The sequence below is a fragment of the Neoarius graeffei genome, chromosome 23 (genome assembly GCF_027579695.1).
Source record: "Neoarius graeffei isolate fNeoGra1 chromosome 23, fNeoGra1.pri, whole genome shotgun sequence".
Classification (NCBI taxonomy): domain Eukaryota; kingdom Metazoa; phylum Chordata; class Actinopteri; order Siluriformes; family Ariidae; genus Neoarius; species Neoarius graeffei.
Genome location: NC_083591.1, coordinates 50,664,583 through 50,736,671, shown reverse-complemented (window position 1 = coordinate 50,736,671; position 72,089 = coordinate 50,664,583). Strand labels below are relative to the sequence as shown.

General features: G+C 41.1%; 1 protein-coding gene across 3 annotated transcripts; it reads left to right on the top strand.

Moving 5' to 3' along the window:
• The first annotated feature begins 16,066 nt into the window (after window positions 1-16,066).
• Window positions 16,067-68,651, top strand: LOC132871824 (nucleolar protein 9). 3 transcript variants are annotated; one of them, XM_060906356.1, is made up of 13 exons: window positions 16,112-16,147; window positions 17,264-17,317; window positions 19,819-20,135; window positions 20,315-20,551; window positions 22,243-22,464; window positions 23,094-23,201; window positions 23,389-23,530; window positions 24,480-24,672; window positions 24,794-24,934; window positions 26,532-26,651; window positions 29,418-29,627; window positions 29,724-29,829; window positions 37,303-37,671. In XM_060906356.1, the coding sequence occupies exons 3-13, from the start codon at window positions 19,913-19,915 to the stop codon at window positions 37,455-37,457; spliced, it is 1,857 nt and encodes a 618-aa protein (XP_060762339.1). In that variant the 5' UTR covers window positions 16,112-16,147; window positions 17,264-17,317; window positions 19,819-19,912; the 3' UTR covers window positions 37,458-37,671. The 3 variants fall into 3 exon arrangements, with proteins under 3 accessions (XP_060762340.1, XP_060762338.1, XP_060762339.1); XM_060906357.1 differs by lacking the exons at window positions 17,264-17,317; window positions 37,303-37,671 and adding an exon at window positions 68,189-68,651 and having other exon boundaries at window positions 16,067-16,147; XM_060906355.1 differs by lacking the exon at window positions 17,264-17,317 and having other exon boundaries at window positions 16,067-16,147.
• Window positions 68,652-72,089: the final 3,438 nt, after the last annotated feature.

Genomic DNA, 72,089 nt, shown 5'->3' with positions numbered 1-72,089 from the left:
CTCCTCTAGCCGCTTTATCCTGTTCTACAGGGTTGCAGGCAAGCTGGAGCCTATCCCAGCTGACTACGGGCGAAAGGCGGGGTACACCCTGGACAAGTCGCCAGGTCATCACAGGGCTGACACATAGACACAGACAACCATTCACACTCACATTCACACCTACGGTCAATTTAGAGTCACCAGTTAACCTAACCTGCATGTCTTTGGACTGTGGGGGAAACCGGAGCACCCGGAGGAAACCCACGCGGACACGGGGAGAACATGCAAACTCCACACAGAAGGGCCCTTGCCGGACCCGGGGCTCGAACCCAGGACCTTCTTGCTGTGAGGCGACAGCGCTAACCACTACACCACCGTGCCGCCCTAGTATACTTCTTTTAAACTAAAAATATTAGAGTATGCTTTGTTTACTTTTTATTTACTTATCAGAGATATACTTAAGCTTAAGCTTATACTTAAACTTTTGATCAAGATATACTTGACAAAAGTATAATAAAGTATTAAAATATTTGTGCCTTATGTTAAGTAAATTTTGATTTTTAAAGAAAATGAATACGTTCTTAATCCTGAGTATCTGTTGTTATTTTGTGAATTCTTACCTTTATAACTTCATTGTAACTTAAGGTACAAAACACTTAAGTTGTCTACTGGTAGTGTGCATGAGGTAAGGGTTCGGGCTAGAAAACTAATTGTATACCCAGAAGGGGAATTGCAGTAAACTTCAAAACCAAAAAGTGGACTAGATGTACAGTATATAACCAGTAACTAATAGTATATTTCCAATATGCTATAAAGTATACTTTTATAAACTAAAAAGTGGACTAGAAGTGTGTAACGAGTAAACCAATAGCATATTTCCAGTATACTACAAAGTATACTTTAGTAAAGTAAAAAGTGGACTGGAAGTATGTAACGAGTAAACCAATAGTATATTTCCAGTATACTACAAAGTATACTTTAGTAAAGTAAAAAGTGGACTGGAAGTATAAAACAACTAAACTCATAGTATATTTCCGGTATACTATGAGTACACTTTTGTAAACTAAAGAGTGGATTACAAGTATAGAACTAGTAAGCTATTAGTATAAGTTTACTTGTGGTATACTTGCAGTACAAAATAAAAAATACTAGTTGTATACTCAGAGTTTACTTCTCTTAGACTTAAAGTCTACTTTTTATAAACTAAAAGTGGGCCGATTTAGTCCCAAGCAGTATTAGATTAGTTTACTTACAACTATACTGTAAGTACAATTATATCAGTATACTTGGAACACAAAAGTATACTTAAGGAAATATACTTTAACTTTACTTAAGTATACTTAATAAAATTAACTTGAAGTATACTTCTTTTTGATAAGGGTGTACATACAGTATTAAATCAACTCTTCTAATAACTAATTCACTTTATACCCCATGCTCCAATATGAAAGCGTTGATTCATTTTCTATAATAGCATTTCTGAAAAATAGCTCAATCACAGGTTTATTTTAAGACACTCGTCATTTCAGATATAGAAAGTAAAACATTTAGTGCACAGTTTACAACAAGGTGATTACAATTTACAGTAAACACCAGCAGTAAAGTACTCTAATAATTCTACAGATTCTACGTATTATTCCTTAATTCTCAATTTTTTTTAAAAGTATGTTCCTTGATGTTTCCATTTTATTGTATAAAATACTGTACAGTGTAATCCAGTACATTTGCCCGATGCAGGATACAGCTAGGGAAAAGGTTAAGTTCATGCTCTATAGGACAGTTTGGCAGTTTTAGGATTTGAGCACATGACCTTCTGATCTGTAATTCAAAGCCTTAAGCTACAACAAATCACTTACATTACATTACAGGCATTTATCAGACGCTCTTATCCAGAGCGATGTACAACGCAGCCTGGGGAGCAGTTGGAGGTTAGGTGCCTTGCTCAAGGGCACTTCAGCCATTCCTGCTGGTCCAGGGAATTGAACCAGTGACCTTTTGGTCCCAATAAGTTCCCAAAGTTCCCATAAATCCCCAAACCTGCTTTTCTAATCAGTAGGTCATGGCTTCCCCTTAACTAGCTTTATATATATTATATAAAAGGATTTTTTTTTTGCTTTTTACCATTCTCACCCTTTCCAAAAACATTCACTATCCCAAGCTGCATTGTGTTTTCTGATATGTTACTGTAAACCAATACACTGCTGTAACTCCCTAATCATTTACAATACAGTACTGTAAAATGAAAAAAAAAACCTATGTGTTGAGATGTTTATTTAATACTGTATTTATGGAGGGTAGCACAGTGGTGTAGTGATTAGCACTGTCGCCTCACAGCAAGAAGGTTCTGGGTTTGAGCCCAGTAGCCAACAGGAGCCTTTCTATGTGGAGTTTGAATGTTCTCCCCATGTCTGTGTGGGTTTCCTCCACAGTCCAAAGACATGCAGGTTAGGCTAAGTGGAGGCTCTAAATTGACCGTAGGTGTGAATGGTTGTTTGTCTCTACGGTATGTGTCAGCCCTGTGATGATCTGGCGACTTGTCCAGGGTGAACCCCGCCTCTCGCCCATAGTCAGCTGGGATAGGCTCCAGCTTGCAACATGCAAACTCCACACAGAAAGGCCCTCGTCGGCTGCTGGGCTCAAACCTAGGACCATCCTGATGTGAGGTGACAGTGCTAACCACTACACCACCATGCCGCCATCTTCATGTCATTTATGAATTAAATATTGTAATCACTGATAAATTCCACATCCTGTCCCTCCGAGTATTGGCTTCAGGGCATCGGTCTCTGTCTGTGAGTGACACAGTTTCTGCCTCACTGTCACCTCTGTCCTGTATGTCTGCTAAGTATTATTTTGCTTGTGTAGTATAAGAGGAATTGAATACATTGGGATGTACTGTTATTGAAAATGATTGAAAAATAACAGTAACTTTGCATCGCATCAGACCGTCTCTGTCATGGTTTATTCCTTACCTACCACATACACTGTAAAAAAAGAATAGTCGAGAATACTTGAAATTTCAAGGCAACCGTCTGCATTAAGAATTTTATGTTTTGCCAACGATGTATGCCCATGATAATCCAAACTATGATAACACTGTTATCTTTATTAAGAATTCTTAATTAAGTCAATTTTCAATTCCTCATTCTGCCAACATAGATTTCTCTTTTTGCTGAACAGTGGCATTCACAGTAGTACAAAAAGGCAATTGAGGTTCTCACAATTTTTTTTTTGGGGGGGGGGGCTTTTTTTACCTTTATTTGGATAGGACAGTGTAGAGACAGGAAATGAGCAGGAGAGAGATCAGGAAATGACCTCAGGTCAGAATCGAACCCAGGTCCCCGGACTTATGGTATGGCGCCTTATCCACCTGAGCCACGACAACATGAACTTCAACCGCAGAGAGAACCACATTGCCCAGCCCTTGCATTTGGGAGAGGAAACCCCGTGTCTTGGTCATTAAGAGCATGTGCTGAATAAACACCTGTGGCAATTATGTATTTTCAATTCAGATTATTCACTATTGCATATTTACACATCATTGAGGTGCACCCTATCAGTTTGATGTGGATTTTTCTGTTCGTTAATAATTATTCATATTTTCTTGTCCATTCAATTGTGAATATGGAATTACTTGAACAAAGCATAATTCTATTTTTTAGAATTATCCACATCAAGAAAAATCCACATCAAACTGATAGGGTGCACCTCAATGATGTGTAAATATACAATAGTGAATAATCTGAATTGAAAATACATAATTGCCACAGGTGTTTATTCAGCGCATGCTCTGAATGACCAAGACACGGGGTTTCCTCTCCCAAATGCAAGGGCTGGGCAATGTGGTTCTCTCTGGGGTTGAAGCTCACATTGTCATGGCTCAGGTGGATAAGGCGCCATACCATAAATCCAGGGGCCTGGGTTTGATTCCGACCTGAGGTCATTTCCTGATCTCTCTCTCTCCTGCTCATTTCCTGTCTCTACACTGTCCTATCCAAATAAAGATGAAAAAAGCCCCCCCAAAATTGTGAAAACCTCAATTGCCTTTTTGTACTACTGTGAATGCCACTGTTCAGCAAAAAGAGAAATCTATGTTGGCAGAATGAGGAATTGAAAATTGACTTAATTAAGAATTCTTAATAAAGATAACAGTGTTATCATAGTTTGGATTATCATGGGCACATCGTTGGCAAAACATAAAATTATTAATGCAGACTGTTGCCTTGAAATTTCAAGTATTCTCAACTATTCTTTTTTACAGTGTAAATACCTTTGACTGAAGAATTTCTATAAGAATCTTATTGAGTATGTGTTTTAAACAGCTGCCCTTTGTAAGTTTTAAGTGAAGATGATGTCCATTCTTTTCTTGTGAAAAATGCTGGCGTATTCCTTTATTTCAATGCTGTAAGAATGCAGTGCGAATGTAATGCCTTAAGAGTGACTTAGGTCTTAAGTAACCACTGCGAGACTTATTTCAGTGATATCTCATCATCTCTAGCCGCTTTATCCTGTTCTACAGGGTCGCAGGCAAACTGGAGCCTATCCCAGCTGACTATGGGCGAAAGGCGAGGTACACCCTGGACAAGTCACCAGGTCATCACAGGGCTGACACATAGACACAGACAACCATTCACACTCACATTCACACCTACGGTCAATTTAGAGTCACCGGTTAACCTAACCTGCATGTCTTTGGACTGTGGGGGAAACCGGAGCACCCGGAGGAAACCCACGCGGACACCATGCAAACTCCGCACAGAAAGGCCCTCGCCGGCCATGGGGCTCGAACCCAGACCTTCTTGCTGTGAGGCAACAGCGCGAACCACTACACCACCGTGCCGCCCTATTTCAGTGATATATCTTTCATTTTAAAGATAATATCTATCACAAGTGCTACTGACACATATTAAGTGGAAAGGTTTTCTGTACACAAGTCAGATGAATGAATGAAGGAATGAATTACTCAATTCACTGGTATTTCCACATTTATACTGCAGCCCGGCCCTGCAGTTTCAACAACTTGTCAATTTTATTGCACAAGATCAGGCATTTCTGGATACTTCAGGGTCAAGAGATTACAAGAGTAAGTGTCAGCTCTGCTTGTTTCTCGTCCTATTACTTGTATTACTAATGGAAAAACATCATCACCACGACAGATTAGTGCACGCTGACGTGTCTGTTTTATCTAGAAGGTGCGAGGTTGGATGTCTTTATGTCACATTGGATTGATTGTATATACAGTATTGTGTGAAAGTCTGAGGTACAGAAAGAAAAGGAAAGAAATGCTGTAAAGCAAAGATGCCTTCAAACATAATGAAATGGCTCTACACATTAAAAAGAGAGCAAGAAAGAGTAATAAAGTCAATATTTTATTGCATAGAGGTCTCAACCAACCGAGGCTGTGTACTGTCTAGCCTGGAGTTGTATTTTTGTCTATTTAATTGTACTTTGTCAGCTTATTTGTATGGTTGAATTGTTTTGTTTTTCTTGGCAGTTTGCTGATTGTTGGGCGTCGTCGTTGGCTGTCCATCGCTAGCGATGATGACTGCTTCATTAGGATGCGCAGAAACACAGATGGGCTGTGAGGCCCGCAACAGAGTGACCCGCAGCGGCGGCATGAACGGCCTGGCCGAGCCGCCATGGAAATGTCTGGCCTTGTGAGCTCTCGTATGCTATTCTCTTCTCCTAATGAAGCGCCTTTCACAGTAAGGTAAGACAAATGATGTCATGCCCCCATCATGTTGTCTCTGTGGACCTCCAGACCTGATGCCAAGTGGTGCACAAAAGTGCCACAGACCTGACGGGTATGGAAGTTGCCCCGCAGTGACAACTGACTTGCCGAGTGATGCCATTTGAGTGGCTGTTCCGCATGCCATCTGGTGGTGTGCCATTAACCCTTTTGGGTTCATCTGCCACATTACACCAAAAAGCGCCCTGCTGCCAGCACCTTATTGGTGATGTACTATTTAACCCATAGCTGGAATCCAGGCAGGTGCTACCACTCTGGATTCCACTCCACTTTCCCCAATACTCAAGTCCTCCCGGACCTGAGACTCACCACTGGTTGCAGTTTCAAGTCATACCCAGAACTACAATTGTTGGTACTTCAGCAGAATATTACACTAAGTGTTATTCTGTCACATGTTCAGTTGGCACTAGAACTTTCTTGTCCAGATGTTCAGGACTTCTTGTACCTGACGTTTGCACTTGTTGTATGTCACGCTGGATAAGAGCATCTGCTAAATGCCATGTAATGTCATGTCAAGTAATGTTTGGTGTGGCAACCTGTTGCTTCTTTGTCAAAAAAAAAGTAGTTTCAAGTACAATATGTGCAGTTTAATAAGGAAATTAGCTGGTAAACTATTCCTGAGCATCCTCAAGGTCAAGGTCAAGGCTTTTTTTAATAGTCGTTTCAACCATATACAGTTGGTACAGTATACATTTAAAACAAAACACCTGCCACAGTTTGTCTAGAGACTTTAACTTCTTTTTTTAATGGTCTAAAAAGTGGTCTTTGACGTAATGTATTGCTGATTTTACTGATATACAAACATTTTCTAGCCCTGTGATGACCTGGCGACTTGTCCAGGGTGTACCCTGCCTTTCGCCCGTAGTCAGCTGGGATAGGCCCCAGCTTGCCTGCGACCCTGTAGAACAGGATAAAGCGGCTAGAGATAATGAGATGAGATGAGAGATGAGATGTTATAAAATGCAAAATTTGCAATACAGTCATAAAATAAATATCTATAACAAAATTTGCACTGGGGCGGCACGGTGGTGTAGTGGTTAGCGCTGTCGCCTCACAGCAAGAAGGTCCGGGTTCGAGCCCCGTGGCCGGCAAGGGCCTTTCTGTGCGGAGTTTGCATGTTCTCCCCGTGTCCGCATGGGTTTCCTCCGGGTGCTCCGGTTTCCCCCACAGTCCAAAGACATGCAGGTTAGGTTAACTGGTGACTCTAAATTGACCGTGAGTGTGAATGGTTGTCTGTGTCTATGTGTCAGCCCTGTGATGACCTGGCGACTTGTCCAGGGTGTACCCCGCCTTTCGCCCGTAGTCAGCTGGGATAGGCTCCAGCTTGCCTGCGACCCTGTAGAAGGATAAAGCGGCTAGAGATAATGAGATGAGAAAATTTGCACTAAAAAAAAAAGAGTCTTTTGCAAAGTACTGCAATTACGCAGGCACTTTACAAATTTCCACTCCAATATACTGTATGCCACAGTTCATGGGTACCGTCATGACACTGCTACAACATAATACTTCGAATGTAACTACAGTACAACTGTCACTCAAATATGGTTTTACTGAGTACATTAGACAAGAAAAAAACGAGACAATATACAGGATTTCATAGTTTTCCTGTGATTAAGAGAGCAGAAACAAGACAACCCAAAAAGCCCAAGATGGCAGGAAGCGAGGAGAGGAAATGAATATAAAGGGGATTCTGAGGTTATAAGGAAATGATATGAACATGATATAGTAATATAGCAGATCCTAGTGAGATGTAGAACTCATTACCTACCTACCTACCAACCAGAGTGACCTCAGCCGGACATCATTGACCATACTTCTCCATAATTCACGGTCTGCCATTGCTATTGGCAATTGATACTTCTCAAGATTAGTGTCTTCTACCAGTTGATCAATAAAGGTTCGGGCCAGTTGTCCTCTACTGCGTTTTCTGTGGATTGGCTCCCAAAGAATCACTGTGTGGATTATCTTCTCCTTACATCTACAACAATGGCCAGAAAAACATAGTCTCCTTTCTGCTTTTGTTGTTGAAAGTTTTGGAAGGTCTCCATTTGACCCTGACCTGTCCCCCCATCAGGGGACGCGCTCCTTGTTTGACCGCGCGACGAGCTATGCGGCATTGTGAATCATTTAAGAACTTAGTCATTTTTATCTTTCTGTTGCTCATTAGATCACTGGGTGCAGTTCGTCCTGAAATTTCATGGTTCTCATCTAACTTGAGCTGGAATGCCTGTCCATTGTTGATAAATCAATCCTCTGCACTCATGTAGAGGTCATGATGTACCGTAGCACTCATTACGAGTCCATCCATCCATTATCTGTAGCCGCTTATCCTGTGCAGGGTCGCAGCCAAGCTGGAGCCTATCTCAGCTGACTATGGGCGAGAGGCAGGGTACACCCTGGACAAGTCGCCAGATCATCGCAGGGCTGACACATAGAAAGAAACAACCATTCACACCTACGGTCAATTTGGAGCCACCAATTAGCCTACCCTTCATGGGAGAAACTGGAGCACCCAGAGGAAACCCATGCAAACACGGGGAGAACATGCAAACTCCAAACAGAAAGGCCCTCGTTGGCCACCAGACTCGAACCCAGGACTTTCTTGCTGTGAAGCAACAGTACTAACCACTACACCACCATGCCACCCCCTCGTTACAAGTCTCATCTCATCTCATTATCTCTAGCCGCTTTATCCTTCTACAGGGTCGCAGGCAAGTTGGAGCCTATCTCAGCTGACTATGGGCGAGAGGCAGGGTACACCCTGGACAAGTCGCCAGATCATCGCAGGGCTGACACATAGAAAGAAACAACCATTCACACCTACGGTCAATTTGGAGCCACCAATTAGCCTACCCTTCATGGGAGAAACTGGAGCACCCAGAGGAAACCCATGCAAACACGGGGAGATCATGCAAACTCCAAACAGAAAGGCCCTCGTCGGCCACCAGACTCGAACCCAGGACTTTCCTGCTGTGAGGCAACAGTACTAACCACTACACCACCATGCCACCCCCTCGTTACAAGTCATTATTTTAAAAAAGAAAACAAAAGGCAGATGGGGAGACTATGTGCAACATATCCTATAAATAATGAAATGTCTTGCCTTTTTAAATAATGTAAAGTAAGGCTTTTCTGACCATCATTATATAGTAAGCTTTAGGTATTTAAAAAAAAGCAGAAGGCTAATAGCTTATGGCTAATGATTGTCACACTCTCAGCATAAAACTGGGAACACACTCGCAAATAAGGAAGCTGCATAAGTGTTAGGAGAGGAGATGTGCTTGAAAGTGTGATGATTTGTAACTGGTGTTTCCTGTTGTTCAGTATTTATAACATTTTTTTGGCTGGTGAAGGAAATGGCTGTTCAAAATGTTGGAAGCAGATAGGATCACCCAGTGACCCGGTGACCCGGTGAAAGCCCTTTGGCAGATATGATTCAGATGACTAAATTCACCAGACTAAGCTTCAGTTTTGTTGGTCATTAGTATAGAGGAAATTTGATTCATTTGCTGGTAGAAAGCTAAGCATTTCTGAATTACGATAACTATTGAAATATTGTAGATGACTTATTTTCAAGGGAAATAAAAACAACCACAGCGATAAGATGATTGGAAAACCAATATCCAGTGTTCATTGAGCAATTTAATCATTAGGAAGCTGGAAAATAACGTGTACGGTCTACCAGTTCATGCTGTGTCTTGGCAAGTGATAACTGGTCCAAGTGACCAAGCTGGATTTTCATCAGAGTTGATCTTTACTGATTAGGAAGTGTGTGTTCAGGTAAGAGAAGGTAGCCTCAGATGTTCAGGAGGCAGAGATGTGTTTTAACCAGGGCTTTGAACCGGTTCAAGGAACGAAAACGAAAACCGGGAACTTTTTCTATTTCACATGGAACAGAAACGAAACCAGAAACTTTATTATTTTTTATGTTCCGGAACAGAAACGCTTATTAAAAATAATGGTAACCAGTTAATACCGGTTTTTATTTCGTTCCTCAAAGTTTCCGTAGCCTACAAATAAAAAAGTCATTCTTCTCCTGCGCAAGTTTCTATGACCCGCTGGGGTTCACTTCCTGTGTGACATTCGCTGACTGAATGTAGAGAGCGAGAGGGTGGACTACTATCACGTCTCCACATCTTAAATAAGAGGTAAATATTGCAGTCTATCGTTATTCAAAAACGTCAATTTCGAACACGATATCAATATATTTGTCCACGTTAATGAGAGGCTTGCAAACATTAAATGACGTTAACCTCTGTTAGCCTATCAATGCATAGGGCCTGACTAGCCTTTGGTAACACACTAAACGAACTATCTTTCATTTTTGGCACTTTTTCTGTTTGTGTAGATGGGAAGACATACTGAGAATCCAAATCGCCAACATTTGAAATAATAATTGTTTTGAATTATTTCTTGTCTTATTTAATGAAGGTTGTAATAGAATTAGCCTACATTTGGCTTAAGCTGGATGAGACAGAGACATAATTTTATAGCCATTTGTTAAACAGCTGACAGGGAATGTAATTAACCGTTCCGGGAACGAAATTTTTTTTGTTCTAACCGGTTCGGGAACGTCTATTTAATGGTGGAACCCAAAACCGGAAACGTTAAAATTCCGTTTCTGTTCGGAACGAACCAATAGGAAAAAAATTCTGGTTCAAAGCCCTGGTTTTAACTACCTGCTATATATATAATCCACAAAACAAATGTTCTTGGGGCGGCATGGTGGTGTAGTGGTTAGCGCTGTCGCCTCACAGCAAGAAGATTCTGGGTTTGAGCCCAGTGGCCGGCGAGGGCCTTTCTGTGCGGAGTTTGCATGTTCTCCCCGTGTCCGCGTGGGTTTCCTCCGGGTGCTCCGGTTTCCCCCACAGTCCAAAGACATGCAGGTTAGGTTAACTGGTGACTCTAAATTGACCGTAGGTGTGAATGTGAGTGTGAATGATTGTCTGTGTCTATGTGTCAGCCCTGTGATGACCTGGCGACTTGTCCAGGGTGTACCCCGCCTTTCGCCCGTAGTCAGCTGGGATAGGCTCCAGCTTGGCTGCGACCCTGTAGAACAGGATAAAGCGGCTAGAGATAATGAGACGAGATGAGACAAATATTCTTACATGAGCTACGGGAGCAAGGATCACTGAAGGAGTAGTGAGGAAAGGCCTCACTATATGCACCAAGTTATATGTATACAAAGCCATAGTCCTGCCATCTCTTCTCTGTGGCTCGGAAACATGGCCCACCTTAGCCCATCATATACACCATCTTGAGACGTTTCATCAAAGATCTCTCCATCAGATCCTAAATGTGAAATGGTGGCAGCATGTGACCAACGCTGAAGAGCTGCAACAGGCAAAAACAGCAAGGATGGAGACCATTCTCAGAGGCAACAAGATCTGATGGATTGGCTGGATGACGATAGAATTCCCAAACAATTGCTGTTTGGAGAATTGAGACACGGCATATGTTCTAGAAAAAGACCAAGGAAGAGATGGAAAGACTGCGCTAAGGAAGATCTCAAAATCTTTGGATTTAACAGCCAGTCCTGGTTGAGAACTTCCTTGGACCGCCAGGCCTGGAGATCGCAGCTCTATGAGGGAAAGCAGCTCTGTGAAGCCAGGCTGACATCTATGGCAGAAAAGAAATGCAAGAAGCACCACCAAAGGGCTACACAGGTCCCCCATCGTCGAAACTGACGGGGAACATTGATGATTGATGAGAGACATGAGCTACATTTATTGTTCAATTTATTGCACACATTTTTTACATTCAGAATGAATTCATACAGGTGCGTGTTTGCAGAATTTCTGACACGCGCACAGTTCCGCGCATAACTCTGCTCCAGAAACATGGACGTAAACAGTATTTCAGCCCATGTTAACATACTTCTTGTAGCTGTTTCATTTAAGTAACAATTTGGTCAACAGATCTGTTTATCCCCAGTTCATTAAGCTTTTCCAACACTTGGTTCAACAGGTCGCTGTTGCAGACTTTGCACCCATTCAACAGTTCAACTACAGCAGCGGCTACAATTATCGACAATCCATAATTATCGACACCTTTTCAGATTTACCAATAAAAAAACATTTTACAAAAGTGAGTTTCCGTTACAGCAGTTATTATTGGTTAATTAATCAACCGGAAGACCCGCCTCACCCTTTGATCTTGTTGTCTGATGGTGCAGCTCGTTACCTGAGATGGAATTTTTTGAGCACGATCAGCAATTCAAGGAAAACCTGTACGTCATCATCGCAGGTAAGCATGGTGGAAAGATCATGAACATGCTTTTACTGATCGACTTCACAGATATTTCATGATCTCCTCGTCGAAACCTACTTTGTTTCTTACTCTTTCATTTGACAGTTGCCATTTTGTATCTAAACGCGCATTTGAGAAGTCACGTGAGGTGTCGATAATAGTGATCACTTTCACCGGTGTCCACCATTATCGACACGCTGTGGAATTAAGTGACATTTACAACTGTTATGGCTCGATCTTTGTGTCACATTGTTGAAGTAGACGAAGTACTTTTTAAAAAAAAAAAGTGCTGTGATTTATAATAATTTTTTTCTGATTCATAACAGAACAGAATGTTTATAGAGTATTTGGAATCCAGTTGCAATAAATAGAATTAGACCAGAATTAAATTCCTAGTATATAAAAAATTAAAGGGCGGCACGGTGGTGTAGTGGTTAGCACTGTCGCCTCACAGCAAGAAGGTCTGGGTTCGAGCCCTGTGGCCGGCGAGGGCCTTTCTGTGTGGAGTTTGCATATTCTCCCCGTGTCCGCGTGGGTTTCCTCCGGGTGCTCCGGTTTCCCCCACAGTCCAAAGACATGCAGGTTAGGTTAACTGGTGACTCTAAATTGACCGTAGGTGTGAATGTGAGTGTGAATGGTTGTCTGTATCTATGTGTCAGCCCTGTGATGACCTGGTGACTTGTCCAGGGTGTACCCCGCCTTTCGCCCGTAGTCAGCTGGGATAGGATCCAGCTTGCCTGCGACCCTGTAGAACAGGATAAAGCGGCTAGAGATAATGAGATGAGATAAAAAATTACATGCTTGAAATATTCAGATTTTTCTATTCCATTCAGAAAATATATATCTTTTTTTGCAGTTTGTTGTAAATATCTCATCTCATTATCTGTAGCCGCTTTATCCTGTTCTACAGGGTCGCAGGCAAGTTGGAGCCTATCCCAGCTGACTACAGGCGAAAGGCGGGGTACACCCTGGACAAGTCGCCAGGTCATCACAGGGCTGACACATAGACACAGACAACCATTCACACTCACACCTACGGTCAATTTAGAGTCACCAGTTAACCTAACCTGCATGTCTTTGGACTGTGGGGGAAACCGGAGCACCCGGAGGAAACCCACGCGGACACGGGGAGAACATGCAAACTCCACACAGAAAGGCCCTCGCCGGCCACGGGGCTCGAACCCGGACCTTCTTGCTGTGAGGCGACAGCACTAACCACTACACCACCGTGCCGCCCTGTTGTAAATATCTACCACATGTCACAATATCAGTAGACATTTTATATTTTGGTTGGAGGAATGAGATGTGACCTTTGACCTGGATTTTCATGTGGTTCCAGTGTCAATTCCCTGTTGACATTTATTGGTAAACAACAAAACTAGAAATTAATACAAACAACGATGAATGATTAACAAAATGTGATCGATGAAAATACTTAGAAAGTGGAACAAAAAGATTTTCTGATGCAGGTTAAACATTATCAGTTCATTTCTTTACAAATATTAGAATTACTTCCTCATTAACATAAGCACCGACATCCAGATATTTATAGAAAATATATTTTGTAATAAATATAAGTCTATGTAAAAAAAATTTAAAGAAAAAATATGTTTTCTTAACTTCATACCACATACCGATTTTTAATTTATTTAAAATAATAATCATCTGGGCAGCACGGTGGTGTAGTGGTTAGCGCTGTCGCCTCACAGCAAGAAGGTCCTGGGTTCGAGCCCCGTGGCCGGCGAGGGCCTTTCTGTGCGGAGTTTGCATGTTCTCCCCGTGTCCGCGTGGGTTTCCTCCGGGTGCTCTGGTTTCCCCCACAGTCCAAAGACATGCAGGTTAGGTTAACTGGTGACTCTAAATTGACCGTAGGTGTGAATGTGAGTGTGAATGGTTGTCTGTGTCTATGTGTCAGCCCTGTGATGACCTGGCGACTTGTCCAGGGTGTACCCCGCCTTTCGCCCGTAGTCAGCTGGGATAGCCTCCAGCTTGCCTGCGACCCTGTAGAAGGATAAAGCGGCTAGAGATAATGAGATGAGATGAGAAATAATCATCTGGATGTCGATAATTGTGGAACGGTGTCACATGGTCTGATACACTAAGTAATCAGGAATCAACTCATTTTTTCCCCAGTAGAAGGTTGAGTAATTATTCATGCACAATTTACGTACTGAAAGTCTTTTCGACTTTTGCAATGTCCAAAAGATCGTTAAGGTGTCGATAATTGTATCCGCCGCACTATTTTTAATTCTTTATGTCTATATATTTAAAAAATGTCTCCGCTTTAGACCATATTACCACATGCCGCCATGTTTCTCCTGTCTATAAAAATGTCAGGGCATCATCGCTGCATGAAGGTATAATGAACATGTGCAGAAGGTTACAGGTATAGAAGGTAATCAAATTGAGCGTTTACATGGATGATAATTCCCGATCAAATGGATTATCTGAGGTCGACACCACCTTCTTCAATCTGATTGAATTCTCATTTACATTCTGATTGACATGAAGAAATGTGTTTGTTTGTTATTACATGAAGAAATTTCATTCCAATCAACTTTGAATCCAACTATTAATGGATTATTAGATCCATGTAGGGGTGGCACGGTGGTGTAGTGGTTAGCATGGTTGCCTGCCTCACAGCAAGAAGGTTCTGGGTTCGAGCCCCGTGGCTGGCAAGGGCCTTTCTGTGTGGAGTTTGCATGTTCTCCCCGTGTCCGCGTGGGTTTCCTCCGGGTGCTCCGGTTTCCCCCACAGTCCAAAGACATGCAGGTTAGGTTAACTGGTGACTCTAAATTGACCGTAGGTGTGAATGTGAGTGTGAATGGTTGTCTGTGTCTATGTGTCAGCCCTGTGATGACCTGGCGACTTGTCCAGGGTGTACCCCGCCTTTCGCCCGTAGTCAGCTGGGATAGGCTCCAGCTTGCCTGCGACCCTGTGGAACAGGATAAAGCGGCTAGAGATAATGGATGGATAGGTGGATGGATGGATGGATCCATGTAAAAGTAGTTTCTGACAGGAAGTCTTAAAAAAAAGATGCGAGCTCCCTCTAGTGGTTGTCCTCCAGATGTGCACTGGTTATAACAATAATATTCAGTCTACTCATAGATTTTGAACTGTATTATGAGCACGTTAATGACTACTACATACTCATTATGTTGTTATGTAACATAATAAAAGTAATATTTATCCATTTAAATGTAATATCAGTTAATCAATTGCTTTTTATACAATTGCACGGACTGTGCACGTATGGGAAGCTGATGTTCAAACTTTAAATCCAAAGTTCAGGTTTTTTTTTTTTTTTAAAGAAAATACATTTTCAGTTATATGTATTTACTGTAAGAAAAAATTCCTTAAAAGAAAAAAAAAAAGCATTTGACAATATAGTCCTGTAATGACTTTTTTTTATTTAATACAAAAGGGACAAATGAAGTGAAATAAATAAAGAGAAGAAAAAGATAAAATAAATAACCACATAACAATAATAGTAAAAATAAATACATAAACACACGTTAATTATACAAAAAAAAAACAGTAAACGCAAGGTTACTGAATAAAAAAAAAAGACATTAAACATAGTGCATACATTAATTGTTTTAGCTGCTTTTTTGTTTTGTACAGGGGAGTTTTGCAATGTCCTGCTCCATTTCTGTCTTGAGCACCAAGAAATGTGGCTTCTTGTTTGAGAATTTGCATTTATGAATGTGAAATTTGGCAAGAATGAAGAAGGAAATGCATTATTGTCCTTACTACTGTGATCATAACAAGATAGAACATTTCTATAGCAAAGAATAAAGTCAGAGAAAACATTGTTAACAATAAAGGAGTTAATTCATGTCTTTCCAAAGTTTATGCTTAAATTCACAAGACCATAATAAATGAGAGACAGTTTCAGGGTGCAGTTCACAAAAAGAACAATTCACACTTAAAACGATGTAAAAAAAAAAAAAAAACACTTTGCTTTGTGGGATAAACTCTATGCAGCAACTTGAATATGACCGCTTTAGCTTTATTTCTTAGAAAGAACTTTGGGGCTCGGCCCAGAGTGATGACGTTTAGCTCCGGCGTCTCTGGCTGTGTGTCGTCATCATCCTGCGACAGCGGTTTCTCAGTTTCTCCATTGACCGGCCATGTGAGTTGAACACATCAGGGATGTAGAACATTCAGGTGAGCAGTCTGTGTTTATTTTAATGGCATTTTATACAAAGTATATCATATTTAATGCTACTAGACTTTACAAATACTAAACTTTTGCTTTGGTTTGATTGCTGAAGGAGGTTTAAGGCAACTCGAGCTTCTCTTTTGCGACTGTTTCTGGACTTAGAGTTAAATTTTAATAAGTTCTACGTACATATTTTTAGAAATAATAAAATAAAATAACTCTTATTCAAGTATTTTCACTTTTGAGTAAAGATACACGAGGTGTTTTGTGTTCATGTGTCACTGATTTATGAAATATTGCACTTTGTGTCAAAGTTCAGAGAAGAAACGAGTAGATTTGTATGGAAGGACATTTAAGTCAAAATTAAGTAAACACAACTGTGCCTATGAAAGAAATAAGTAAATATGGCTATAAAATAAATCCTGTAACAAGTGAATGAAACAATAGATTTATTTATATACAGGGTGTTTCAAAAAATTTGATATTATCTGAGATGTAAATATCCCAGAAAATACATAGTCTTGGCCAGTGTTGTAGTTGAGTCACTAAACCTCGAGTCAGAGTCCAGTCTCGAGTCCCCAGTGTTCAAATCCGAGTCAAGTCCATATCTCATCTCATTATCTCTCGCCGCTTTATCCTGTTCTACAGGGTCGCAGGCAAGCTGGAGCCTATCCCAGCTGACTACGGGCGAAAGGCGGGGTACACCCTGGACAAGTTGCCAGGTCATCACAGGGCTGACACATAGACACAGACAACCATTCACACTCACATTCACACCTACGGTCAATTTAGAGTCACCAGTTAACCTAACCTGCATGTCTTTGGACTGTGGAGGAAACCGGAGCACCCGGAGGAAACCCACGTGGACACGGGGAGAACATGCAAACTCCGCACAGAAAGGCCCTCGCCGGGCACGGGGCTCGAACCCGGACCTTCTTGCTGTGAGGTGACAGCGCTAACCACTACACCACCGTGCCGCCCCCAAGTCCAAATCATTAAAAAAAATTTCAAATCGAGTCTGAGAACAAGACTCCAACCGCACTGGGCTGTTTCAGCGGCATTAGCATTATTTTGTTCCTGAACATGACGTATGAACAGGTGAATGTGCTTCTGTTTCTCAGGGAGTGTGAAGTATTCTGTCAGAGATGGTTGGGAGACGGACGTAAGTGCAGAAGGTGTGTTTATTAATCCAAGTGAAGATGGTAAACAATCCAGAACAGCAGGCAAAATCATAAAACTGTGAAACAGGCAATAGGTCAAGCGAGGCACAAACAGGCTGTCGTAGACTCGGCAGAATCAAAGACGAGAAACGGGAAATCAGGAAACCAAACAAGGAAAAAAGTCTCGGTAATGTATCAGCAACGCAACTCAATACTTTGCAAAGTAAGTGTGCTTTCACAGTTTTTATATAGGTGTGCTGATTGCGCCTTAATCCTGTGCAGGTGTGAGTCGTTTACGGCGCATGTGAGAGTCCGCTTGGTGCGCGCGCTGTCCGGAGCGCGCCCGAGAGTTTATCTGATGCGCGCACCAAGGCATGCAGATGTGACACACTTGCATGAAATTAGTACAAAAATTAATGTAGATATAAATATCTTATGCCAAATTATTATGTCATGTTCCAAAAAAATAAAGAAAAAAATCAGAGTCCTCGTCTCCAATTTACAAGTCCGAATGAAGTTAATGCATGAGTCTGAGTCATCAGTGCTCAAGTCCAAGTCGAGTCATGAGTCCTCAAAATTAGGGCACAAGTTGGACTCAAGTACTACAAATCTGGTCTGGGCATATTAAACTGAACAGGCTTAATGTTGAGCAATATAAGATTTATTCCTCAAAATTTGTCTGAGAAATTCAAAGCTATGTGGATTCTATGAACGATTTCACAAATTTTCAATATGCACGCCGCCTGAGACACGGCACACAGACAGCCTTCTGCTGTGAACTTTTTGTGCCGTGTCCAAATCTGCATTGCAGTTGGTGCATTAGAGAATCCTCTTATAAATGCACATGCTGCACAGTCTTGTTGGACTGTGCTCGAGCATACTCTAACACACAAAACGCATTTTCTTTTCCAGTGAATGGCATTTCTATACCTAAAAAGGTAAAAAACATTAAACATATAAAATTTTGACCTGTTTCCACACACGCTGTCAAAAATTTACCTACCCTCACTTAGATTATTAATTCAGAGGTGCTAAAACTTCCAAAATGTCTATCTTGCCAAGGCCGAGGTCTCTTAACTTCCTTTTAGTGATCGTGATTGACTACAGCTAGTAGCTTCTCTGTGCCTTCATAAAAAGGGTTTGTTTGCAGCACTCATTGGATTGACCAACACTAGGTAAAATGGGAAAGTCCAAGGAGCTCAGTGCAGATCTGAGAAAGAGGATCGCAGATGTACACAACTCCGGAATGTCTCCTGGAGCCAATTCTAAACAACTGCAAATTCCAAGATCAGTTCAAACAATTGTATCCAAGTTATTGTGAGGTGCAGTCACTTTGCCAAGCCACTTTGCTTCACGAAAACCCAAACTGTCACCCTCAGCTGAAAGGAAATTGGTTTAGATGGTCAGGAACAACCTGGGAACCACCATGGCACAGCCCTGCCATGAACTGGAAGCTGATGGATCACTGTCTACAGTTCAGATCACCATGGACTAAGAGGCTGCGATCCAAGAAATGACCCCCTGCTCCAAAATTGACACCTTCAAGCTTAACTAAAGTTTGAAGCTGACCACACGGACAAAGAAGAAGCCTTCTGGAGGAAAGCAGATGAGACAAAGATTGAGTTGTTTGGCCACAATGACCACCATATACAGAGGAACACTGTACCAGCTGGTGGTGGTGGTAGGATCATCATGCTCTGGGGCTTTTTTGCTGCCAGTGGAACTGGTTCATTGCACAAAGTGGATGGAATAATGAAGGAGGAGGACTTCCTCAGAATTCTTCAGCATAAACCATCAGAAACTTGAACACGACTTGGGAGTTACAACAGGACAATGAACCCAAACACGCATCAGAGCTGGTTGTGGAGGATAAAGCAGGCTAACATTAAGCTTAAAACAAGTCCTGACTTCAACCCTATTGAAAATATATGGACCGGGCTTATAAGTCAAGTCCATGCCAAGAAATAAACCCCAAATTTAATTGAACTTTACGAATTCCACCATGAAGAGTCATGAAATATATCCATCCAGAATTCTGCCAGAAGCTCTTTCATGGGAAAGAAAAATGTTTGGTCAAGGTGAATCTTGCGAAGAGACATTTTACCCAAATATTAGGTGTGCTGTCTGTATATTTTTGACCATGTGTTGATTTCAGAAAACCCAAAGAAAATCAAAACTTTTGCACCAAATTCTAGTGTTTTTTTTTTTTTATTAAAGATGTATGCTGTACATTCTGCCACAGAAAAAGAACAGTTCAAAGAGATTACTGAAAGCCCAAATATTGCCATGACATTTCATATCCAAGATGACATTCATGTCACTGTATGTAAACTTCTGACCACAACTGTAGATGTTTAAACCAAAATGTCAGCTCGGAATTTCAACCCAAAATAAATCTCTTGCACTGCCGAAGATCACACGTCGATTATAAACACTAATTTGTACTTTAAAGAGAATTAATGTAATAGTGTGATTGAAGTCGCTGTCGGTTAATATTACTTGCATTCGTCTTTCAGATGCTGAGAACTAGAGGAAACGTAGTGTGACCGAATACAGCGCAGAAGCTGAGCACATTTTGTTTGCTTCTTGTGATACACTGATAAAAGGGAGATGGTGGAGAAGATGGGAGCAAAAGGTCAGAAGCATTTTGGTGACCAAGCGCAGAAGAGGACGAAAAAGAAGCCTGATCGGAGTAAAGCCGGAGCAGGAGGAGGAAGAAGCAGCAGGGGTGAGGAAGGAGGAAAAAGGAAGCATCTGGATTCAATGACTGTGAGCTATTTTCGCCGTGTGAGTGAGAGACTGAATGAAGGATTCACAAACGATGAGGAGCGAGGTAAGAGAGAAAATCAAGGCCAAGGTCGGAAATGTTTTTTTTCTTCTTTCCTGTAATATTTGATTCCACATTTTCTTTGCAAACTTACGATCAATTAAAACCGAACATCATTCATGTGTATAATAATACGTTATAATTTTCACCCGCAGATTTTTAAACTCCTGTTTCTTTCCCCCCAGAGCTCTTTGTTGAAAACGTTCTGTCAGAGGTGAAGGGACAAGCTGACCTCGTCTCCACAGATATGACGGGCAGTCTGGCTGTCCAGAGGCTTCTGTCACTGGCCAGCCCTAAACAGGTGGCGGAGGTTCTGGCTGAACTGGGTGGAGAAACGGGGTCAGAGTTTAAAACGGTGTCCTGTGACAAATGTGGGGGACATGTGATAGAAAGTGCTGTCAAGCAAATGGCCAAGTGGACAGGTAACAATAAGGCCAATTTAATCCTCAATCTACAACCCCGATTCCAAAAAAGTTGGGACAAAGTACAAATTGTAAATAAAAACGGAATGCAATGATGTGGACGTTTCAAAATTCCATATTTTATTCAGAATAGAACATAGATGACATATCAAATGTTTAAACTGAGAAAATGTATCATTTAAAGAGAAAAATTAGGGGATTTTAAATTTCATGACAACAACACATCTCAAAAAAGTTGGGACAAGGCCATGTTTCCCACTGTGAGACATCCCCTTTTCTCTTTACAACAGTCTGTAAACGTCTGGGGACTGAGGAGACAAGTTGCTCAAGTTTAGGGATAGGAATGTTAACCCATTCTTGTCTAATGTAGGATTCTAGTTGCTCAACTGTCTTAGGTCTTTTTTGTCGTATCTTCCGTTTTATGATGCGCCAAATGTTTTCTATGGGTGAAAGATCTGGACTGCAGGCTGGCCAGTTCAGTACCCGGACCCTTCTTCTACGCAGCCATGATGCTGTAATTGATGCAGTATGTGGTTTGGCATTGTCATGTTGGAAAATGCAAGGTCTTCCCTGAAAGAGACGTCGTCTGGATGGGAGCATATGTTGCTCTAGAACCTGGATATACCTTTCAGCATTGATGGTGTCTTTCCAGATGTGTAAGCTGCCCATGCCACACGCACTAATGCAACCCCATACCATCAGAGATGCAGGCTTCTGAACTGAGCGCTGATAACAACTTGAGTCGTCCTTCTCCTCTTTAGTCCGAATGACACGGCGTCCCTGATTTCCATAAAGAACTTCAAATTTTGACTCGTCTGACCACAGAACAGTTTTCCACTTTGCCACAGTCCATTTTAAATGAGCCTTGGCCCAGAGAAGACGTCTGCGCTTCTGGATCATGTTTAGATACGGCTTCTTCTTTGAACTATAGAGTTTTAGCTGGCAACGGCGGATGGCACGGTGAATTGTGTTCACAGATAATGTTCTCTGGAAATATTCCTGAGCCCATTTTGTGATTTCCAATACAGAAGCATGCCTGTATGTGATGCAGTGCCGTCTAAGGGCCCGAAGATCACAGGCACCCAGTATGGTTTTCCGGCCTTGACCCTTACGCACAGAGATTCTTCCAGATTCTCTGAATCTTTTGATGATATTATGCACTGTAGATGATGATATGTTCAAACTCTTTGCAATTTTACACTGTCGAACTCCTTTCTGATATTGCTCCACCATTCGTCGGTGCAGAATTAGGGGGATTGGTGATCCTCTTCCCATCTTTACTTCTGAGAGCCGCTGCCACTCCAAGATGCTCTTTTTATACCCAGTCATGTTAATGACCTATTGCCAATTGACCTAATGAGTTGCAATTTGGTCCTCCAGCTATTCCTTTTTTGTACCTTTAACTTTTCCAGTCTCTTATTGCCCCTGTCCCAACTTTTTTGAGATGTGTTGCTGTCATGAAATTTCAAAATGTCTCACTTTCGACATTTGATATGTTGTCTATGTTCTGCTGTGAATACAAGATCAGTTTTTGAGATTTGTAAATTATTGCATTCCGTTTTTATTTACAATTTGTCCTTTGTCCCAACTTTTTTGGAATCGGGGTAGTACGAGCGAGCGATGATACTGCATTGATTAATCGCTATCATGTTTAGCAAGATCAGGCTGAAGGAGTTTGTGTTTCCCTGTAGAAGACGGCGCCTCTGAAGAGAAGAGCAGCTCTGGAAATGAACAAGAAGAACCAGAGCCTGAGAGCTGTGGGACGCTCGAGGATCAGGTGCTCACTCTGTGTCGAGTAGTGAGAGAGAATATTGTAGAGTTCATTAAAAACCCTCATGGATCTCATGTGCTTCGAACGCTTGTACACGTGCTTGCGGGATGTTCGGTTCAAGAGCAGTCTGATGCAAGTCCAGGTGGGAGAACGGAGCCTCTCGCATACAATTATCATTATAGTGTAAATGTTATATCTGTAAAATTGATCATACAGTAGCTAAGCATTAGTTTTAATATTTAATGTTGCACTTTTTTTTTTATTAGAGATACAGTGGGGTCCAAAAATCTGAGACCATTAGAAATATTATTATTAACTAAAACTGGAAATAAGCAAAATTTTAAAACTATTCAAATTTCAAACAAAAGGAAATGTTCAGTACCTTGGTACTGGCTATGTACCAACGCCAAGGTCAGATTTGTATAAAAGGTCAGTCATATGCTATTATTGCATCAGTGATGGTGAATTAGCTGTTATTCAGAAAGAACGCTGATCTTAAAAAATAAATAAATAAAATTAGCAATGCAAAATTGTTAGGGAAGATGTGGCCTAATGGTTAGAGAAGCAGCTTTGGGACCAAAAGGTCACTGGTTCAATTCCCTGGACCAGCAGGAATGGCTGAAGTGCCCTTGAGCCAGCCCCCTGACCCCGGTCTCCCCAGGCTGCTCTGGGTATGTTGTACGTCACTCTGGATAAGAGCGTCTGCTAAATACCCGGAATGTAATGTAATGGAAGATAGAAGAATGTATATGTTTTTTTTTTCTCTTGTAGCTAAGAAGCCAAAGAAAGCAGAACCTGAGCTGACAGACTTTGAAGCACCAACATCATTCTGGTGGGAGCTCAAGTACCTTTCAGAGTCTCTGATGGAAAATGTTAATGGTAAGTGCAATAGAAATTATTTTAAAGAAACATGATGATGAATGAAAGTGACCCTACATTCTGAGTCAAAATGTTACAAAATGAGTTCATAATCCTGATATTTACAACTTTTTTTTTAAAGAAAGTAAACAGAATGAAAATAAGATCTTGCAGTCATGGGTTTTCTGTTCTTTTCTCGCCATCACAGTCTGTGTTACCAATCCCACTGCCAGCACCGTGCTCCAGACTTTATTGAGTATCTGCCACAGGAAGAGACCCATTCTGTGCAAAAAGCTAAATAAGGGCATCATGGGATACCTGACATCTATGAGTTCAGCTCCTGGAGTCAGGTAAGGATGGATGGATGAGACATATAGAATAGATGGATGGATGGGACAAATGGGATGGATGGATGGATGGATGGGACATATGGAATAGGTGGATGGATGGGACGGATGGGATGGATGGATGGGACATATGGAATAGGTGGATGGATGGATGGCCTGATCAGTTGATCATATTGGATGGATGGATGGACGGAACATATGGAATAGGTAGATGAATGGATGGATTGATCAGTTGATCATATGGAATAGGTGGATGGATGGATGGATGGATGGATGGAACATATGGAATAGGTGGATGGATGGTTGGCTCGATCAGTTGATCATATGGGATGGATGGATGGATGGACGGACGGACGGAACATATGGGATAGGTGGATGGAATAGGTAGATGAATGGATGGATTGATCATATTGGATGGATGGACAGAACATATGAGAGGTAAATGGGTGCATGTGACATGGAATAGGTGGATGGATGGAACATGGGATGGTTGTGACATTTGGATGGATGGACGGAACATATGGGATGGGTGGATAAATGGATGGATTGATCATATGGGATGGATGGACAGAACATATGAGAGGTAGATGGATGCATGTGACATGGAATAGGTGGATGGATGGGACATATGGAATAGGTGGATGAATGGATGGCTTGATCATTTGATCATATGGTGGATGGGTGGGACATATTGGATGGATGGATGGATGGATGGATGGATGGATGGAGCAATATGGGACATGACATGTTAAGAACATAAGGGATTGATGGGATAGGTGGATGGACATTACTTACAGATGGATGGTATTTAGGAGGAGAGATGAGACTACTGATGGATGGACGGACAGGTGGATATGACATGAATAAATGGATGGATGGGAGGTATGGAATCTTAACATTGTCCTGTAATGTTCTGCTTCGGTTTTTCCACGGTCTTTCTCTCTCTTTACAGCCCCCTTTTGGTCTTTCTGAAGGACCAGTTATGCAGTCGGCTCATCCAGACCATGTTTCAGGTCTCCCATAAAGCTCTGATTCGAGATACCTACAAGAACCACCTGAAGGACCAGCTCGTGCCTCTGGCACTTCATCCGTTTGCAAACTACCCCATCCAGTCCTTGATCGCAGCATCAGTCCATTGTAAAGTGGTGTGTAATTTCAGATTTCTACACAAAGCACATCAGTGTGATAAAACAGCATTATCTTTATGATCGATTCTCTTTTGATGTCCTTCAGTGCTCTCCGAACCTCTGTCTGTTTCTCTCTCAGTTTCTGAAGATATTTGACGAGTTGATGCCTGGGTTGGAGGCGATCCTGGCGGCGGGGCACATGGGGATCATAGTGCAGGTGGTGGAGAGCTGCGTACACAGAGAGGAGAAGCAGGCTGACATACTGCGCCACCTCCTAGAGGTGAAACTTGGTTACTGCGTCTCTGCAGAAGCCTTCACTGAATACACACTTTAAGGCTATTCAGAAGTTTGCATTTTATTACTGGCGTATCGTCGTCGTCGTCGTCTTCTTTCGTCTGCTCCCGTTAAGGGTCGCCACAGCGGATCATCATGATCTGCATAGGTTTTTACATCGGATGCCCTTCCTGACGCAGCCCTCCCCAATTTATCCGGGCTTGGGACGCTCACCAAGTACGCACAGGCTTGTGCAACCCCAGTGGCCCAGTATCTTATGTATTTTTTTGCTATTTATTTTACTTCCAGCGTAAACTTTAAAATACATGGTTTTATGACTACAATTTTTTCAGTGAAATTTATTTTAGTGCATATAATTAAAAAGAAAATTTTTTTAATATAAAAGTGAAAAATCTGATTTTATATTCAACATGTATATGTGCATTTTATAGCATCATAAAATATAACAGCCTATCATGGTTTAATACACAGTGAAGGGGGTGGGGCATCAGGTGGCTTGAGGGTGTTCCCAATTTACATATTCAGTAAACGTGTCGTCGTTGTCATCCCCCCCCCCCCGTTGTAAAATGACCTTTTTCCACGAAAGCGCAATTTCAGGCGAATCATTTAGTATAGCTTTAAAATTCATCTCATCTCATTATCTCTAGCCGCTTCATCCTGTCCTACAGGGTCGCAGGCAAGCTGGAGCCTATCCCAGCTGACTACGGGCGAAAGGCGGGGTACACCCTGGACAAGTCACCAGGTCATCACAGGGCTGACACATAGACACAGACAACCATTCACACTCACATTCACACCTACGGTCAATTTAGAGTCACCAGTTAACCTAACCTGCATGTCTTTGGACTGTGGGGGAAACCGGAGCACCCGGAGGAAACCCACGTGGACACGGGGAGAACATGCAAACTCCACACAGAAAGGCCCCCGCCGGCCACGGGGCTCGAACCCGGACCTTCTTGCTGTGAGGCGACAGCGCTAACCATTACACCACCGTGCCGCCAGCTTTAAAATTATATTTTTTAATTGTTTTAAAAATTTAAACCTTATAGATATGTAAATAATATCGTTGGTTTTATTTGTCTCAAGTAGAATTTTAAATTAGCTTATTTTTTAAAATTAAAATAGTGTGTGTACACAGTGGTGCTTGAAAGTTTGTGAACCCTTTCGAATTTTCTATATTTCTGCATAAATATGACCTAAAACACCATCAGATTTTCACACAAGTCTTAAAAAGTCTTCAACGCGATAACGTTGAAGAAATTTGCAGAAAACCATCAGGTCGTTTTCTCATAAACAAACCAGCGCTGATGAAGGATTCAGAGGGAGGCGTCCCGCACGCGACGTCATGAAAATCAACGTTTGCCGGGAAATTCAAATGCCAAGTTTTTTCAGAGGCGGGCCAATTCGCCTCAAATGGCTTGATTTCAACTGAATTTTTCTGGTATTGCGCAAGGTAAAAAAAATTGCAGAGAATGCGGAATGTGACAGATATTTGACCAAAGTTTAATATAAAATAGGAGAATTACATTGATCTTACTCCTGAATTTACCTGTGATATGCACTTTATCTGTATTTCCTGGCAGGCTTTTCACTGCAGTGAGCCCTCCACACGGCTCCTCTCCTCTCTCCGTCTCTTCCTGTCCATCCTGACGTATGAGGTGTACTTCAACACAGAGGCAGCAGAGGGCAACGCTGTTCCTCAGGTACCGCACACTTCACACACCTCAAACGGCTTTCATTAAGAACCTGACACAAATGTCAAGCGCCGGATCAAAAAAAGTCTGTGACTGTAGGTGCAGTCGGGTCCAAAAGTGTGAGTTCACGTCCAGGAAACCGTTCTGAAAGCAAGCATGGTTTTGATTTATAAGACTTCAGTCAGCACGATGCATACAGAAATAAATCATCGAATGAGAAGAACATATTTAGATTCAAGACTGAATTTCCTGAATAGTAAGTACAACCTGAATTGCACTGAAGATCACAGATATCCAGCGTCAGTTTTCAGCCTTGTTTCTCGCATACAGAGATTTCTCCAGATTCTCTGAATCTTTTAATGATATTATGGACCATAGATGATGTGATCCCCAAATTCTTTGCAGTTGTACATTGAGGAACGTTATTCTTAAATTGTTGCACTGTTTGTTCACCCAAGCAGTCTTTCACAGAGTGCTGAACCCCTCCCCGTCTTTACTTCTGAGAGACTCCGCCTGTCTGGGATGCTCTTTTATACCCAATCATGTTACTGCCCTGTTGTCAATTAACCAAATTAGTTGTTTGTTTGTTTTTTCCGCATTACACAACTTTTTCAGTCTTTTGTTGCCCCTGCCCCAACTTTTCTGAAACGTGTTGCTGACATCAAATTCAAAATGAGCATATATTTAAAAAAAAAAAAAATTCAGTTTCAACATTTAATATGTTGTCTTTATACTATTTTCAGTGAAATATGATTTCATCAGGGTTTCCATGATTTGCAAATCTTCACATTCTGGTTTTATTTACAGTTTACACAGCGTCCCAACTTTTTTGGAATTGGGATTGGACGAATTACCCGAGTAAAGTTTTATATTTCATGTAAGATTTTCTGATCATTTTTTACTCTACTTGGAAAATCTACTGTACTTGTTGAACAAAAGTACACTACCGTTCAAAAGTTTGGGGTCACCCAGAGAATTTTGTGTTTTCCATGAAAAGTCACACTTTTATTTACCACCATAAGTTGTAAAATGAATAGAAAATATAGTCGAGACATTTTTCTGGCCATTTTGAGCATTTAATCGACCCCACAAATGTGATGCTCCAGAAACTCAATCTGCTCAAAGGAAGGTCAGTTTTATAGCTTCTCTAAAGAGCTCAACTGTTTTCAGCTGTGCTAACATGATTGTACAAGGGTTTTCTAATCATCCATTAGCCTTCTGAGGCAATGAGCAAACACATTGTACCATTAGAACACTGGAGTGATAGTTGCTGGAAATGGGCCTCTATACACCTATGGAGATATTGCACCAAAACCCAGACATTTGCAGCTAGAATAGTCATTTACCACATTAGCAATGTATACAGTGTATTTCTGATTAGTTTAAAGTGATCTTCATTGAAAAGAACAGTGCTGGGGGCGTTGTGGCTCAGGTGGATAAGGCGCCATACCATAAATCCGGGGACCCGGGTTCGATTCCAGCCCGAGGTCATTTCCCGATCCCTCCCCGGCTCTCTCTCCCGCTCATTTCCTGTCTCTACACTGTCCTATCCAATAAAAGTGAAAAAAGCCCCCAAAAAAGATCTTTAAGAAAAGAACAGTGCTTTTCTTTCAAAAATAAAGACATTTCAAAGTGACCCCAAACTTTTGAACGGTAGTTTATATTTAAGTTATTCCACAAAATCGAGTCGTACATGAGCAGTCGGCTATAAGCCGTGTACAACGAGATGGAATAACGGTTTTATTCTATCCACATTCACTGGATTTTGAGAGACGGAGCATTTTTATTTTTTGCAAATTCAGTAAATAAAAACTTTCATACAAAACGTCCGACAAAATCATATCCGCTTCGAATGTAAACAAACCGACGAAATGACAGCAGCAATTTGTGGAAAATGTGATGATAATAATAATTCTTTGAAAAATTAAAAAAGATACATTCTTGCTATCAAATATTTTTATTCTTTTTTTTGTTTTTTGGGGGGTTTTGTTTTTGAGTAGAGTTTTTATTTCGTCCTCTGGTTCAGCAGCACGCTCCGCCATTTTGTTTTTCTCTACTCATGGTATATGAGCTGATATCCTAGTAGTAGAGTAGCCAATCAGAGCGTGCGATTGCTCATATCCAGTGAATGTGGATAGAATAATAGTGCATATTTGTGTTGAACATTTTTAACCAGTGAAAAACAACAGCTTGGACATGATGTCTGTCTGAGGATCGAGATCGCGCCAGAAATGTTTTCTCTGCGGAGAAGTTTATTTTATTTTCATGGAAGGAGTCTCCAATGTCAATGATAAAGCTAGAATTAGGTTTTCAACATGGAGGGATTTGTACTTCCTGTATTTTTTTTCCTCCTCTGTATAACATGATGAGCTGCCTTTTTTTTTTAAACTTCATGAGAGAGAAAAAAGAGGCTGTTTGAGGGAACAACTGTGACTATAAATGGATAAAAAATCCATCATTTAATGAATGAATTGAAATGATGATGTAAATGCGTCAAGGAATAAAACGGCTCGTCAGCAATGCGGGAAGTTGATTATATTCCTCTGTCGGCACTCCTCGTTGTGTTGTCGGCCATGTTATTTTTAGAAGAACATTCTTTCTGGTGTCCAGACTCCCATCATCTCCGTTCACAGATTTGAGTCGATTGTAATTGTTGCCTGTGTTTTGCTGAAGCACCATGTTGCTGGAACAGCATGTTTGCAGACACGCACCTGTTTTTCAGCCACTGGCCTTGAGATTAGGATGGTGTGATAGGACAGTGTTTCTCCTCCGCAGCGCCCCCTTTCGATCTGCTACCACGGCTCGCGCCTGGTCCAAGCACTGGCGCGCTTTAAAGACCGCTCCATCCTGATGAACAGCCTGCACAGCCTGAGCTCAGCCGAGCTGCTGAGCCTGGGCACGGAGCAGACGGGCAGCCATGCCCTCCAGGCCCTCATCACGCTCTCCAGTGACAAAGGCAAGGGAAAGATCCTGAGGAAGTTTGAGGTGAGACAGCGCAGAAAAGAGCAGGGACTCGCCACATGAGCACCACAGGGTTGTCACTGATTTAAAACTCTTGTCATTTGTGTCTCACTTACGCAGGGAATCTATACCCAGCTGGCCTGCAACAAATACGGCAGCCGTCTGTTGGAGGCCGTGTGGGGCAGCGCCACCATCAGTCAGAGGCAGAGCATTGCAGAGCAGCTGGGTGAGCTAAGCAAAGATCGCGATGAGATTTTAGCTAATTGCACATGTTCCGGTCACCACTTGACTTTCTACAGTTATGTATAATGTTATAATTGGTAAATATCAGATCTGCCATGGATAGGCAGCTAAAATCACCTGAAATTTGTTTTGAAGAGCCTGATTTTTTCCAGATTGAGTTTTATAAAACAAGACAGGATCATGCACATGAAAATGCTCCTGCACGTAAACCTCATCTTTTTTTTTTTTTTTCTGCAAAATTCATACTTTGAGTCACAATAACATTTTTTCAGAAAGTGTACAAAGTTTCAGAACGTTATCATGGGCCACTGGGAAACAAAGAAAAACCGCACACGAAGATACACTAGAAGAATGTATATTATGCCCGAGACCCAGATTATTAAAATGAAAATTTAAAGCTAGGCGGCCTTTCGATTTCATAAAATCGGTGAGATTTAGTTCCCTTTGAGATGTGGTCATTGGGATTTTGTTTATTTCTGTAACATCTTACAAAATATCAGGCTATTCTGTGGCTGGGAAGTTCTTTAATTTGAGGGGATTTAAGCAAATAATGTGCATGAAATCGCTCGCTCACTTCACACAGTCAAGCAGACAGAGGAAGTCCGTGTGTGTGTGCGCATGCGCAGGTTTACCTATAAAGCCTCGGTCACAACCGGCCGTACGTGCTCCTACGGCCGGTCTACGTGCAAAAAACGCAAGAAACGCACGGAGGGCGCGCGTGTGACGTGCTGATTTTCGAGCCGTAGACTGGCCGCTGACCGGCCGCAGAGGTTCTTTGTCATGTCAAACAAACTCTACGGGCGCTTACGTTTTTTTTCAGGGTGCAAGACAAACTTACGGCCAATGTGCGTCTTTCTCCACGAACAAAAAAAACGCAGCGATTTGGGGAAACGCCAAAAATTGCACGGCCAAAAAATAGTACGTCCGGTTGTGACCTAGGCTTAAGTGAGCGTGCACTGAGAGTTACATCACTGTCGCTAAACGAACAGCTGATCACACCGAGGTGCTCGCTGAGCGCCGATATTTATTAGTTTGGTCCTGCGTTTTCTTTCCTTCGTATATAACATAACTTATTTTTTTCGCGGTCTGGTTTGCATCAAATCCTGCACTCTGATTGGCTGGTGAGCGGGTCCGGATCCTGCGATACAGACCCCGGTTACGGACCTCTGGCGACTCGCTCGTTCACAACAACAAACAACATAGTAGCATTTTTTGTCAACATTTATATTCGCATTTCTCACGAGATTAGCATTAATTTTGCATCATGGATAACGATAACGACAGTGTTCACAGCGAAAGCGAGTTTTACTACCCTGAGGAAGAAGAAATAAAAGAAAACATTTCAGGAGAAAGCTAAAAACCTGTAACTGTTGCTAACGCCGAGCAAAAACATGGCTGAATCCTGAATGACTCAATTTTGTATAAATAGGGGACTACATAGGCGGCAAAATGTAGTTTTTTCCTGCCATGGAAGTGCACTTGTATACCGAGGAGGAAGCCATTTGCATTACAGCCGTGAATGAGGATTCAAAATGGCGGCTCGGCTCGGTTTTCCCTTTCGGGCGCTCTCGTTTTCTGTTAGAATTTGGGAAAGAAAAAAATAAATCTATTATTTACCAGCTTAAGGTCGGCCCGTATGGTGAAATACCGTCACCTCGGCCTTGAATACTGACCTCGGCCCAGAGGGCCTCGCTCAGTACTTTCAAGTTACCTCGGTCACGGTATTTCACGATACGGACCTCCCAGCTGGTAAATAATATATATGTCTTTTTCATCTCGCTTTCTTTCCGTTACTGTAGTCGGTCTTTCATGTTTTATTCGCACACTCGCATCCTCCATTTTTCTCTCCTGTTTCAAATTTGTATCCCACAATGCCTTGCGTGAACGGGGAAATCCCCCACCACGTCATGCATGACGTAGTATCTTGTATTGTGTCATGGTGACACAGGAAAAAATAGCGGAGAATTTACAGCCACGTCGCCTTAAATTTATTAATTGTTCTATTTAAAAACTAATAAAATTGGAAGTCTGTGATTCGGATTCAGTGGCTTTCGGTCCACTAAACAGAAATAATAATTGGGTGTCGGGGGGGAAAATCCCTTCTTTTTATGACCTACACTTGAAAAATCTGAAAGGCAGTCCAGCTTATATTAAAATGTAGTAACAATTATTTCAATCCTAGCGATTTGGGAAAGCTTGAAGTTTCGTGACGGAGCCTGAAGAGAGTAACATGCTGGCAGTTGCACTGCATTTTCTGTTTCTTTCACCAGATTATATGAATATGCAAATCTCTCCACTCACCCATCCTCTTCCTGCTGGTAAACCGGTGTGTACATGGCCTGTATACGCGTATGGGAACGTGATTGGCTGTGCTCTTTCACATGTTCAACACTAACTCCGTTTTTCCAATGAAAAGACGGAGATAAAGGAATGTGGATAAACCTCTCCATGAGACTCACTTCACTTCACTTCATTTCATTTCACACTTTTGACCAGGTGCATAATCCTAAACGCAGCATGGAGTGTTAACAAGATTTTAGAGGTTGTACAGACAGCCAGAAATGTGTTGGTTTTCATTAGAGAGCGCACTGTTCAGCTACAGACAAGAAACCTTTTTTTTATTTTAAATTTTTTTGGTCTTAATTCAAGCGAGAGAGAAAAAGACAGTATGGTAAGGGAAGAACTGTTTATAGCTGCTATAATCAGGGATCCCAGACGTCCGCTATTTAGCGGAATTCCGCTATTTTTCTAGCCAAAGTGGTAGTTTTTTTTTTTAAATCTCTTGTATATCCGTTAAAATATGTTTGTTTAAGTAAAATGACCAGCAGAATACGTTCTGATTTGGTTTGCTTGTTTAGCGATGTTTTTGTCAGCTTCGTTTGTTCTCGTTGACATTCGGGAACACTCGGAAGTTAAATTGATGTAAATACCGCGAGACTGTACGCGATAGAACGAGAAAACGATATGGCTGCGCCCATTTGCTAGAAAATGTGTTTTAACTCCGTTCGTGCTTTTGTTTCTAATGCGTTGAACTTAATTCAATATGTCGTGGAAAAAAGATATCGTCCATAAAATATTATTTTATTATTCTTCATATTCTTCAAAGCTACATTTTCATCTAATTTTTATAAATAACAATTTTTTTTTTGCCACTTGTGTCATTGATTACAAAATATGGCATCAAATAGAGACACATTATTGTTAAATTCTGTTGCTTTTCTATGTTAAATCTATGTAAAAAATGTGTTCTATAGCATCTTTAAATGTTAAAATCTCAACAGCTTCAGGGGGCTTGCAGTGCCCTTGACCCCTGCTGATAGTTTCTTACATTCCTCTATTTTTTTCAGTTACTGCTGGGATCCCTGTATAATGCAAGTGATCACAAGAATTATCATGTGACCTGTACAGACCCCACGCACGCTCTTAATAAAACCATTGGGAAAAATTACGTGACTGGGCAGATACAGATTTTTGAATCCGGTCCGAAAAACGCTGTATGTGGCCCTGGACCCGTTTCCCTCGCTTCTGCTGTTTTCATTATATTAATAATGAAATATATTAATATCCTTCGGAGTGGGGGTATACTGGTTTACCTCCATCCATCCAAAACGCCCTTTCTCTCAGCAACCACAGATCATAGCTGCTTGGAGTTCTATACCATTTATACCATTTTCAGGTCTGTCCCACATCGACTTCCTGTTTACCGACTAAATGTATTTATGAAGCATTATAGCGTGGATTTACAAAATGTTCGTAACACTTCTCTCAGCAACTACAAATCACAACTACTTGATATTTGGTACTGAGCTTCAGCTTTGGGTTCTATACCGTGCATATCGTTTTCAGGTCTGTCCCACATCGTCTTCCTGTTTACCGACCAAATGTATTTACGAAACATATAGTGTGGATTTACAAAAAGTTCGTAACACTTTTCTCAGCAACTACAAATCACAACTACTTGATATTTGGTACTGAGCTTCAGCTTTGGGTTCTATACCGTGTATATCGTTTTCAGGTCTGTCCCACATCGACTTCCTGTTTACCGACTAAATGTATTTATGAAGCATTATAGCGTGGATTTACAAAATGTTCGTAACACTTCTCTCAGCAAATACAAATCACAACTACTTGATATTTGGTACTGAGCTTCAGCTTTGGGTTCTATACCGTGTATATCGTTTTCAGGTCTGTCGCACATCGACTTCCTGTTTACCGACTAAATGTATTTACGAAACATACCGTATAGCGTGGATTTACAAAATGTTCGTAACACTTTTTTCTCAGCAACTACAAATCACAACTGCCTGATATTTGGTACTGAGCTTCAGCTTTGGGTTCTATACCGTGTATATCGTTTTCAGGTCTGTCCCACATCGACTTCCTGTTTACCGACTAAATGTATTTATGAAGCATTATAGCGTGGATTTACAAAATGTTCGTAACACTTCTCTCAGCAAATACAAATCACAACTACTTGATATTTGGTACTGAGCTTCAGCTTTGGGTTCTATACCGTGTATATCGTTTTCAGGTCTGTCGCACATCGACTTCCTGTTTACCGACTAAATGTATTTACGAAACATACCGTATAGCGTGGATTTACAAAATGTTCGTAACACTTTTTTCTCAGCAACTACAAATCACAATTGCCTGATATTTGGTACTGAGCTTCAGCTTTGGGTTCTATACCGTGTATATCGTTTTCAGGTCTGTCGCACATCGACTTCCTGTTTACCGACTAAATGTATTTACGAAACATACCGTATAGCATGGATTTACAAAATGTTCGTAACACTTTTTTCTCAGCAACTACAAATCACAACTGCCTGATATTTGGTACTGAGCTTCAGCTTTGGGTTCTATACCGTGTATATCGTTTTCAGGTCTGTCCCACATCGACTTCCTGTTTACCGACTAAATGTATTTATGAAGCATTATAGCGTGGATTTACAAAATGTTCGTAACACTTCTCTCAGCAAATACAAATCACAACTACTTGATATTTGGTACCAAGCTTCAGCTTTGGGTTCTATACCGTGTATATCGTTTTCAGGTCTGTCGCATGTCGACTTCCTGTTTACCGACCAAATGTATTTATGAAACATATAGCGTGGATTTTGATGCTATTTCAAGAAGCAAAATGCTATTTCAAAATAACAGTTTACCAGGATGCTAGTTGAAATCCCTGGGGAGAGACACTGCTCTTTATTTACTTGTTTCAAGGTTCATTATTTGTTGAAGTCAACATTCATAAGAAGCGTCCTATTCCTTCGATTGCTTGCGTTCTGATATAAGCGAGAGCGGCAGGAAAACGTAAGTGAGCAGTAGCTCACAGTGGATCTTGGTTTTTTTTTTTTTGCTCTGAATTGTTGCTTTGAAAAATGAGCAACACAACTGAGCACAGTGAAAGTGAATTTTATTATCCAGATTTATCACACACAGACCGAAATGAACAAGCTGAAATTGTCGCAGAAAATTTAAAAAAGGGTACTTTCGAGCGAAGAAATTTACTTGTTTATACAAGGACAATAACAAGAAAACACCGTAAAAGAAACTAAGTACGACATGAACGTTTTCAAAAGATTTCTTACTGAAGTTAAGGAGGAAAGAGACAGAACTGTAAGGACCTCGACAGCTTGCTATGTAGTTTCTATATACACGCGAAGAAAAAAGGAAATTTAGACTACGAACCTGACACCTTTTTGCAAAGTTTTCAACGCCGCCTTGACAATAACGACAGTAAGATTTTCGCACACCGTTGTTCCACTGTGTACGTTGGTTAAAAAAAGGTCATATGATAAAATGCTTTTTGACTGAGCTAGGTCGGGCCGAGCGGGAAAATATTTGTCTCTTGGTCATTTGTACGGCATGACCTCGAACCAAATGTTTTCCCATCCGGCCCGACTTAACACAGGCAATAAGTACATGGTATCTTGACTTATGGATGTTCCACAACATTATACGGTATGTAACTAGTAAATGGTTAAAAAGCATAACGTCATTCTTTAATCATCTCATCATTATCTCATTATCTCTAGCCGCTTTATCCTTCTACAGGGTCGCAGGCAAGCTGGAGCCTATCCCAGCTGACTATGGGCGAAAGGCGAGGTACACCCTGGACAAGTCGCCAGGTCATCACAGGGCTGACACATAGACACAGACAACCATTCACACTCACATTCACACCTACGGTCAATTTAGAGTCACCAGTTAACCTAACCTGCATGTCTTTGGACTGTGGGGGAAACCGGAGCACCCGGAGGAAACCCATGCGGACACGGGGAGAACATGCAAACTCCGCACAGAAGGGCCCTCGCCGGCCCCGGGGCTCGAACCCAGGACCTTCTTGCTGTGAGGCGACAGCGCTAACCACTACACCACCGTGCCGCCCCTCTTTAATCATCTGTCGTGTTTTATTCCTTACTTATAGACTGAATTGTGTGTACACGTATAGATAGATAACAAGAATTTTTTTTTCCAGACATTGTAACTCTAAACGGATAAAAACGATGAGCGTTGGGTTTGAATAGAATTTGAAATTTTGAATTTGAATTCAGAATTCTAATTGTTGGCAAATTGCTGTGTAATAAGATGACTTGCCGTTTTAAGATATATCCACGTTCACTGGATATGAGCAATCGTGCACTCTGATTGGCTACTGTCCTACTAGGATATCAGCTCATATACCGTGAGTAGAGAAAAACAAAATGGCGGCACGTGTTGCTGAACCGACCAAGGATGAAATAAAAACTCTACTCGAAAACAAAACCCTGAAAAATACAACAAAAAAAGGCGCCGCAAAATACGGAATGAAGATATTTCATGGTAAGAGCGTATCTGTTTTTAATTTTCCAAGAATTATTATTATTATCATCGCATTTTTCATAAATTGCTCCTGTCATTTCGGCGGTTTGTTTACATTCTAAGCGGAAATGATTTTGTCGGACGTTTTGTAAATAAAAATGCTCCGTTTCTCAAAATCCAGTGGATGTGGATAGAATAAAACAGTTATTCCAGTCAATCTCGTCGTACACGGATTATAGCCAATCCGCTCATGTACACCTCGATTTCGTGGAATAACTGTTAATTACGCTTTGCGTCAGGCCACGTCCATCATTGTTTGTTTTCCTAGAACAGCATGCCCCGAAGTGTTATTCCATACTTGTCTGTCTACTTTGGCTCCGTCTGGCTCAGAGCAGGTTCCTGTTACATTTAGTAAATGAAATGAGCGTTTCCAAACTTTTTCCCTTTGCTCACATTTTCCACGTTGTTACTTTAATTCTTCTCAGTCTCAACCTTTTAAAAAGATGTCTGGCGCGATGAGGATTAATATTACAATATTACAACGCAATCCAAGCTTTCAGTAGATAAAAGAAAAAGGAGCATCATGTCCATGTGTAATGCGTTATAGTTAAGCAAATAAACTGTAATAATCCACGTGCATGTTTCCTCTCAGTCCCCAGTGAGACTCGGCTGCGCTCGGATCAGTTTGCGCGACACGTCTGGGCAAAATTCGGCCTCATGCACTTTCAGAAGAGACGCGGTGCCTGGATGGAGCTTCAGACCAGAGAATCGAAGAAGAGAAAGATGTTCAGTGACATTCTGGAGTAACTGCTTTGAACTGAACTGGTATTTTTTTTTTTTTTCTCTTCAGGGCTTAAACAAGTGTTAAATCACCTCCTGTGGACTGAAATCCTACACCATTACACACACAGCTCCGACAGAGTTACAGTTAATCCTCTGGTATTTGATTTGGTCAGAAGTTAACGCTTGGGCATTTTCTGTGTCGGTGACATCTACAAATAAAATTGCACACTTTTCTGTTCTCTGTAGTTGCACTTTCGTCTCAAATGCCATGATGCATGAAGAATTCGCATGATAACGTGATGTTTGTGTAGTATTTAGGTTTAGCAGCCAAGTGTCAGGACAATACTAGTGCCGTATTTAACGGTGATGGAAAAATCTGGAATTTTTTTTTTGAATTAAGAATAGATTTTTTTTTTTTTTTAATGCACCATTTACTGATGTATAACTTGACTTGACTGGAAAAATGTATTGATGGCTATTTAACAGTTATTCCATGAAATCGAGTCGTACATGAGCTGATAGCGGTGAAGCGCATAGCACCGAGTTGTCTATAAGTCACGTACGACGAGATTGACTGACTGGAATAACTGTTTGCTTTTATTCTATCCACATTCACTGGATTTTGAGAAACGTAACATTTTTATGTTTAATTTTGCAGATTCGAGAAATAAAAACTTTATACAAAATGTCCAACAAAATAATTTCCGCTTCGAATGTAAACAAGCCGGCGGAATGACGAACAATTTGCGAAAAATGCAATAATAATAATAATTCTTAAAAAATTAAATAAAGATGTGTTCTTACCATCAAATATTTTCATTCCGTATTTTTTTGTGGTTTTGTTTTCGAGTCAAGTTTTGATTTCGTCCTCGGTTGGTTCAGCAACACGCTCCGCCATTTTGTTTTTCTCTACTCACAGTATATGAGCCGATATCCTAGCAGTAGAGTAGCCAATCAGAGCACACGATTGCTCATATCCAGTGAATGTGGATAGAATAATTAATGATATTTCTATTCTGTTATTGCATAATTAATTCAGGAGACTTTCAACAGAAAGAAATCTTTTACATGTAAATAATGTAAACACTTTGTGAAATTTAGTACTTTGTGAATTTCCAAAGCATCAGACATTTGATATACTGATATTTAACAATTATTTCACGAAATCAAGTTGTACATGAGCTGATAGCCATCTACTGTATAATCCGTGTACGACGAGATTGACTGACTGGAATAACTGTTTTATTCTATCCACATTCACTGGATTTTGAGAAACGGCGCATTTTTACTTTTTTTTTTTTTTGCAAATTTGATAAATTAAAGTGCCATTCCACCATTGGATGTATTCTTTGGCATAAAATACAATATATTTTATGACAACATGACTAGACAGAGAAATCTTTTAGCTTCAAAATGATATATCAAACATATAATTTTTTGACAAGTATATTAATTTTGCGACCAAAGTCACCTACCCTTTTAATTTCCGCGCGGTAGTGAAACGTGATGTCATCGGCAGGTTCCCCTTCTTGTGTACCACGTGTTGGTCTATTTTTAGACCAGGAAACCCCCAAAGTGAGAGAGTCATTTCTCCTCGTATATGGGGGCCAAAAAAATTGCGAAAAATTGAGTTAATCTTTCAGTTAGCTAGATTTATTGGTATTAGCTAGATTTATTGGTATTATTTTTATCGCGTTCTATCCGCCATTGCTGATAATATGTGCCACGTCACACGTCACGTGGTACACAAGAAGGGGAACCTGCCGATGACATCACGCGCGGAAATTAAAAGGGTAGGTGACTTTGGTCGCAAAATTAATATACTTGTCGTTGTCAAAAAATTATGTTTGATATATCATTTTGAAGCTAAAAGATTTCTCTGTCTAGTCATGTGGTCATAAAATATATTGTATTTTATGCCAAAGAATACATCCAATGGTGGAATGGCACTTGAAGAATTTGATATAAAATCATTTCCGCTTCTCAAAAACCTATCGATTGCTGCACAAATTGACTTTAGTGTTGTTGTTTTTTCTGTAGAAAGTGCCATCTTGCTGTCGTGCCGAGGCACAGAATAGCTTTAGACAAACTTCTTTGAGCTTTTGAACCAATCTGAAAAAATTTCAACAAATTTTAATGCTTAAAGATGATGAATGTAAACAAACAGGCGAAATTACAGGAGCAATTTGTGAAAAATCTGATAATAATAATTTTTTTTTTTGGGGGGGGGAGCTGTTTTTGAGTCGAGTTTTTATTTCGTCCTCGGTTGGTTCAGCAACACGCTCCGCCATTTTGTTTTTCTCTACTCATGGTATATGAGCTGATATCCTAGTAGTAGAGTAGCCAATCAGAGCGCACGACTGCTCATATCCAGTGAATGTGGATAGAATAATAATGATAATAAACTGATTATATATATATATATATATAGTGTGTGTGTATGGTATTTTCTTCCTTTGACCTGTAACAAGCGTTTCTAGTGCCGATGGTGGAGGCGCTGTGAGCGATAGATAGCTCCCAGCCAGAAAACGAGTGAAAGAAGGAGATCAAGAGCGAGCAGAGTGCAGCTGTGACTTCTCCTGCGCTCTCACTTTCTCTCTATCTGAGTGGGAGAGAAGGGAGAAGACTGTGATCCTGATCACAGGGGCGATGTGACATTCAGCTGCAAGAATCCTCTGACCGAGTCAACACCAGCCTGATAGAGCGCTTCACACCAGGGCCTGGGAACGTCAAACAACTCTCACTAACGGCCGTTAACATCAGCCGCTGCGCAAATGACTTAAATTAAAAGGCCAGTGTGGTTTTGTCTAGAGCTCCTTCACATCACTCATCTGCAGAGGTGGAGGAGATTCGGTGTGGTCCATTAAAGAGCGAGAAGAGTTTTATAGAGTGGTGTGAAACACTGGTGCACAGATTAGAGACGAGATTTCTTCTGGCTGGTTTTTTGTTATTGTCGAGAGCAAGTTCTCATGTCGAATTTCTCACTTTGATTCGTATTCTGGCGTTTTTAGATTAAGCAAAACAAAAAGTGGAATTATTTTTGATAAATATTACGTTCTTTATCATTCATTACTGCATTAATAATGCAGAACGCAGGAATACAGACGAGAACAATTGACTTGATGTCTACCCAAAGCTTGATAATGAGACATTAGTTTGCCTCAAAGTTTTGGCACCCCATATTAACGTTTAAAAAAAAAATTGATGAAAAGTGTGACACTTTATTTCCCTGGGACAAAATTAGCTCGATCTGGATCACTTTAAAGTGCCATTCCACCATTGGATGTATTCTTTGGCATAAAATACAATATATTTTATGACAACATGACTAGACAGAGAAATCTTTTAGCTTCAAAATGATATATCAAACATAATTTTTTGACAACGACAAGTTTATTAATTTTGCGACCAAAGTCGCCTACCCTTTTAATTTCCGTCCGTGATGTCATCGGCAGGTTCCCCTTCTTGTGTACCACGTCACGTGTGACGTGGCACAGATTATCAGCAATGGCGGATAGAACGCGATTTCCACTTGTCGATTGCTGTGCCGATATTCACCATCGACCGTCTCCTTTGGGCATCACTTGCTATTTTCCTTCGCTTCTTCGCTTCTCCGAAGCTGACAATCACGTTCTATCCGCCATTGCTGATAATCTGTGCCACGTCACACGTGACGTGGTACACAAGAAGGGGAACCTGCCGATGACATCACGCACGGAAATTAAAAGGGTAGGCGACTTTGGTCGCAAAATTAATATACTTGTCGTTGTCAAAAAATTGTGTTTGATGTATCATTTTGAAGCTAAAAGATTTCTCTGTCTAGTCATGTTGTCATAAAATATATTGTATTTTATGCCAAAGAATACATCCAATGGTGGAATGGCACTTTAACATAATAAGTATTGATAGTGTTATTACTAGTCACTTTTTTTTTTTTTTCTCCATACAGCTCATTTAGAGTTTAAGCACAGGCTGAGAGTGGATAATGAAGGATGATAAATGAGGGATTTGATGGAGCACTTGTTTAAAGTTTGTCCTTCGCGGTCAGTGGTCGATAAACTGTAATAAAATGTTTTGAACAAATTTGATTTTTTTTTAAACCCTCAAGTCATTTAATGTCTCTTCCTCCTTCCCCCCCCAGTCTCATAATGAGTATGATTGTGTTCATACTGCCACTTTATTCCTTTTTTTAAAACATTTATTTATTTAAAACAATAATTTACAAGGTTAAAAAAGTAAGACAAATAATAAAAAAAAAAAAAATCAATAAATAAATCACACTATCCCACATAGACCTAAAATGACACATACATACACACACATCCATGAAGGACGGACGGACAGATAGACAGGCATGATGAACTCAAGTATTAAGTAATGGAGGTAGCTGGAGATTTTTTGACGCTACGTGTAAGATTAGTGTCAAATCGGATTGACATTCAGAGAGGGGTTGGGCATAAAACCTTTAAGTCATTTAATGTGCAATGGAATGTGTTTTTTATAATCCATCAGGCTTGTTGTAGTACTCGAGTCTGACTCGTGCCCTAATTTTAAGGACTCGTGATTTGACTTAGACTTGAGCACTGATGACTCGGACTCGTACGGTACGTTAACTGCATTCGGACTCGTAAATTGTAGACAAGGACTCTGATTTTTTTTTTGCAACGTGCCATAATTTGGCATAAAATACATTAATTTTTGTACAAATTTCATGCAAGAGTGTCGCACTTGTGTGCCTTGGCACGGGCATCAGATAAACTCTCAGGCGTGTTCTCGACTCGACTCGAAATTTTCTTTAATGATTTGGACTCGGGCGGCACGGTGGTGTAGTGGTTAGCGCTGTCGCCTCACAGCAAGAAGGTCCGGGTTCGAGCCCCGTGGCTGGCGAGGGCCTTTCTGTGCGTAGTTTGCATGTTCTCCCCGTGTCTGCGTGGGTTTCCTCCGGGTGCTCCGGTTTCCCCCACAGTCCAAAGACATGCAGGTTAGGTTAACTGGTGACTCTAAATTGACCGTAGGTGTGAATGTGAGTGTGAATGGTTGTCTGTGTCTATGTGTCAGCCCTGTGATGACCTGGCGACTTGTCCAGGGTGTACCCTGCCTTTCGCCCATAGTCAGCTGGGATAGGCTCCAGCTTGCCTGCGACCCTGTAGAACAGGATAAAGCGGCTAGAGTTAATGAGATGAGATGAGATTTGGACTCGGAGTCGAGGTTTAGTGACTCGACTACAGCACTGTAATCCATAAAACAAGACAGCATAACAAAGATTTTGTATTAATTGGGTGGGGAAAGAAAACCAACCAAACAGATCCATTATTGATGCATTAAGCCACAGTGTTTTCTACTAAAACCATCGCTGGATGTTTCCTGAAGCAAACGATCCAGTAGGCCCATTTTCCCTTTAAATGATCGAGCAAGTGGTCAATATGATGCTCACTCGACCATTTAATATAGTTTTTGGTGTCACAATATTGTTGGAGAAATCAGTGTGTGTGTAAATAAATAACTGATTTCAATCCTGTAATGAAAAAGGTCGTGTTTAGTAATACTACTCATGATGGATGTGCAACAGAACAAACGTTTAGGACCTTTAAGAGTCTGTTTCCGATCGTCATTCCGGACTAGTCCGTTCTTTTCATGGATAAACTCATTACAGCGTTGTAAGTGTCAAACTTCAGGGACGCTTTCTTCTGTGAGCCGGTGACGGTCATCAGGCTTGATTGTCCCGCAGGACCCCGAGCGTTGGGGATTTCCTGGGGGCTCTGAGCCTCTGTAACCTCCCCGCTCATTAGTGATCCGTTGATGGATAGCGCAGCTAATTGTGGACCTGTGGATCAGCTCTGGAGCTGCCCATCTGCTCTAGTCCTGCAGCTGTGGACGCTTATCAGTTAGGAGGTCCTTGAGTGGAGTTATTCCAGCTGGGTAGCTCTCTCTCTCTCTGTCTCTCTCTCTCTCTCTCTCTCTCTCTCACACACACGAACACATTCACAGAGCAGAACTGGTTAGATAGTGCATTGTTCTTGTCCATAACCTTGTTGCTTGTTCTATTAATATTGCCCCAAGATACCAACATATAAATATATAACTCGGCTAATGACGGCTTTCAGTTCCGTGCGTCTGAACTGTTCCTGTTTTTTTTTTTTTTTTGGAAATGTAAATTCTCACAAAGCTGCACTAAAGTGTTAGTGAGGGTTCATAAAACCGTTGTTTCAAAAGCAACTGCAGGTTACAGATTTCATTGCATTTAATGTTCACGGCCCTCAGGCTCTGGAATTCCCTTCCTCAACCCCTCCGTGACTGCTCTTTTCTTCCTTTCTTCAAATCTCATCTCAAAACCTTTCTTTCTGTTTCGTGAACATTTCTCCACCAGTGCATAAACTCACCACTCTTTAGCAACTCTTGTGTTTTCTCTGACCTGTGTAAAGCGACCTTGAGTTTGAGAAAGGCGCTATATACATGTAACTTTATTATTATTATTATTATTATTATTATTAAGTAAATAAGATATCCAAATGATACACGCTTACCGGCCACTTTAACAGGAACATGTTCTTGATTCTAAGATCCCTGTTCTTGGCTGTAGGAGTGGAACCCAGTGTGATTTTCTGTTGCATGCTGAGATGCTTTTCTGCTCACCACGGTTGTAAAGAGTTGCTATGAGTTACTACATCCTTCCTAGCAAAAAAAAAAAAAAGCTCGAACCAATCTGGCCATTTTCCTCTGAGCTCTTATCAACAAGGCGTTTGTTTACTTTCCACCCACAGAACTGTTGCTCGCTCACTCGATGTTTTTTGCGTGTGAAAACCCCCGGAGATCAGGAACAGTTTCTGAAATACTCGTACCAGTCCATCTGGTAAGCACCAAGTGAAAGTCACATTTTTCCCATTCTGATGTTTGAATGAAGTGAACATTAATAACTGAAGCGCTTGATTTGTATCTGGATGTAGGGGTCTTCCTAATAAAGCGTCTGTTCGATTAACATGTTGGACATTTTGCAAATTATACGTCTACAATGGAAAACATTAATAGTAACTCCTTTGAAAGGCGTCGTCCGATTATCGCCGAAGAGTTCTCATGTCGTTTCATCCCATCAGAGTGTATCGTTTTAAGAGTCCTGATTCGCTTGAGTGCTTCGTTTTTAGCACAGGGTGTACGAACAGACGTCATCGCGGCGCGTGGCTTATTGTGCATTGTGTAATGCTTGTTCCTGCTGCTTTCAGGTCGTCCTGCAACTCTTTTCAAGTGACTTCCTAACTCTTGTATTTTCCTCATGGTAAGTTTGAGAGCACGTTGTGAAATCTTGCGTAATTATGGATCCATGAACTTTCCATCTATGTGTTATTGAACCGGTTGGTCTGCGATGGATGTGTAAGGGCTGTAGCTTTGTAGTTTCTCCTTCAACTTCGCCATGATTGCTGCTTGCTGTGTGAAATCTTCCTGACGACTGACCCCTTGGTGCAATTTGTATATGAGAATTTTTTGGTTTTGTAATTTTTTACTTATTTTTTTAACTTCTCCAATTTTGTTCTTCCTGATGTTTCCATCAGGAAGAAAACTCTCTTTATGGTGGAATATGATTTTGTTTATTGTGACAACAACAAAATGTCTCTACTCGAACAAGAACCTTTTCTCGTACCCTTATTTTTACAACGTATCTGCATTTTCACTCCTGACACAGAGGTGGTGTGATTTATGATGTTAGATTAGACTTGAATGCGTGCTGTAAGTTTCCAGCGATATATTTTAACAGTTATTCCACGAAATCGAATCGTACATGAGCTGATATAAGCCGTGTACGACGAGATTGAGTGGAATAACTGTTTTATTCTATCCACATTCACTGGATTTTGAGAAATGGAGCGTTTTTATTTTCTGCAAATTCGATCAATAAAAACTTGACACAAAACGTCCGACAAAATCATTTCCGCTTAGACTGTAAGCAAACCAGCAAAATGACAGTTTACTTTCTTTATCATTCATTACTACCTCTGTATTCCTGCATTATGCATTATTGAGGAGAACAACTGACTTGATGTCTAGCCAAAGCTTGATAACGAGACATAAGTCTGCCTCAAAGTTTTGGCACACACCCCCCCCCCCCCCCCCCCCATATTAACCTTAAAAATGGATTCAAAGTGATATTGAGAAAAGTGTGACTTTTTTTTATTTCCTTGGGACAAAATTGGCTCTATCTGGATCACTTTAACATATAATTATTGATACTAACCGTTACTACTAGTCACTTTTTTTTCTCCATACAGCTCATGTAGAGTTTCAGTACAGCCTGAAAGTGGATAATGATGCTATAAGCCGTATACGATGAGATTGAGTGGAATAACTGTTCTATCCACATTCACTGGATTTTGAGAAACGGCGCATTTTTACTTTTAGCAAATTCGATAAATAAAAACTTTTTTTTCGCGGTCCAGTTTCCATCAAATCCTGCTCTCTGATTGGCTGGTGAGTGGGTCTGTATCTTACAGTACGGACCCCGGTTACAGACCTCTGGCGACTTGCTCGTTCACAACAACAACAAACGTAGCATTTTTTGTCAACATTTATCTTTTTTTTTATAATATTTATTTATAAGATTATCAAAAATCTTATAAATCTTTGCCAGCATTTCTCAGGAGAATAGCATTAATTTTACATCATGGATAGCGATAACGACAGTGTTCACAGCGAAAGCCTGTTTTACTACCCTGAGGAAGAAGAAATAAAAGAAAACATTTCAGGAGAAAGCTAAAAACCTGTAACTTGCTAACGCTGAGCAAAAACATAGCTGAATCCCGAATGACTCAATTTTGTATAAATAGGGGACTACATAGGCGGCAAAATGTAGTTTTATTCCTGCCATGGAAGTGCACTTGTATACCGAGGAGGAAGCCATTTGCATTACAGCCGTGAATGAGGATTCAAAATGGTGGCTCGGCTCGGTTTTCCCTTTCAGGCGCTCTCATTTTCTGTTAGAATTTCTCATCTCATTATCTGTAGCCGCTTTATCCTGTTCTACAGGGTCGCAGGCAAGCTGGAGCCTATCCCAGCTGACTACGGGCGAAAGGCGGGGTACACCCTGGACAAGTCGCCAGGTCATCACAGGGCTGACACATAGACACAGACAACCATTCATACTCACATTCACACCTACGGTCAATTTAGAGTCACCAGTTAACCTAACCTGCATGTCTTTGGACTGTGGGGGAAACCGGAGCACCCGGAGGAAACCCACGCGGACACGGGGAGAACATGCAAACTCCGCACAGAAAGGCTCTCGCCGGCCCCGGGGCTCGAACCCGGACCTTCTTGCTGTGAGGCGACAGCGCTAACCACGACACCACCGTGCTGCCTGTTAGAAATTGGTAAAGAAAAAAATAAATATATTATTTACCAGCTTAAGGTCGGTCCGTATGGTGAAATATCGTGACCGAGGTCTTGAAAGTACTGACCGAGGCCCTCCTCCCAGCTGGTAAATAACATGTATATACAAAACATCTGACAAAATAATTTCTGCTTAGAATGTAAACAAACTGGCAAAATGACCGGAGCAATTTGTGAAAAATGCTATAATAATAATAGTCATTGAAAATATAAAAGATACATTTTTGCCATGAAATACTTTCATTCCATATTTTTTTGTGTGTATTTTTAGGGTTTTGTTTTCGAGTCGAGTTTTTAATTTGGTCCTCGGTTGGTTCAGCAACACGCGCCGCCATTTTGTTTTTCTCTACTCACAGTATATGAGCTGATATCCTAGTAGTAGAGTAGCCAATCAGAGCGCGCGATTGCTCATATCCAGTGAATGTAGACAGAATCTAAAAATATATCCTGGGATATTAACCCTATTTCTTGGGAATAGTTTGAAGATAGTTGAGCGAGTCTTTACAGCGTGTCGCTAAGCACAGCATCCAATCTAGCGCAGAGCAGTAAATTAGTCACAGGTGACTTATAAGATCGGATCGTTAGATTAGATTAGAGATCTGTTCTTTATCAGATCCTCATTTACAGTAAGATGGATTTAAAAAATAATAATAATAATCGCACTGGTGAAGAGCATTGTCACTGTAAATCTTTCTTTCTTTACAATACAGTGCTGGAGTTTTCCCCTTCAAGCGTTATTATTATTATTATCTGTCACGTTTCTCTGTTTGTTTACTGCTTTTTAAGACCAATCCATTTGGAGCCTGCGCCTCCTTCGACACACAGCCGCTCACACACACTCCTTTCAGTGTCAGATTTCAGAGAGACGTACAGTTTTGAGCGGCTGTCTTAACTTTTCTGTTCTAATTAGGCACAGGACTGAGAGATGCTTAAATGGATCCCTCATCACCAATTAACCCGATCTCCTTTTCATGCTGCCGGTCAGTAATTAGCTCGGTTGTAAAGAGAGGTGTGTGTGTGTGTGTGTGTGTGTGTGTGTGTGTGTGTGTGTGTGGAGGGTTGGGGGGAGGTTGGGGTGAGCTGGAATCGGCTATCCCTCTCTGTGTGAGGTGTTTTTTCACTCCAAACAGCAGAGAAGGACTCAATAGGAGATGGGTTGAAGTCAGTTGTCCAAACGCCCACATGCACGGTGAAGGCCGAGACAGGCGCAAGAAAAGCAAACAAATGCATTCTGTATGTGACGATTATGAGGAAGGTGGCTTTGACAGGATGTGTGGAGAGAAGGATAAGATCGGCCTTTTGGAGAAATTTAGTGCTGAAATTGTGTGGTTAAATGTCGTTCTCTCCGCGTTCTAATATGAAACAGATGTTCGAGTGCATGCGGCGTTTAGTTATGAATTTTTCCGCTGGTACAAAAGTAGTGAAGAGGGTTTTTTATTTGTTACAAATTGCAAGCATGATTGATTGGAAAGTCAATATGACAGTATTATATTGACATCAGATAAGTATCATAGTATGTTGGGTTTTTTTTTTTAGATATTGTGATATTGCTCTATTACTATTACAGATTAAATTGTTTCTCCTTTTCAGTGTTAGTTAAAAATATTTTTTTATTTAAAATAAAAGTTTAGGGTTTTGTTTGTTTGCTTTTCAGCATTAAATAAAGTATCACTGAACCGTGAACTTTTTTCCTGGCAGTTTGTATCGTGATGCACATCATCAGGTATCATAGAAATACTTTTGAGAATCCTGATATGATATTTTGATCATATCCCCCGAACTGACTTGTTCGGTTGACGTTTGACACACAGGACTGTCTTCCTTTTTTTTTTGGTCCTTCAAATAAAACAATTCCAATCAGCACATTATTAAAGGAGAACTGAAGGCAAATTTTTTATCATCAAAATTCTATTTATCTCATTTTATTAAATATCGGAATGCATTTTTGATCGCTATTTTGTCGCTGCTGTAGAAAGTTATGAGTGTTTGAAATGCGCTATGGAATATATCGGTCCATATGTCAAAGCAACGGCCGTAAACGAGATTCGTTGAGACCTGTGCGACAGAAGTAAAACGTACAGCGGAAATCAAAGTCACCAATATCTGCCAACGTTGTCAAAAGACGTGCGCGCCCTTTTTCGAATGCTGATGTAATCAAGCCGGAAGTTTTGTTTGTTTTGTTTTGATAGCAATCAGGAAAGTTTGAAGAAAGTAGGCAGTAATCGTCATTTAAACTCGTTTTTGTGCAATATTTCGTTTGGGAAACAGTTTTCAAAATGGCGGCACTGACACCTGGCTGACACGTCACGTTTCGAAGTCTCACACAAGTCTCGTGAAGATCACGTGGATAGGTGAACTAAATTCAACATGGCTAAAAACCGAATAGGCCGATAAGTATAATACTTAATTGCAATTAGTTGCCAATACGAGTCACGATATAAGGTTACTAAAGCCGAAAATTTAATTGAATAACATGTTAATTAAGAAATAAAGCAAGTTTAAAAATGACTTAAAGTGCCATTCCACCATTGGATGTATTTTTTTGGCATAAAATACAATAAATTTTATGACAACATGACTAGACAGAGAAATCTTTTAGCTTCAAAATGATATATGAAACATAATTTTTTGACAACGACAAGTATATTAATTTTGCGACCAAAGTCACCTACCCTTTTAATTTCCGCGCGGTAGTGAAACGTGATGTCATCGGCAGGTTCCCCTTCTTGTGTACCATGTCACGTGTGACGTGGCACAGATTATCGGCAATGGCGGATAGAACGCAATTGTCAGCTTCGGAAAAGAAGCGAAGGAAAATAGCAAGTGATGCCCAAAGGAGACGGTCGATGGTGAATATCGGCACAGCAATCGACAAGAGGAAATCGCGTTCTATCCGCCATTGCTGATAATCTGTGCCACGTCACACGTGACGTGGTACACAAGAAGGGGAACCTGCCGATGACATCACGCGCGGAAATTAAAAGGGTAGGTGACTTTGGTCGCAAAATTAATATACTTGTCGTTGTCAAAAAATTATGTTTGATATATCATTTTGAAGCTAAAAGATTTCTCTGTCTAGTCATGTTGTCATAAAATATATTGTATTTTATGCCAAAGAATACATCCAATGGTGGAATGGCACTTTAAGATCTCCTTTAACACAAAGGCCTACTATATATACGACTATGTTTTAAAGGACGGAAGTACTATAAGTGGTGTTTGGGTTTTTTTTTTTTTAAGCATTAAAACATAGAGCAACTCCTGGTGCTGATGGAATCCGTGAGGTCCATGCTGCCAAATACAACAGTCCATCCATTAGGACGTGACCACGTGGCCCGTATCCGAAGCTTGTTTCTTGTAAGAGCAGCACTAAGAGCTGCTCAAGGTTTCTGGAAGGCCAAAAAGGGCCAAAGTGCCTAAAAAGATGTTACAATAGAAGGATACGATTGTTATACTAATGATGGAGGCACGAATAGAATGAAGACCTGGGCATCCACGTCTCATGGTGGATGAATCTGATAACTGATGGATGAAAGTGTGGATGTGGTTTGTCCTGGGTTCCCCCCCCCACACACACACACTTCTGTGCATGTTCATGTGGTGTCTAAAAAGGATGTTGGATTTGACACCTGGATTAGATGTTCTGTAAATAGTTTGTACATATATTTATTCTGTCCACATTCACTGGATATGAGCAATCGTGTGCTCTGATTGGCTACCTAGGATATCAGCTTATATACCATGAGTAGAGAAAAACAAAATGGCAGAGCACATCAAGTCAGATATATCACTTTATCAAGTATTTAAAAGAAACAGAAATAGCGAAGGGGCGGCACGGAGGTGTAGTGGTTAGCGCTGTCGCCTCACAGCAAGAAGGTCCGGGTTCGAGCCCCGTGGCCGGCGAGGGCCTTTCTGTGCGGAGTTTGCATGTTCTCCCCGTGTCCGCGTGGGTTTCCTCCGGGTGCTCCGGTTTCCCCCACAGTCCAAAGACATGCAGGTTAGGTTAACTGGTGACTCTAAATTGAGCGTAGGTGTGAATGTGAGTGTGAATGGTTGTCTGTGTCTATGTGTCAGCCCTGTGATGACCTGGCGACTTGTCCAGGGTGTACCCCGCCTTTCGCCCGTAGTCAGCTGGGATAGGCTCCAGCTTGCCTGCGACCCTGTAGAAGGATAAAGCAGCTACAGATAATGAGATGAGATGAGAAATATCGAAAAGAATATAAGTTGTTTTTTTTTTTCCTCCAATATCGCCAGTTCCACACTCCAGCCCAGTCGGTGGCAGTAATGCACCTTTAAATTGGTTTGCCAACCACCAAAAAACCCTGAAAGAAGAGGAAGAAAATGGGGAGAGTGTTGCTGAACCAACCGAGGAGGAAATAAAAACTATTCAAAAACAAAACCACCACCAAAAAAAAACAAGCAACAAAATACGGAATGAAAGTATTTGATGGTAAGAACATATCTTTTTTTTAAATTTTTTCAAGAATTATCATCGCATTTTTCACAAATTGTTAGTCATTCGCCGGTTTGTTACATTCTAAGCGGAAATGATTTTGTTGGACGTTTTGTATAAAGTATTTATTTATCGAATTTGCAAAACTTAAAAATAAAAGTGCTCTGTTTCTCAAAATCCAGTGAATGTGGATAGAATAAAACAGTTATTCCACTCAATCTCGTCATACATGGTACACGGCTTATAGCCAACTCGGTGCTACACGTGCCGCGTCGGCTATCGGCTCATGTACGACTGGATTTCGTAGAACAACTGTTTAAATATCATAGTCTTCTCAACAGTTATGAAATTACAACAACTCTACGTTTTCCGATGAAGAAAGCGGACGTCGGTTTCTGATCAACATTGCCATCGTTTCACACAGTTTTGCCCCATATGGTGGTTAGCGGGGGCCTACCTAGAGCTGATTTTCCCTCACTTTGGCCAAATCAAAACATGAAGATTGTCTTTCATCTCAGGAATTGCACACGAGCTGACCTCATCGCCCAGAAGAGGAGAAAAAGGGTGTTCAGCGGGCAGTACAGGGCAGGCGTGGATTTTATCATGAGCCTTCAGGTTCTCCAAGTGGATGGGGGGGAAAAAAATGGAAATTTGATTAGCAACCTTGGTAACACAACGGCGAGGTCACAATAGTCCTCATAGTTAGATATGATAGGCAGAAGTACACACTTGATAAGGTATGTGGTGGGCCATAATTCACCAGTCTTGAGTTATGCCTCATATTTCCTATTTACTGATTGTTAGTCAGGCTCATTGCCTGCATTTGCTTTGGATTTGTCCACTGTGCCTGGCAATGGTTAATAGTTTCAGACTGCAATAGTGTTCAGGAGAGCAGGGTGACTCATTAATAGAATTTAAAAGCATTATGGGAGCTGGGCTTAATGCGATAAAGCCCTGAAATAAGATGAAACGATCCTGTAGGCCGTCAATGTGTTGACATCTGTGATGAATCTTTTGATGTCATAAACGTGATGGTGACCGTAGTTGAAATGTGCTGTTGAGGGGGAAAAAAAACAGTGTATGGATCATTTGGTCCTCTATGTGCTCCAGCTTGAGTCTATTATTGATGTCATCTTGATCCAATTTGATGAATTTTAGGGGTTCGCCCAAAGAGAGGGGCCGTCCGGAGCAAACCCAGGTCACGTTTCTCCAGATTTCACCTCGTTTCTCGCGCTGATGCTCTCCTCTTCTCTCCTTTTGCGCACACACACACAGACCACTAATATCTACTAATATTCATGGCTGATGTATGGTTATTGCCTTTGCTTTTGTGTGAATCTCCAAGATTCCAGCATGCTCGTTTAGCCAAACCTATCTCTTTCAAGTTGACCTTGAGCCAACCATTCTTATGTGAATGACTGCGAAACCTTGCAGAATCTCATTCAAGACTAAACAAGAAACAGGTTGTTCTAGAACGCACTTTACTTAAATAGAGTGCCGAGGTACAGATTAATCCACCGCCGTGCCAAAGGTCACTAGCACTAATATGCCTCGAGAGATCTCGCATGCAGAAGAAGCCCAGAGCATCGGAGCCTCCTCGGGCTGGATTGCGTTGCATAATAAATCGGTTACCAATTTGTTTTCTAAATTAAAACCCATTTTGCCTCCACCCTCTGTCAACCTAAGACCCTGTCTCATTTCTTTTAAATCTAATTTACTTCTCTTTGGCCCATATCCGCAGCTGAAGCGCCTAGCTTTGATCCGCCCATGCCTCTGTGAGGTAATGGCGCAAGCGGTGCCATGTTGCATTCAGCAATGACGAGAATCATAGCCGTGGAAGCGCGAGGTTGTGGCCCGGCTCGGCATCCAGTGGCCTCAGGCAGCTTCAGGACCGACTCACACTCACGCTTTATTGAGTCTGGCAGGTCTGAACTTTGTGCCCTTCACATGAGCTCGCTGAGGTGACGAGGTGAAAGGTAGAACATCGATGGAAAAGGTGTGTTTTTTCCTGAAAGACTGCTTTGTGAGGGGGGAAAAATCACAAGAAGAAAGGATACATTTTCAGTCTCTCATTTAATAAATAAATAAATAAATAATCACATTGAATACTCCAATACCAACATGAGGTACAAATATCATGCTCATTTACTCATACTAGGAAAAAAAAATGCTTCAATACCAACATCTAATACCATGCGATGTTATCACGCTGCTGAACAGACGACACAAGAAGACAGCGATCTGGACATATTTCACGATTAATGATGGCAATCAAAACAAAGCAGACAACAAACTGTGCTCTGCATTCATACGCTAACAAAATGTTGTGCAAATTTGTTCTGCCTGTTTAACTGTCCGTTCTATCTGGATGGGAATAGGCTCGTGCTTTATTTTGTCACTGTGTCACGATTTTAACTCAAAAAGGAACATGTCCAGAGGACATGCAAAATACGAGTCAGTAGCGACCAAACACGCGGAGAGAGGCGCAGAGCAGGATACAAGTGTTTTTACAACCATTTCCACGTTGCAAATACAATAGCTGTCGTCAGCCGCGCCATTACTTCCAATAAGAGGCTCGTTTGGCAGTGAGCCAGCTTCAGGAAAGGAAGTTACAATATGAAAGGACGTGATGTTCGGAACTGAAAGGTTGAAGCTAAAATCAAGGCATGTTTAGGTGCTCTGATGGACTGTTTATAGGGAATACAAACATCAGAGGTGGACAAAGTACCCAACTTCATTACTTAAGTCAAAGTACAGATCCCACTGATTGCAAACGCCGGGAAACGGGAATCCGCCAGGGTCCACGTATTCAATCCAGATCGTGTCTGGTCCGGTGCTGTGTAAACATTGAGATACGCGGATACGCTGTGCTGAGCTCTAGCTGGCGTCGTCATTGGACAACGTCACTGTGACATCCACCTTCCTGATTCGCTGGCGTTGGTCATGTGATGCGACTGCTGAAAAACGGCGCGGACTTCCGCCTTGTATCACCTTTCATTGAAGAGTATAAAAGTATGAAAATACTGCAAATACTGATGCAAATACTGCCCATTGTGTAGTTATGATTGTCTTTAGGCTTGCCATCCTTCCACTTGCAAGTGGTAAGTGACGCGCATGTCCGATATGCACTAGGATCACACACACAGCGGCTCAGTCCCGAATCACTGCTCGTGCGCTTCACTCGCGCGCTCTGTGAGCTGCGCAGGGCCGGAGTGCGCACCCTCCAGAGGGCACTCGCTGTTCAGGGCGGAGTGATTTGGAGCGCAGGATGCCTGCGGAGCCGAGCGTATCCGTGTATTGGCGTTGCTGTGTGCACGTGAATTGTGTATTGGCGTTGCTGTGTGCACGCTAATCGTTTTAAAAACGTTAATCTGATGATCCGCTGATACGGTCTAATGTAAACCCCACCTCAAGCCAAGAAAACCAACCACTGCACTGTCAAACAGGGGTACCAGTTGGAGTCCATTTCTGTCCCCCAAAAAGGTACAAGCTACACTAATGTATGCCCTAGGGCTCAGGTTTTGGACCTCAGTAATTATGTATACCTTAAGGTTAAGTAGTACACATGTTCCCAAGCAGTATAAAAAAGGGTACAAATAAGTACTTAGAGGGAACTACCCCAGTGACGAGCTGTTGTGCCCCTAAAAAGGGGCAATAACTGTACCTTACTTTGAGAGTGCAGACAGCTTAGGCTACATCCACACGACAACGGCAATGAGATTTTATTAAAAAAATATCAGGTACATATGGCAACGCAACACTTGCTGAAAACGATGCAATACACATGGCACACCTCTACGTGCGCTGTAAGACGGTCCCATCGGAGACACCAGAACAATAGAAGAAGTAGGACGCATGTGCATAAACCCCTTCTTCTACCCGGCGTGAAGCACTCACAGGAACAAGCACACAACAACAAGAAGAAGATGGCTGCGACTATGCGAGGAAATCGTGCCTTCTGTGTGTACAAATTAGTTTTATTAGTGTGCATAGTTTTATATAACTTAATTTTCTTATTGTGTGAACATTTTGAAAAGCATTTTTATATAATTTATATAACTTTTTATATTGTGTGTGAACATTTTGAAAAGCAGTCTTATCCAATAAAAAAAAATAAATTCAAGAAATGGTTCCGTTACTTGTTTATTTAAAAGAAAAGCTGTATACAAAAGTGAATGCAATGCAGTGGTTCATACAAAACAGCGACAGTGCTGCTTGTTCTAGTCATGTGGTTGTGACGTCATCGTGAACAAATCCGTTCTACTCATCCAGACGACTTCGCAACGGCGCCGTTGCCAGATTTTTCCACTCTGGAACCCGTTCTCAAAAAAATATTGTTTTGGGGCACCCAAAACGCCGGTGCCGTGTGGACGCCAGGCCGAAACGATAAACAATTTTATCAGATTCACCTGAATCCGTTGCCGTGTGGACAGGGCCTAAATGTTACTCTGATACAAGTGAAAGTTGTCCAGTCAAAATTTTACTTAAGTGAAAATACTGAAGTATTAAAAGTACATTTTCTGCCAACGCATTGTATTATTGCCACAACTCTTACCAAAGACAGAAATGTGAATTCACAAAATGAACGCATGCTGTGCCATCATGATGGTTTAACGTTAAGCTAGCTAGTCAGTGAAGCTCCACCTGACATGCTAGCAAACTCTTTTCAAACTTGAAATCATATTGGGTAGCTAACATTACTACAAAAGAAAGATTTCTACATTCTACAAGATTGTGCTGGAACATATTTCTGAAAGGACTTCAGAGAAGTTAACGTTATTCATGTTAGCGTAACTCCATTTTTACATGCTAACTAACAGTGCCCAAGTTAACTAGCTATGTGTAAACGTTAGCCGTGGACAAGGCAACGGCAACTTGATGGGCAAATCCATAGAAAGTCATTTGACTAATCAGACTGCATAGCTATTGCAACGTTATCGCTAGCTCTAAAAGCACAGACAACTTCATTACAAGCTTTCTCTTGGAATAAAACGTTTACATCCCTCAATATGCTCCCGCAGGTCGGACGGCGAGTTTTTGTAGGCCGTGATGTGGTTCGTTTTAGGCGAACAAAGCAAACATTTCAAACGAAACGAATCTTTAATCCTTTCAGAAAACTGAAACATGGGTTCTAGGTATGGCCATGGATGTGTTCATTCCCCAGAAGAACCGCCTCCTTTCATTCTGCCATCAACTGATCGTGTTCAAGTAACGCTGCTGAGAAATCACTGAACTTGATTTTATACAGTCTATGGACGTGAAATGACCCTAGTGATTACTGATAGGCTGTCTCAGTGTCGCCTGCAAAAAAAAAAAAACAATCACGTTTTAGAAAAAAAAAAAGAAAAAACATCCACTTTCATAGTAACGAGTAACGAGGACCTTGACAGAAATGTAGTGGAGTAAAAAGTACGACATTTGTCTTTCAAATGTAGTGAAGTTAAAGTCAGAAGTTGCCAAAAAAAAAATACTCAAGTAAAGTACAGATACTCCAAAAGTGTACTTAAGTACAGTACTCGAGTAAATGTACTTCATTACTGTCCACCTCTGACAAACATTTTATTAATGTAATTTAATCATTTATGAACATTTGATTCATCGTTGTGTTTGATTTTTCCATGGAACAATGTGCATTGAAAACCATTATAACCATAAATATAAATACAAAAATTAGATTTTAATGTAAATTAAATGTCAAACTCAGAATTTAGCCAGTCAGTCGTCTGCCACATTCACGCCTATAAAGTGAAATTAATAGAAATGGAGGGGAAAAAACCCCATAAAATACAAACCATAACAAGGTACGTATATCTAAGGTTTTTTATTTTCGACTAAAATTCTGATTAAGCAACTACCTTTGGCTGTTAGCTGCATGCTAATGTTAGCATAGCTTAACAAGCTAGAACATGAGCTATATAGTTACACCGGTAATATACTAAGAACCAAGTCTTCAATGTCACTTCATTCTATCCACATTCACTGTATATGAGCAATCGCACGCTCTGATTGGCTACTGTACTACTAAGATATCAGCTCATATACCATGAGTAGAGAAAAACAAAATGGCAGCACGTGTTGCTGAACCAACCGGGGACGAAATAAAAAAACTACTTGAAAACAAAACCCTAAAAAATACAAAAAAAAGCAACAAACTATGGAATAAAAGTATTTGATGGGAAGAATGTATCTTTTTTTTAATTTTTCAAGAATAATTATTCTCGCATTTTTCCCAAATTGCTCCTGTCATTTCGTCGGTTTGTTTACATTCTAAGCGGAAATGATTTTGTCGGATGTTTTGGATAAAGTTTTTATTTATTGAATTTGCTAAAAATAAAAATGCTCGGTTTCTCCAAATCCAGTGAATGTGGATAGAATAAATCCGTTATTTCACTCAATCTTGTGGTACGTGGGTTATAGCCGACTCGGCGCTACATGCCTCATCAGCTATCGGCTCATGTACGACTCGATTTCGCGGAATAACTGTTAAATATGTAAATTAGGTCAAAGTAAGATAGTTTCATCATGGTCAAACTCAGAATTTAGCCAGTCAGTCGTCTGCCACGCCCATTCACGCCCATGAAGTCAAGTGAAGAGACATGGAGGGGGGAAAAAATGGAAGATACAAACCATAATGAGGTATGTACATCTAAGGTTTTTATTTTCGACCAAAATTCCTATTAAGCAACTAACTTTGGCTGTTAGCTGCAAGCTAATGTTAGCATCACTTAAGCTAGCACATGAGCTAAATAGTTACACTTGTAATAACCTAAGAACCAAGCGTTTAATGTCACTATAGAAAACTAGCTATTTGAGTAGAACATTAAAAAAGTGCTTGATCATTCAGAAAACGTCTAATTTTCCCTGAAAATCCTATATGCTTCATGTTTGCCTTTCCATCCATCCATCCATTATCTGTAGCCGCTTATCCTGTCCTACAGGGTCGCAGGCAAGCTGGAGTCCATCCCAGCTGACTACGGGCGAAAGGCGGGGTACACCCTGGACAAGTCGCCAGGTCATCACAGGGCTGACACAGAGACAAACAACCATTCACACTCACACTCACACCTACGGTCAATTTAGAGTCACCAGTTAACCTAACCTGCATGTCTTTGGACTGTGGGGGAAACCGGAGCACCCGGAGGAAACCCACGCAGACACGGGGAGAACATGCAAACTCCACACAGAAAGGCTCTCGCCGGCCACTGGGCTTGAACCCGGACCTTCTTGCTGTGAGGTGACCGTGCTAACCACTACACCACCGTGCTGCCAATCCCAGAACCATAACCTATAGTTCAACCTTTGAATTATATGATTTTAAAAACAAAGAAAGAAAATTCAGAATCTAAATTTTATATATTTAAAAAAAGTACAAAACAAAACAAGTGTTGGTTGAGGTCTTCGTGATGTTTCATGAAATTTGGAAACGTTGGGAACACTTTGGATAAATCATGTTAGTGGGCGCAGATACCAACACTGTAATAAAGCTCTTGTTTACAGCACTGAGCATTCTTGCTAAACACACAGAGAGAGAGAGAGAGCGAGAGAGAGAAATGTGCCTCTGGAGTGGACTTGTGGTTTTTGGCCACTCTTCTGAATGGTTTCATCCCACAACCTCAACTAAAGGTTGTGTAATATTTTCAGAATCTCTGGTTTCTAAGATTGCCACAAGCCCAAACCTCATCGAAATGTAATTCTAACCCATTTCATCGAGCAGCTTGAACCTTACTACAGTTCTACACAAATAGCTTAAAGCTCAGCAAATTAGCCACTAAACCCTCCTGCATTTTTGCTATTATCAGGTCCAGAGTATAAAAAATAAACAAAGGAATAAGGATGGCAAATACAAAGTTGTAGTCTTTGTGCGGCAGCGGAGCTTCTTACGAGTATAACTTCTCCTGATCCTAAACCAGTACTTTAATCCTCACTCTATTGTGCTCCAATTGTAAGTTGAAAGATTGTTAGCTTGCTAACATTTTGAACATGAATACAAAACAAGCAGTCTTGGAGAGAAAAAGATCCACGGCGGCCTGAAGGGATCTTCAGTTTCTCCCGGTTGGGGAACCCGATAAGGTTCTACACTGAACCCTAGGACCATTCCCTGTTGCTCGTGCTAACAAGTAACAGGTAGGCTAACTATTGAGATTTTTGTCAATTCTATGCAAATTAGTTTTGACACAATAAAGTGACGAACCCAAACATCTGGCTTGATTGATTCCTTGAGTCAATCCTATGGCACGTATGGGCCAACATTTCTTCAGTTTCCTTCACAACTTTAGCTTCTACCTGCAATTTGGTGTGTAACAAAATGGAAGTAAAACTTCTAACATGGTTTCATCTTATCCTGTCAAAAAAATGTGTAGAAAGACATTATGGAGAGAAATAAAGCTTGGAAGGAAGGAGTAGAGTTTGTTGGTGCCTTTGGTGATAAACATAGCTGGTCCATTTAGCTTGCTTTGCTAATCTGTCAACACAGCCAGTACGAAGTTTAGCATGTAATTCCAGCAAAAAAAAAAAACCTTTGATTGTTTAATTTATGTTCATTATTTATTGAATATATATTTAATTAATGTTAATTTAATAACATTTAATTTATGCTTAGGCATTTAGTATTTAATTTATTATATAATTTTAGTTTTTTATTTCTTAAATTTAAAAAAATATATATTTAATTAATAAATATTTATTTAATTTTTATAGGATTTGATTTATTTTGTTTAATTTATTTTAGTTTTATATTTATTTATTTAATTAATTTTAGTTTAAATGTATTTAATTTGAGATTTTTTTTATGTATTTATATTTTTAAATAAAATTTATTTAATTAAAAATGTATGTAATTTCTATAAAATTTGATTTATTTTAGTTTATTTATTTAATTAACTTGAGTTTAAATTTATTACATGTATTTTAGAATTTTTTATGTATTCAAAATTTTTTTATTAAATTATTTATTTAATTAAAATTATAGAATTTCTATAAAATTGTATTTAATTTATTTTAGTTTGTTTATTTATTCATTATTTAATGAATGAATTTTAGTTTTAATTTATTTAATTTATCTTTAGGCATTATTTAATTGATGTTTAATTGGTTACCTTTTAGAGGGTTATACACTGTGTGTATGTGTGTGTGTGTGTATATATATATATATATATATATATATATATGGTCCAGCAAGAAGGTCCGGGTTCGAGCCCCGTGGCCGGCGAGGGCCTTTCTGTGCGGAGTTTGCATGTTCTCCCCGTGTCCGTGTGGGTTTCCTCCGGGTGCTCCGGTTTCCCCCACAGTCCAAAGACATGCAGGTTAGGTTAACTGGTGACTCTAAATTGACCGTAGGTGTGAATGTGAGTGTGAATGGTTGTCTGTGTCAGCCCTGTGATGACCTGGCGACTTGTCCAGGGTGTACCCCGCCTTTTGCCCGTAGTCAGCTGGGATAGGCTCCAGCTTGCCTGCGACCCTGTAGAACAGGATAAAGCGGCTAGAGATAATGAGATGAGATGATATATATTATTGGGAATAAAAAAATAAAGCTGAAGTGTGTACACCTAAATCAGTAATAATAGATGTTGCTACATGCCCACAAGAGACATTTAAGACATATAATAAGACATCACAAACTACAGGCAATACGAGTGACTTGTCTCCTGCTAGTGTAAATCATCCAAAGAAGCCTTTGAGCAACCATATTTTTCTTGTCCATACAAACTCCACCATGAATCCTTCCTTCAAACTGCAATCATCTGTACGGTCCACTTTAGCTTGCGTTACATCCGAGTCCAGACCAACGAAACTGACAGCAGTGACAGAGCCGTCATCTCACACCCGCTGCCCTGCTGCCCTCAGAGCATCAAATTCCTTCCTCTGGCTCTTAACACCTGCTCCTGACACCCATCTGAAGGACAGGAGGGGGACAGACATGAGAAAGAGAAGCTGTTTTGGCTCAGGGTGTCCTATAGTGAGCACTCGCCGCTGGGTGGGCGTTCGAGAGGCAGCTGTTAGGCTGGGTTTTCCTACCATGTTAAGAGTCGAGGTCCTAGATTGAGACTGTGCTTCTTTGACTTGATCTGCTTAAACCCTGTTTTGAAAACACCAAGCTGTAGATCACTTGCGCTAAGCAAATGTTGTTGCCTTGCTCAAATGTGATATAAATCATGTCATAAATCATGCTAGACACTCTGGGCGTAATGCAGTGTCACTATCTGTATGTGTGAAATGCTCCAAATAACCGTATCTGAATTCAGGTGGAAACCTGAAGTGTGTGGGGCCTAAGCTAGAAGAGGTATTTTTATTTATGCTTTTTTTTTTTTTTTTGTTAAATATGATCATTATCACCATCGCTACCCCTGTAAACACTGGAGGGGGAATCCAGAGGTAGAAATACCCGCACTGTTACTGTCTGGTTCTGTCAGTTCCTCAACCTCAACTACATTATTCAAGTTCGTAATTGGTCTTATGAAGGTGTGCATGGGACTGTTTTTCTTTTTTAGCTATTTTTTAGGAAACAGACACCCTGTTGACCTTTCTGGCAAAAAAAAAAAGAACAATAGTGTACCACTTCTTCATTATGATGTACAGTTGTGTAGAAAAAATAGCACAGTAACCTGATGAACCACTGTTAGTCATAGTGATATTTCTGCATAGTGAATAATTTATTTGTAAATGTAGGAATGTAATAGAAAAACATTACTTGTTCTGAGTAATTGACTCATTCACTGAAAGGGACATGTTCAAAATAATAGCAGTGTGGAGAATGAATTCATTCATTCATTCATTCTGTGGAAAAAAAACTGTCATAAATTGTCCTTTATTAAGGAAGAAGGGAAGCAAACGTTTCACACATTGTTATAAAATATATTTCCTTCTGAATTCGGGTCGTTCCAAACACTGTTCGGAGGAACAATGTAATTTGATTAAAAAGATCAGTTAAAATGTTCTCAAATGTTTTAAAATGGCGACAAAAGCCCAAAATACACAGAAGAAAATGAGCAATTACTGTTAAAACGGATCAAAGAACAGTCAGGATGGCAAAGATTCAGTCAATCATCACCTCCAGAAAGATCAACGGTGATCTAAAATCACCTGTAAGTGCTGTTACAGTCAGAAGACGTTTGATCGAAGCTAAGCTATCAGCAAGAAGCACCCATAAAGCACCATTGTTGAAAAAACCGCATGTGCAGAGTCGGTTAAAATTTGCCAAGGAACACATTGATTGGCCCAAAGAGAAATGGCATAACATTCTGTGGATTGATGAGAGTAAAATTGTTCTTTTTGGATCTAGTGGAGGCAGCATGGTGGTGTAGTGGTTAACACTGTCGCGTCACAGCAAGAAGGTTCTGGGCTTGAGCCCAGTGGCTGGTGGGGCCCTTTCTGTGTGGAGTTTGCATGTTCTCGCTGTGCCTACATGGGTTTCCTCCGGGTGCTCTGGTTTCCTCCACAGTCCAAAGACATGCAGGTTAGGTTAATTGGTGGCTCTAAATTGACCGTAGGTGTGAATGGTTGTTTCTCTCTATGTGTCAGCCCTGTGATGACCTGGCGACTTGTCCAGGGTGTACCCCGCCTTTCGCCCGTAGTCAGCTGGGATAGGCTCCAGCTTGCCTGCGTCCCTGCACAGGATAAGCGGCTACAGATAATGGATGGATGGATCTAGTGGTCATCAACAGTACATCAGACGACCCCCAGGTACTAAATTCAAGCCACCGTGAAGACAGTGAAGCACAGTGGTGCAAAAATCATGGTATGGGGATGTTTTTAATATTACGGTGTTGGGCCTATTTATCGTATCCCAGGGATCATGGACATCAAAATACTTGAAGAGATTATGTTGCCATATGCTGAAGAGGAAATGCCCTGAAATGGGTGTTTCAACAAGACAACGACCCCAAACACACGAGTAAGCAAGCAACATCTTGGTTCCAGACCAAAAGGATTGAGGTAATGGAGTGACCAGCTCAATCCCCTGACCTCAACCCCATTGAAAACTTGTGGGGTGACATTAAAAATACAGTTTCTGAAGCAAAACCCCAAAATTCACAGGAATGTAGTTTTTCATTCATTCATCCTGGGCTGAACTATGTGTTTATAGGTACCAAAAGTTGGTTGACTCGATGCAACACAGATGCGCAGCAGTTATCAAAAACAATCGTTATGCAACTAAATATTAGTTCAGTTTGAGTTTGAAGAGAAAAATGTCGACACTGCTTAATTTTTTTTAACAGATTAATATTCATTCTATTTGCTTCCTGTAAAAAAAATACAGACTTGATAACATTTGCTAATGCTTTGATTTAGAATTGAATGTGCCATATTTCCACTGCATTTGAAAAATGGAAATAAATATATGTTATTTACCAGCTGGGAGGTCCGTATCGTGAAATACCATGACCGAGGTCTTGAAAGTACTGACCGAGGTCCTCTGGGCCAAGGTCATGGTATTTCACCATACGGACCGACCTTAAGCTGGTAAATAATATATTTATTTTTTTCTTTACCAAATTCTAACAGAAAACGAGAGCGCCCGAAAGGGAAAACCGAGCCGAGCCGCCATTTTGAATCCTCATTCACGGCTGTAATGCAAATGGCTTCCTCCTCGGTATACAAGTGCACTTCCATGGCTGGAAAAAAACTACACTTTGCCACTTATGTAGTCCCCTATTTATACAAAATTGAGGCATTCAGGATTCAGCCATGTTTTTGCTCGGTGTTGGCAACAGTTACAGGTTTTTAGCTTTCTCCTGAAATGTTTTCTTTTATTTCTTCTTCCTCAGGGTAGTAAAACTCGCTTTCGCTGTGAACACTGTCGTTATCGCTATCCGTGATGTAAAATTAATGCTATTCTCCTGAGAAATGCGAAAATAAATGTTGACAAAAATTGCTACTATGTTTGTTGTTGTTGTGAATGAGCGAGTCGCCAGAGGTCCGTATCCGGGGTCCGTATCGTAGGACATGGACCTGCTCGCCAGCCAATCAGAGCGCAGGATTTGATGGAAACTGGGCCGTGAAAAAAAAATAAAACCTATTAACAAATGTTCACTTTCTTTTAACACACTGCTATTCATTTGAACCCACCTGTAACATCATTTTCGTATGTATTGCACTATTAGAGATATACCATGCTGAGTTACCCAACAACCATCTTCCCAGAACATGTTTGTCACTTGCCTTGCTTCTCGAAATAGATGCTTATCTGCCATTAATCAGTGTACCTGTTAAGGAAAACCCAATCACCCTCCACCTAAAGCCAGTCAGCCCTGGCATCGAAGAAAGCAGTCACGAATACCAGCATATGCAAAAAGCAGCCTGGCATTGAACCAAGCAACTCCCAGCACCCTTATCGCCTGCATCATATCCTCCATTGAGCTATACTCCACATGATACTGGCTCCTGCACAGGGGCCCTGCTCTTTTCATCATCGGAGGAGGCAGGGACCAAGATGCGACCACGCACATTCACTTGTCCTTAGTGAATCACCTGCCATTTCAGACAGAGTGGGAATTGTACCCTGCATTGTGGTATTTTGCATTTAGGGGAATTTTCTTCCACTTGAATGATGGCAAGGGAATGATGGCTGAATCTGCAGGTCAAGTTTGGGCAAGTGAAGGAGCACATAATAAAAATTTATTTTTTTTTATTGTTATCATGTCTTGATTTTAATCAACTATGAATTCTGAAGACTGAAGACAGAAAACCAGTTGAATGCCATGACTTCATGGGAATGCAAAGGTATGGGATATCTTACATAGATTCCCCTCACTTGTTACAATTCCAGGGAATTCTTTCTGAGATCAGGTTGTCCGAAGGGCAATCAGGTAGCTTAGCCTGACGATCTGAAAAAGCCTGATGAATCATTGGCATCAACTGTGGTTTTATCTTATTGTTCACCATTGTGCCTGAAGCTCCAAGCCTCCAGCGTCACCGGCTGAGCTGCTTTTAATCTCCAGACAGCGATGACACCATCAGCTCTGATAGGGCCCACAAGATAGTGCAGCCCATTTCTTCTCAAGCGGTTCAAGCTACCCAGGGTTGTGGAGGCTTAAGGCAGGTATAGACAAGCTCACCAAGAGAGGCTTAGTGGCTGCGCTCGCTCTCTGAATGAGGGAGGAGGGAGCAAGGACATTCCACTTCCATTTATCTCACTCTTACAAGGATATTTATCTCTGTTCATCTCCCGCTGGGTCTTGCTTTTGTCCTGTATGCCTTTTGAATACAACTTCTATATGCCTCATTTTAATCTGATCACTGTGCTTTGATTTTTGTGGACCTATAGCAAAGATATCTATGCAGTGAAAAGGTATAAATCATATACTGACTGATCTAATTATTTGCTGTTGACTCATTTGCATGTTTAGTCATCCATCATCATCATCATCCATGTTTTTAATGTTCAGTATTTTGACTGGAAGACTCGTGCATTTGCTTAATTTTTATTCATCCATGCTCAGACTGAGACTTGGAAAAGAGCCGCTTCCTGCAGGGGAACATGCAGCAATTACGCGGTAATATTCACTCTGCTTTAACTTGGTAACTATCAGTGAAAATCCATGTCTCTCAGCGTAAACATCCCCCAGGCGCTGGTAATGCTATCTGGCCAGACCGGGTACACTGACGTGGGTGGGGGCGGAAGCGCACTTATAGTGACAGACTCACACCTGGAAGGTCTTGGACCCTTAAATGATGTGTTGAAATCTGGGTGTTCCTTTAAAGTGGTGTATATATACACACAATTATGAACTACTCTTTTACTACTGGTACAGTACTTGAGACTCAATAAGAATCGACTGCAAATATTTGGTTTGGTTTTTACAGTTTCTAAGCCATCCCGTTACAAACATGTTGGGAGAGCTTGCGGATTCTGAGTGGCAAATTAAAGGAAAACCAGCACATAGTTTTTAGTAAAGTATTGGGACAACACAAGCTCCAAGAACACCTTCAGTGGACCTTGACATAGCAGGGACGGATCCAGACCGAGAATCTGACAGATGCACGTTTGCAGAAATATTTTCACTAATTTTACCAGATCGCTATGGATTTTTGTTTTTAAGATAAACTGTTGTATGGCTTACCGTTTCTTGTCCTTCTTGATGAAAAATGTTCCAAGTTTCCTTTGTTTCAGTTTCAATTTCAATGTTTTCATCGCCATTGTTCTGTTGTTGTTGTTGCATGATCAAGCTAGCGGCGGAATGACCTCTTCCTGGAGCATTTTACCGGTTTGACCTAGATTCTTTGTCTCAGGTCACACTATACAAAGCACTGGGAGCATATGGGTAATTAGGTCAGATAAGCATCACCGCTTACCACAGGTGGTTGGATCCTGAACCATTGGTCTGTTGGTTGAGCGTGGCTATAGCCCATGTAGTGGTAAAGTAAACAAACACCCCATGAACGATGCCAAGTGGTGCACATATATTTCTGACTGATGCATGTGCATCGGTTGCATTGATCTGGATCCATCCCTGCATAGATACCTACAAGTCTCTGGAACTGTACTGGATGGAGCATTGTTGTTCTAAAAATATTCCCTCAGTTGGTGTTTTGATGATGGTTCTTGAGTGCTGTCCAACACATCCCTCCAAAATCTCCCATAGTTCCTACTGGGTCGAGATCCGGTGAATTACATTACAGACAAATAAGCAGATGCTCTTATCCAGAGCGATGTACAACATACCCATTGTTTGTATGTTTCTGTTTCCGGTTGAGTGTACGCTGTGCGCGTTTTGGCTGCCACTTCTCACCGGACCGTTTCGTTTTTCTTTTTTGTGTTTGTGTAGTTTGATGTTTGTTTGAGTGTTTTGTCATAGCTCCGGACCCAGTTTTGGCGTCGGTTTCATTCAGGCCTTGGTGTGCCATGGATGATGCCTGCGCTCCACGCTATGGACTGCAGTGAGCTCGTTGCTCTTTTTAACATCGGGGTTGTCCAGCACTTTGTGCGGCAGTGCTTCTGTGCTTGGCGTGGTGTTCCGAGCGATGTTGCCTGTTGGCGTCGTGTTGGCTGTGCAGGTGGTTTGGGACATACCAGCGCTCTGTGTAGTGGTGCTTCTGTGCTTGCTTTTTGGATACATGGAACAGTGTTCCGAATGATGTTGCCCAGCGGTGTCATGGCAGCTGTGCAGGTTTTATCTTTGTGCACCTGGTGGGACTGTGGTAGCTATGCCATTGGAATTACATCCTGACCTTCTTTTTTTTTTTTTTAAAGATTTTTTTGGGCTTTTTTCACCTTTATTGGATAGGACAGTGTAGAGACAGGAAATGAGCTGGAGAGAGAGACGGGGAGGGATCGGGAAATGACCTCGGGCCGGAATCGAACCCGGGTCTCCGGATTTATGGTATGGCGCCTTATCCACCACGCCCCCATCCTGACCTTCTTTTGGTGGAATCTCTCTCCCCCCCCAATTATAAAGTAACCTTGGGCACTATATAAATTGAACTGATTATTATTATTATACCCAGAGCAGCCTGGAGAGCAGTTGTGGGTTAGGTGCCTTGCTCAAGGGCACTTCAGCCATTCCTACTGGTCCAGGGATTTGAACTGGTGACCTTTTGGTTCCAAAGCTGCTTCTCTAACCATTAGGCCATGGCTTCCCATGAATTCATTTTTATCCTCATCAAACAATTCATTGGGTCCTCGTGACCTGTGGATGGGGCAGGGTCATCTTGGAAAAGACAGAGTATAGAAATTTTGGGGCAAAAACAACAAGTCAGAAGATATTTGTACTGAATTGGAGTTATGATTCCTTCTAAAGGGACAATTGGACCCAATCCAGTCCATGCCAAATCCCTTCACCACCTGCGACTCAGTGCACTAGCAGTAATAGAATTTTATAGATGACATTCATGTATACTTGTCTCCAAAGTAGATGCATATACAGCTGAAAGAGTCTGTACGAGAGGTTTAAAAAGTGCCTGACGTTTTCAATTCTGAATTTATTTTCAGAAAATATCTATCAAGGACCTGACCGATTCTTGCATCAAGCAGATGTTGAGATGAATTGAACACTCCTAGTCTACTCCCATACTCCATATGAGATAGAGACAAGCTTCAGTGGAATCTTCCAGATGCTGTGTGGCTCCGTTTGTCCTTGGGCGAAGTACAAGTGCTTAGTCACTCTGCAATAATTTGGTCCTGCTTCCCAGAAAGTGCATTTTGATACTTGTATTTGATCCTTTTCTCTATTATCTAAGGTGCCGTTTAGAGCAACTCGTCTGTGATTTGTGTATTAGCAGGCAGGGGATGAATTAACGTGCTATAGTGTTTTGTATTTTCGTAGCTTGTATCACACCAGAATTGCTCTACAGCTAGAAATTCTCCAAGGCATTAAGCTTTTATCAAAAAACATAATCACGTCAGAAAATCATGTGTGATAGTGATTATTTATCATGAATGAAGTACTTCATCTTGAAGTGAATTGTTGGGAATTTGCAAGTCTCTTCAAATGCCTGGACTTTCTGAGAAGGAAATAAAGAGAATTAACTGACTCATTTTTGAATGTTGTTTGCAGTTGTGATTGCACAATTATTCATCATTATTGCTGTGAAACCCATAAATTAGTCATCAGAAGTGAGATGTCATTGAATGCAATTTAAAGGTGACATATTTTCCCCTTTTCGACAAGTTGGCACAGTTCCTTGAGATCTTAATAAAAAGTCTGTGACATGCGTTGATCAAAATCCCACAAGGATAAAGCACTACAGCTCCCTTCTCATCCTGTCTAAACAGCCCTGTTCAAAAATGGCCGATTTGAGGAACGGCCTGTTCCTTTAAATGATAATGAGCCACTGTTCATCCCACCCCCTGTTCTGCCGGCCAATCGGGTAGCACATTCCTTATAAATATGCATTTGCAAAGTTAGTTCTCAAGCCATAAGTGGATACTCTGACGAAGCGACAGCATAATTGTTCTGAGCTCCCCTTGTGACATAGAAAGTGGAGCCAAATCTGAACGGCTTCTTGTAGCAAATGTTTTCTGAAATATGCAGCCCCCCCAAAAAAAAAAACTGACTGGATCGTCATATTTCAGAGTTTGTGTGTTGGTGCGCACAAGCACTGAAAAAGTGTTTTTCATAATACGTCCACTTTAAAATACACCTATTCCTGGCAATTTTACCAAGAAAAATGGAAATATGAGGACCCAGATGTCTAAATATGATAGAGATGCATCCCAGCAGCTATAATTGTGGTTCTACCAAGTCTTCAACCAAGAGGGTGTGTATAATTATGCAACCAACAAATGCCTGCTCTTTTCCCAATTTACCTCAGTAAAAATGGAGGTGAATACTTATGCAAGACACTATATATGTTTTTTTCCCACAGAATTCTTTTTCTTTTTATTTTTTTTAGTAGCTAGTGAGCTGACAGGCGGCACGGTGGTGTAGTGGTTAGCGCTGTCGCCTCACAGCAAGAAGGTCCGGGTTCGAGCCCAGTGGCCGGCGAGGGCCTTTCTGTGCGGAGTTTGCATGTCCTCCCCGTGTCCGCGTGGGTTTCCTCCGGGTGCTCCGGTTTCCCCCACAGTCCAAAGACATGCAGGTTAGGTTAACTGGCGACTCTAAATTGACCGTAGGTGTGAATGTGAGTGTGAATGGTTGTCTGTGTCTATGTGTCAGCCCTGTGATGACCTGGTGACTTGTCCAGGGTGTACCCCGCCTTTCGCCCGTAGTCAGCTGGGATAGGCTCCAGCTTGCCTGCGACCCTGTAGAACAGGATAAAGCGGCTAGAGATAAAGAGCTGAATGCTAGCAGGCAAGCAGCTATTATCTTGTTGCGATGTAAAGTTCTTGCTAATGCTAAAGGAAAAAAACATAACATTAGGTTAGCGTTCCTGTTACACGATTACTTTAGAAAACAAAAGGTTTACTTGATCAGGCTTTTATACAACTTAAAGGGGAACTGAAGGCAAATTTTTATTATCAAAATTCTATTTATCTCATTTTATTAAATATCGTAATGCATTTTTGATCGCCGTTTTGTCGCTGCTATAGCAAGTTATAAGTGTCTGAAATATGCTCTGTAATATATCAGTCCATATGTCAAAGCAATGGCCGTAAACGAGATTTGTTGAGACCTGTGCGAGACATCATAGGACGGAAGTAAAACGTACAGCGGAAATCAAAGTGACCAACATCTACCAACGTTGTCAAAAGACGCACAAGCCCTCTTTCAAATGCTGACGTAATCAAGCCGGAAGTTTTGTTTGTTTTGTTTTGATAGCAATCAGGAAAGTTTGAAAAAAGTAAGCAGTAATCGTCATTTAAACTCATTTTTGTGCAATATTACGTTTGGAAAACAGTTTTCAAAATGGCGGCACAGACACCTGGCTGACACGTCACGTTTCGAAGTCTCGCACAAATCTCGTGAAGATCGCGCGGATAAGCGACGCCTGCCGTGGACCAAACGAACTAAATTCAACATGGTTAAACACCGAATAGGCCGATATGCAATTAGTTGCCAATATGAGTCACAATATAAGCTTACTAAAACTGAAAACGTAACTGAATAACACAAATAAATACGTTTTTAAAGCACGTTTAAAAATGACTTCAGTTCCCCTTTAATAAAGACTAATAGCATGGATTCTGAAGGATAGCTAGCATTAGTGTTAGCTAGTGTTGCCACCTGTCCCGGTTTTTCCTGATTGTCCCGGATTTTCATGGTCTGTCCCGGAAAAAAAAAAAAAAATCCGGGACACTGAATGTCCCGGTTTTTTGTACATAATGGGCAAAATGTGTATTTCAACTTGCGAGCCAGCTGAGAACCAGTTTGCTTTTCCGAACTCGCCGTGCTAAGCGGAGCCACGTCATTACGTCGCTGAATACGTCATTACGTCGCTGTATACGTCAGTTACGTCGCTGTATACGTCAGTTACGTCGCTGTATATGTCAGTTACGGCGCTACGTTTGCATAAACCTTGGCGCGAATATCAAAGCAAAAACAACACGGAAGCAGCAGCAGCAACAACAACAGCAATAATAATGATGATGGCTGACTTCACGTTTGTACAGCTGCTGCTTCTCATCGCTTAAAAATGGCGATCTTTCGCGGTCTTGTTATTGTTGTTGGTCTTAACAACTCCGCCCCCCCGCTGACGTAAGCGGTTCTTTCCTCTGGCCCAGCAGAGAGTTGGTGCTAGCCTGGAACCGGTTTTTCTGGCCCCAGAGCCAGTTCTTTGTCAGTGGAAACAGAAAACCCGGTTCCAAACTAAGCACTGGCCCCGAACCAGCCCTGGAACTGCTTTGGTGGAAAAGGGGCAAATGGAGGATGCTTGGACTGATAAAAGAAACAGACTCTCTGTTGCAATGGTGAAGGCTGAGCTTCAAGTCAGGCTAAACTTTCAGTTGTCCTGTACTGAGTTCAAGACATTCATTGAAAATCAGCCAGGACTCATAGCAGCAGCAAAGAAAAACACCAAATATAAATGGAAGATTAGGTAAGGTTTTGGCGAATTAAATGAAATAGTGTAGTGTAGTACATACTCCTGTATGTGCCCAGTTATATCAGTTACATGTCCTCCTATGTATTTGTTTAGCCAAGAGCAGCAAGCAGCAGAGGCACAGGCAAAGCACACACCACACTCTAAGCAATCAGGTAAGCTGTTTGACACTACACCTTACATTGTTACATTCAGGTATTCTTAGATACAATGAAAAATTATTTTTATTCCACATAAGCAAACAAACAGAACTTAATTATGTATTCCCCTTTTACCTGTGCCCACTACTGCTCCCAGGTGTCCACAACCAAAAACTGTTGGAAATAAACCAAAATAATGAAGACCTGCTTTATTATGTAAAGCAATTAACTAAACAAATAACTAGCAAAAGCGTCATTTTTACTAATTAGAGC

What these genes read in the sequence shown, in the direction of transcription:
- LOC132871824 (XM_060906355.1), top strand. Translation starts at nt 19,913, where the DNA reads ATGGTGGAGAAGATGGGAGCAAAAGGTCAGAAGCATTTTGGTGACCAA. An exon ending in CACAAACGATGAGGAGCGAG is followed by an intron (nt 20,136 to 20,314) that starts GTAAGAGAGAAA and finishes CTTTCCCCCCAG; the next exon opens with AGCTCTTTGTTGAAAACGTT. An exon ending in TCTGATGGAAAATGTTAATG is followed by an intron (nt 23,202 to 23,388) that starts GTAAGTGCAATA and finishes TCGCCATCACAG; the next exon opens with TCTGTGTTACCAATCCCACT.